This window comes from Crinia signifera, chromosome 9 (genome assembly GCF_055691185.1).
Source record: "Crinia signifera chromosome 9, ASM5569118v1, whole genome shotgun sequence".
Lineage (NCBI taxonomy): Eukaryota > Metazoa > Chordata > Amphibia > Anura > Myobatrachidae > Crinia > Crinia signifera.
Genome location: NC_139225.1, coordinates 129,737,523 through 129,806,798, shown reverse-complemented (window position 1 = coordinate 129,806,798; position 69,276 = coordinate 129,737,523). Strand labels below are relative to the sequence as shown.

At 42.6% G+C, this 69,276-nt stretch overlaps 1 protein-coding gene across 2 annotated transcripts; it reads left to right on the top strand.

Annotated features, from left to right (window-relative positions):
* Positions 1-24,557: 24,557 nt before the first annotated feature.
* Positions 24,558-41,104, top strand: LOC146036026 (cytochrome P450 2C19-like). 2 transcript variants are annotated; one of them, XM_083159790.1, is made up of 10 exons: positions 24,558-24,715; positions 29,471-29,678; positions 30,597-30,759; positions 30,882-31,031; positions 32,781-32,941; positions 34,510-34,686; positions 35,069-35,210; positions 38,790-38,977; positions 39,637-39,778; positions 40,849-41,104. In XM_083159790.1, exons 2-10 carry the CDS (start codon positions 29,499-29,501, stop codon positions 41,028-41,030), a joined length of 1,485 nt encoding a protein of 494 aa, XP_083015916.1. In that variant the 5' UTR covers positions 24,558-24,715; positions 29,471-29,498; the 3' UTR covers positions 41,031-41,104. The 2 variants fall into 2 exon arrangements, with proteins under 2 accessions (XP_083015916.1, XP_083015917.1); XM_083159791.1 differs by lacking the exon at positions 24,558-24,715 and adding an exon at positions 25,280-25,425.
* The last annotated feature ends 28,172 nt before the right edge of the window (positions 41,105-69,276 follow it).

Genomic DNA, 69,276 nt, shown 5'->3' with positions numbered 1-69,276 from the left:
TACGGGACACTGGGCAGCACAGCTGGACTGATATGGGACACTGGGCAGCACGGCTGGACTGATATGGGACACTGGGCAGCACAGCTGGACTTATAGCAGGCAGCCCTGCAGTAAAAATGCAAAATGTTTTTTTCTTTTTTCTTCCTTAGTTGTCCCCCACAGCAGTTCCATATAGCAGCCCCCCTTAGACGTGCCCACATAATAGCACCATTAGTAATGCCCCCTTAATAGTGGTACCTTCAGTAGTTCCCATCACAGTAGTTCCCCCTTAGTAAATGCCCCCGCAGGCATGCAAATGCATGTGAATGATTGCGGGACCAAAATGATTCAATCGTCGACTATCAAATGATCTCTGTAGCACTCTCTGGTGACAGGTTTGCTGCGCCCTGCTACTTGAACAGGGCAGGCAGCTGATATCCAGTGATATCCCCCCATCCCGAAGGTACCCAAACAGATGGACTGCACATGCACATAAGCAAATATGCTCAGGCCTTCACCATCGGTCCCGTTGCGAATTCGCAACGGGGTGAATCAACAAGAATGTCCTCCTAGGTTGTCAAATGTTTTATTACTTCATGTTTGACATCTTCACCAATCTATCTAAGAAAAATATTTTGCTGTGGGGCGTACAAATATCTAGGTACGCCTCTTGGCTAAAGGAGAGTATACATTCGTCCATTGGCAGATTCAGGGGGGGGAGCGGGATGTAGCATGGGTGGGGTTACCTTTCTGACTCTGAGTGCCATGATTCGTGGGAATTTAGGGGTGGGGTCTAAAGATGAGAAGTGTCTGTACCCATCAGTCCTCGGCAGCTGCAGAAGTCAGGTAGTGCACACTCCTACTCTCTCCCTGACACTATCTCTTACTTTTTCTTTGTCTCTGATGACACTGTCTCCCTCACTCTCTTCCAAGCACACTTCCTCTCTCTGTGCCATACCCAGCACACATTCACTGGGTGCAGAATCTCCAGCAACACTTGTGCAGCTGCACCACCACCACACTAGTAGTGTCTGCCTGCCATTTGCTAGCCGCAGATACTTCTCACATAGGTAGCCAGGCAGCACTGCAGCTTCACATCCCTCATCACACTCAGCCCCTCCTTGCTCTGTGTCCGCACTCTGCAGCATCTTGTGGGAGAGAAGTCATGTTGTCTCTCCCAGCCACCTGCAGTGCCCTGTGCCACGGAGAGCATCTGCATTTGGGTGGGAGGAGTCAACTGGTGGAAGCTTCTAAAAACATAATTGTAAGCGCACACTTATATATATACATACAAGAAAAAAGACTCACTCTCCAGACCAGATTCATGCAAATAAAATCAGCTGTGTATTGTATTTTTCATATGCAACAGTGAAAACTTGATACTCAACGTTAGCGTTTCAGTCCTAGCAGGACCGTCTTCAGGAGTTAGACAACCAATGCATCCATGACAGGTGAAGCACAGCGTGGACCACAGAGCAGGTTCCTACAGTAAGGAACCACTGTTGGTCATGTGATTTATATACCCCCTGAGTGTCAAAAGAGCGCCAAAAACTCAGAATAAATGAGATACTTACTTCCGCGTTCCGGGGTGAGCCACATATGACATCACTTCCGGACTAGCCAATGACTGCGAAACGGGCTGAATAATACAGTAAAAACAAAGCAAAGTAAGCGGTGCTTTAACGACTATAACTCAAGTATCAAGTTTAAACAATAGTTTGTTTATTATTATTTTTTACTTCTCATAAAAACACAATAAATTCAATATACAGTACCACCGGCCAGCAGAAGAATTATGTATCACAACATGTGTACACAAGAATTAAAACAATTCAACGCTTATTAACCCTAGATGAGGCTTTGAGTAATATACTCAATGTTCTAATCCAGTATCCTGTTTGTTATGGAAAAAGAGCTCTCAATTGCATCCAATTAAGCAGTTATTTTGGTTAGTAAGCAAGTTAGTCAGTCACACTTTTTGATTTGGTTAATCTCAAACCGGGCCAATTATAAGCAGGCTGCACATTGCTCACTCATTCAGCCAAAATTGTATGAATCAAAGATTTTTTTTGCTCAATACTTAGGCTCCTTTAGACGCAAGCAGAAATTTGTAATCCACTTTGGGCGAGATATGGCTGGCCTGGAGCGGGTCCCCGGCTGCTGGTCTTCCCGATTGTGCAGCCCTCTCAAGGACTCCCTGCTCTGGCGTTGGTCTCCCCGGCTCTAGTGGTAGGAAGTGACGGTGATGGTGATGACGCGTTTATATATAAAATAGTCCCTATATGGTTTTCTCTTCTGTTATGGAGAGATGTATATACGCACTTTGAGCTTTGCTACTACTCAGTTTTTTGGTCTTTGTGTTTTCTATATACAATATAAAATATACTAATTCATATCCCCTTGTATGTGTCCTATATAGAGATGAAAATGTTCCGATATATTCCTGCATTTTGGACATACATGTATGTGTTCTTATAAAGATGGATATGTTCCATTTTTTCCTATATTTAATTTTTAGGTATATGTTTATTTTATTATTATTTATTTTGTCTGCAATTTTAGTCATGACCTGGCGACTATATAGAATCAAGTATTTTTTATCCGTATATATGTATAGAGAATAAAAGTTTCCTGATTGGTTTTATAAAAAAAAAAAAAAAAAAACGGAAGAATAATAACATTTTTTACGATTGTAATGTGAAACCGAGGCTTGAACCACATGAAAGGAAGGAAGCTCAGACGTGAGCAATATGGATAACGGAGTCAAAACTGAGGCTTGGTTTTATTAAATATAGAATATATGCACAGCCAATGAGATAGCCGGGAGTACTGGCTACGGAGAAAATACACGCCCTGTTGGGCGGGCACTGTGCAAATAAATAGACGGAGACTGAGCACAACAAACTATCTGATGGAGCCGCTGACGTATAGAAGGCGGGGAAACGCGTCATCACCATCACCGTCACTTCCTACCACTAGAGCCGGGGAGACCAACGCCGGAGCAGGGAGTCCTTGAGAGGGCTGCACAATCGGGAAGACCAGCAGCCGGGGACCCGCTCCAGGCCAGCCGTATCTCGCCCAAAGTGGATTACAAATACGTATCCTCCTGCTTGCGTCTAAAGGAGCCTAAGTATTGAGTAAAAAAATCTTTGATTCATACAATTTTGGCTGAATAAGTGAGCAATGTGCAGCCTGCTTATAATTTGCCCGGTTTGAGATTAACCAAATCAAAAAGTGTGACTGACTAACTTGCTTACTAACCAAAATAACTGCTTAATTGGATGCAATTGAGAGCTCTTTTTCCATAACAAACAGGATACTGGATTAGAACATTGAGTATATTACTCAAAGCCTCATCTAGGGTTAATAAGCCTTTGAAAGCCCAGCTGGGTGATTACAACTAGCCAGTATATTCTAACCCTGCAGGTTGTTATATAAAGGTTTCAAATTTTTTATGAATGTGTTTTAATTCTTGTGTACACATGTTGTGATACATAATTCTTCTGCCGGCCGGTGGTACTGTATATTGAATTTATTGTGTTTTTGTGTGTTTTTATGAGAAGTAAAAAATAATAATAAACAAACTATTGTTTAAACTTGATACTTGAATTATAGTCCTTAAAGCACCGCTTACTTTGCTTTGTTCTGATTGATTGTCCATTCTAAGGGTCGAGTATCCCTTATAAGCAGCAGCTGGGACTATAATTAGTGCCCTGCGCTTGGTTATAAAATATTTAATACAGTAAAAAAGAGCAATAGTGCGGTGCAAATGAACAAAACTTGCCGGCACTGCCGGGCTGAATCTGTCAGCTCAAACCAAGCACTTTAAGTGCACTGAACCGCAAAACTCCGGACGGTGCCGGAGAAACCGGAAGCGGAAGGTGCGCTAGTCAGCGGCAGACCAGGGACCGCAATATACTGAATGTGGTCCATGCAGGAACGCACCCAATGCATTAGAGTTCCTGGATACCTGGAACTGCGTATAATAGCATGTATTGACAGCAAATAGCGTAGTATAGGCGCTAAGTTGACAACTACGCAGGGGGCCATAAATACACACAAACAAGACATAAACAATTTAACAATAAAACTACAACACTATATACAAAAATCATGCCATGAATGGCATGACAGAGCATGCATAACAATGCATGCATGAAAAGAAAAAAGAGGTATTCAGTGAAAGAATACAATCCAGAGCACCACCATAGAAAAAAAAAAATCAGAATACCAGAATGGAAAAATACACAATCGAGGACACTGATGTATGACTAGGCTTGCCGTTGGTCAGTTATATACATATTTTTTTATATACCGAATGTCCAATGGTAAAAACTGAAAAGAAAAAAGAAAAAATTCAGGTGGATCCTGAGTGTCCAGTAGATGATATCATTGCCACTGTCCTCTATATCGGTGTTTAAAAAGATGTTCAGCGGGTTGTGCTCGTTGAGGCCAAATGGAGCCACAGTATTTAGTTGGTGGATCCATTTTGCCTCACGTTTTTTGAGAATGAGGGCTCTGTCTCCACCCCTGGGTGGGGGTGGGATCCAGTCGATCATCCGGCATTTGATCAAAGCAAATTGGATGTTTGTGTAGCATACAGTGTGGTGCCACTGGTTTGTCGGAACTGCCTTTAATGAGTGCCTTGTTGATGGCACTCCTGTGGTTTACGGGTGTGTAGCCAGGTCGTGTCACCGGTGCTGGTTTGTCCCTTATGTTTAAGCAACTGGTTAAGGTTTCTGCCTCTTCGGTATGCCACAATGGGTTTATCAGGTAGTGCTTTGTGCAGGGTCGGATTGGTAGCTACAACTGGCCAGTGTTGGCGAATGGCTCTGGCAATGGTCGTTGATTTGTCGTCAAATTGAGTGACATATATATTGGTAGGACCAGCCTTGGAAGTTGGAGTGCACATTTTTGAGCAAGCTTTCGTCAAGCACTCATCCAGGAGCTTTTTCTGATACCCCCTTTCGAGGAATCTGTCCCTCATTTCGAGCAGCTGTATCTCAGTGCGTTCAGGGCAGGTGTTGTTGCGGAAGACCCGCATGAATTGTGATATAGGTAAACTGTCTTTTAGCCCAGGTGGATGGTTACTGGTTGCATATAATAATCATATCCTGAGTGTCCAGTAGATGATATCATTGCCACTGTCCTCTATATCGGTGTTTAACGTAAAAAGATGTTCAGCGGGTTGTGCTCATTGAGGCCAAATGGAGCCACAGTATTTAGCCCAGGTGGATGAGGGCTCTGTCTCCACCCCTGGGTGGGGGTGGGATCCAGTCGATGATCCGGCATTTGATCGATGCAACTTGATGTTTGTGTAGCATACAGTGTTGTGCCACTGGTTTGTCGGAACTGCCTTTAACGAGTGCCTTGTTGATGGCACTCCTGTGGTTCGCCATCCTTTCGCGAAAGGAGCAGGTAGTGAGACCCACATAGGTCAGTCCGCAGGGACAATGAAGCAGGTAGATGATGTGATCCATTAAGCAGTGCAATTTGAATTTAATTTTTATGGGAATCCCGCTGTGTGGGTGTGGGAAGCTGGCTCCTGGGATCATGGAATTGCATGTTGTGCATCCAGCACATTTGAAACACCCCAGTTTACGGGTGTGTAGCCAGGTCGTGTCACCGGTGCTGGTTTGTCCCTTATGTTTAAGCAACTGGTTAAGTTTTCTGCCTCTTCGGTATGCCACAATGGGTTTGTCAGGTAGTGCTTTGTGCAGGGTCGGATTGGTAGCTACAACTGGCCAGTGTTGGCGAATGGCTCTGGCAATGGTCGTTGATTTGTCGTCAAATTGAGTGACATATATATTGGTAGGACCAGCCTTGGAAGTTGAAATGCACATTTTTGAGCAAGCTTTCGTCAAGCACTTATCCAGGAGCTTTTTCTGATACCCCCTTTCGAGCAATCTGTCCCTCATTTCGAGCAGCTGTATCTCAGTGCGTTCAGGGCAGGTGTTGTTGCGGAAGACCCGCATGAATTGTGATATAGGTAAACTGTCTTTTAGCCCAGGTGGATGGTTACTGGTTGCATATAATAATCATATCCTGAGTGTCCAGTAGATGATATCATTGCCACTGTCCTCTATATCGGTGTTTAACGTAAAAAGATGTTCAGCGGGTTGTGCTCATTGAGGCCAAATGGAGCCACAGTATTTAGCCCAGGTGGATGAGGGCTCTGTCTCCACCCCTGGGTGGGGGTGGGATCCAGTCGATGATCCGGCATTTGATCGATGCAACTTGATGTTTGTGTAGCATACAGTGTTGTGCCACTGGTTTGTCGGAACTGCCTTTAACGAGTGCCTTGTTGATGGCACTCCTGTGGTTCGCCATCCTTTCGCGAAAGGAGCAGGTAGTGAGACCCACATAGGTCAGTCCGCAGGGACAATGAAGCAGGTAGATGATGTGATCCATTAAGCAGTGCAATTTGAATTTAATTTTTATGGGAATCCCGCTGTGTGGGTGTGGGAAGCTGGCTCCTGGGATCATGGAATTGCACGTTGTGCATCCAGCACATTTGAAACACCCCGGTTTACGGGTGTGTAGCCAGGTCGTGTCACCGGTGCTGGTTTGTCCCTTATGTTTAAGCAACTGGTTAAGGTTTCTGCCTCTTCGGTATGCCACAATGGGTTTGTCAGGTAGTGCTTTGTGCAGGGTCGGATTGGTAGCTACAACTGGCCAGTGTTGGCGAATGGCTCTGGCAATGGTCGTTGATTTGTCGTCAAATTGAGTGACATATATATTGGTAGGACCAGCCTTGGACGTTGGAGTGCACATTTTTGAGCGAGCTTTCGTCAAGCACTCATCCAGGAGCTTTTTCTGATACCCCCTTTCGAGGAATCTGTCCCTCATTTCGAGCAGCTGTATCTCAGTGCGTTCAGGGCAGGTGTTGTTGCGGAAGACCCGCATGAATTGTGATATAGGTAAACTGTCTTTTAGCCCAGGTGGATGGTTACTGGTTGCATATAATGAGTTGCGATCTATATATAAAGGTCATTTAGGAGGACTCATCTGGTGCTATCTATATTGGATAATAATACAGTATAAGTCTTCACTTATAAAAATTGGTCCTGCAATGAAATCATAGGAGAGACATATATATTTTTTTCAGAAAATTGGGCTAACACACTATAACTCTAATCCCCACTGAGGAGAGCTACTTCGGGATCTCCTTAGTGAATTAGGGCGGTTAGCAGATCCAATTCCAGGTAATTTATCTTAACCTTCTAAGGACGAGACACAACACGTCTGGTTATTCATAAAAAGAATTTGAACTATTTCCCCCGATGAAGTCTATGTTAGACGAAACACGTTGGAACATTGTTTGAACTTTATAAGAGTTGAATAAAGAACCTCTTGGAAATCCAACGATTTTGGTTTTATGAACACTGATGTGACACATGGACATTTGATCTAGGCGCTATACCACCATCTGGGAAGTATATTGTGGGTATTGTTTCCTAGCCCTCAGGAAACCTGGTGGTTAAGCAGCCGCAATTGGAATTTAAAGTCGTTTAAAGTTGTTCCAATTTGTATTGTGCATATAAGCGCGAGAGAAGTATTGGGGATTCCAAATATATATATATATATATATATAAACAGAGGATAGGAGGTGTACTATGACACTGATATTTATACATTTTCACTCAAATGAATCAATAAAAAATTTTTAAAAAACAAATTGACATTTATTGGGTTTCACAAGTCATCAGCTTTTTCACAGGTGTCAAACGAAAGATCCGCAGCCAACACGCTTCGTCCCTCAGGACTTCATCAGGGGCAATGAACAAATCTCTACAAATAGTGAGAAGTCTGCCGTTACTTAGATGTTTTATGATTTTTTATCTTTGTATATGTATATGTTATATTTTAATATATGTTAGATCCAAAAAGTGAGTAGCATAATTGTAAGCGCACACACATGTGTATATATATATATATACTGTACAGTATATATATATATATATATATATATATATATATGAACACACAATTGTGGTATGGCGCCTAAATTGTGTTAGTTTCAAGTCCATAAATGGTGTTTATCCAAATTGACAATCAATGAAACTGCTGTTTTTCTCCAGATATTGTTTTATTGTTTCTTAGAAGTTCACAGGAAACAGGTAAAAAACTCCCGACGCGTTTCGTCTAGCAAGACTTCATCAGGGGAATACAATATACATCTAAAAATACATAAGTACTGAGTTTTAATACAATGTAAAAAAACATTAAAAAACTGTTTTTTTAAAAAACTTTTTTACATATATTGTATACAGCGGTTTCACTTATCAGGTAAAAGATTCTTACAAAAGAAAAGCTATTACCAAGAAGAAATGGAAAAAAGGAAAACGAGTGGTGGTGATGATGAAAAAGATCAGAAAAATTTATATAATAATTTATATAAGAAAATTGTGAAAAATTATATATATATATATTTCTATTGTAGTTAAGGTAAGTGTACCTTCGTGGTGTCTAAAGGGTGCTTCCATATGTTAGTGCACCGTGGGTTTTTTTTTTTTTTTTTTTTTTTTTACTATTATTATTATACAATCCATCGTGTGTCCAAACACAATAATAATAATACATACCGTTCTGAGTGTGTGTTTATTAATTAACACGTAGAAAAAAGATTTTTTTAAGGTGCTTTGGTCACCTAAGTGCATGAGACCTACAAATATATACATATACAAATTAGAACTAGAGAAGATGTACATAAAATTAAAACGATAGAAATTGATAAATATCCTACCATTAAAAATAATTGAAGACTAATTGTCTTCCCCAGTGGTATAATATCCAACAGAATCCTATAATGAGGTATTCACATGTAAATATAATTGTACTTTTTTACACGGTTGTAATTATACATAACTGTAATGACACATACCCAAGAGAAGGTGTGGTGAATTCTCCTTTGCACTTGGGCTGGGATTATCGTCTACAATTATAATATCATCATATTAAAAATTATTGTTTTAAATTAAATACAAATATAATTAACTCATGCATATATGAACAAAGAAGAAGGGGAGAACGAAATATTTGGGTCTTTTTCCATAAGAACAAGTATACAGCTTTTAGTCCTACAGGTATAGAAATCCTGGAGTAGCATTATCCCTTACCTCTCTCTGGTGTGTCCTACTTCAACTGGGGAAGGCAGCTGAATGAGTGAGAGATCTGGAGGGGTATATATAGTGATTAGATGGTGACCTCACTTCCTCTACAAATTGATTGGTTGGCAGTGTTATAGGTTAATTAGTAGCCATTTAGAGTGGTATTTATTCATTACTTTATATGCATCCTTCCTATTGTTAAAAGTATCGTATCTAAATGGTCCCCCACTATATTATATTCTCTGCATATCCCTATTAAGTGCTAAATCTACCATTACCCATAATCCATCAGGTTTACCCATAATTCCCTACGTGGGACGGGTGTAAATAAATAATATCCAAAATCCTTGGAGGAAACTGTATTAGTATAAAAAGAAGAGCTCCATATGTAAAGGGGATGGCGGGGAACCTACTCCCCTGGGTTGAATTGTGTACCTCACTCTCTGATCTTAGATCCGAGAGGAGCACAGTGTAGCGTTAAACCGCTATACTAGCGGCCGCTTACTTCCGGCTTGCGTTTCACCTAGCCGGATATGCGGTCCAAACGGTGGCCATTTTAGGTCGCTACGTGACCGTCTTTTAGAAGCCGGCTGGAAGTTATCTTCAGACTTGCGTTCCACCTCAATAGATATGCGGTTCAAGCCGAATCCCTATTAGACAGCGGAAAAATTAGTGTTTCATAGGTACTGTGGTGCGTTCTACCCATTCTTAAAAAGCTGTAAATGGCTGTATCAATGATGTATAGCTGGAAAAAGGCTTCAACATGTTAAATTTAGGATGATAGGAAATATTAAGAGATAATAATTACTCTCATTCATACCTGTAGTACTTTACAAATTAATCATGTTATATCACTTTGCACATAATATACATATATATATATGGAGTACAGCATCAAGTAATAAAATAGTAGTGATTGAGTCTAAATCAATACAGAATCCATAAAGTCCTTTGATCTTAGTTTAGCACATTATAGTATATTGGCTAATTTTTGAAAACTACACAGTGGATCTAATAAAGGTTTTTCAATAGGCTATTTATATTATAATCCGAATTTTAAAGGAAGGCCGTCATTTCTATTGTCTCATTCAGACCATTCGGAATCAAAGAGTTTAGCGAATAGATCCAAAATGATTCCCTCCTAATAAGCCTTAAATCTCTATCCCCTCCTCTGGAGTCTTGTTTTACATGTTCTAAGGCGATAAACGTAAGGTCTTTAACATCGGAGTTATGTACTTTTTGAAAATGGCGGGGAACACTATGGTTATGTACTTTATTTTTAATGTTCCGCATATGCTCCTGAATTCTCAATTTGAGGTTCCTCTTGGTTTTTCCCACATACACTAGGTTACAGCTGCATCTCAGTAAATACACTATATGCGTGGATTCGCAGGTTACTATATCGGTACAGCTTGGAAGGTTCTTGAAGTTGGATTTGACCCAATTGTACAGTCCTCTGTCGATGTGCTTGCAGCATATGCACCTATTACAAGGGTAGATTCCAGTACGTTTACACAGGAACTGCTGTTTAGGTGGTATCGTGGGTCCTGGTTGGGGTTTAAGTTTGCTAGGTGCCAACATATTTTTCAAATTGTTGGCCCTTTTAAAGATCACTGGTGGTTTCCCTGGTAGATGCGGCCCCAAAATAGGGTCCTTAAGTAGGAGATGCCAATGTGCATCTAAGCATTTTCTTATTTTCACATGTTCCTGATTGTATGTTGTTATGAATGGTTTATGCTCTGAGAAGACAGTTGATGAAGTTTTCACTTTATCAGCCAGTAAAAATTCTCTTTCCTGGGTTGATGCCCTAAGTCTGTCCTTTTCTATTAGTGTCTTGTCATATCCTTTTTCTAAAAATTTGGTTAGTAATGAATAGGATTGTTCCCAATAAGAGTCTATAGTGCTACAATTCTTTCTTAAACGTAGAAATTGAGAATAAGGTACTGACTTCTTCCATTGGTTAAGGTGGCAGCTATCCACTGGGATGTAGCTGTTGGCATCTGTCGGTTTAAAAAATGTTCTCGTGATGATATTGTCCTCATTATTTGCTGTTAATACCAGATCCAAGTAATCAATTTCGATCTCATTCTGTTTATAGGTGAATTTGAGATTAAACTCATTGTTCTGGATCCCTTCCACGAATCGATCTGCGCTGATCTTATCCCCATTCCAGATTAGAATGAGGTCGTCAATATATCGTTTGTAATAGACGATTTCAGGATATTTGAATCCGCTATCTAAATAGAGGGACTCTTCCTCCCAACTGTTCATATATATATTAGCGTAGGAGGGGGCTACTTTAGTCCCCATAGCGGTTCCACAGCGCTGCAGGTAATAGTGACCTTCAAATTCAAAATAATTATGGTCAAGTATAAATTCTATTCCCTCCAAAATGAATCTACTTTCCACCTCTGTTATTTGGTCATCTTTCTTTAGAACATCATTGATTGCTCTTAGGCCATTTTTATGTGGGATGCAGGTATATAGGGCTTGTACGTCAATCGTCAACCATCTGAAAGTGTCCCGCCACTGTAATTCTTTCATCTCCCTTAGGAGTTGGGTGGAATCCTTCAAGTGGGAGCGTTGATTCTTGACATATTTCTGTAGTTTCAGATCAAGGTAATGGGACAAATTGGAAGAAAGAGAATTGACTCCCGCCACAATGGGTCGTCCCGGTGGTTCTTCCCTATTTTTGTGGACTTTAGGGAGATGGTAAAACACTGGGATTTTCGGATTCGCTATGTAGATGTATAAAAATTCTTCTTTAAGGATTGCTTTATTCAAGTTGGCATTTTTCAATAAATTCAGTAACTGGTTATTATAGTTGGACGTGGGGTCTCCCTCTAATTTAACATATGTTGTCTCATCTCCAATTAGTTTTTGGGCTTCGTTGATGTATTTGGTTTTGTCCTGTATGACCACTGCTCCTCCCTTGTCGGCCATCTTTATAATGATGTCATCATTGTTTTTCAATTGTTTGAGTGCTTGCTTCTCTTGTGGATCCAGGTTACTGACATTTTGTTTACTAGGTTTGATTTTTCTGAAGTCGTCCTTCACCGACTCAAAGAAAATGTCTATGTGGCTACCTCTCGATTCTATTGGATAATACTTGGAGGGGGGAGCCACTAGAGGTTTTTTTCTTGTGGGATCTTGTTCAAAATTTTTTGGGGGGTTCTTCAAAAAATGTCTTTTTAATGTTAAACTTCTAATATATCTGTTTAAATCAACGAATAAGTTGAATTTGTCCAGGTGCTGATCGGGGGCAAACTTTAAACCCCTGTTCAGTAGGTTTGCTTCTGATTTAGAAAGGTCCTTCTTGGATAGGTTAATGTAGTTAGTTCTGTTGGATCCATAGGGGCATGATTTGTTCTTTTCTTTTTTGGTGAGTTTACGATATTTTCCTCCTCTACATCCTCTGTTCTTATATATCGTTTCATTCCTTGAGGAGAATCTAGTCTTGTATGAAGGTGGTCCCTCCTTTCTATATTCCTGAAGCTTACTTTTTTTGACTCCCCTAAAAAAGATGTGGAGGGGCGATTTCTATCTGGAGTCGGTGACCTGTAAAATCTTTGACGTCTGGGTTGATAATCCCTATTGGGAGAGGAGTAATATCCATTAGATGATTTTCTTCTTCTTCTCATTTGTGGAGACTGTCTGCGATTTCTGGATCTTGAATGATAGTAATCATCCTGGTTATTTCTGTAGACCGGTAGTTGAGATCTTACAAACACGTCATTGTCCATCCTTCTAGGTGGTCTCTCTCTTCTTTGTTCATATCTTTGCTCCCTTTTATCAAATCTCTGTGGTATATTTGATGTCCAGTCATGTATCTTTCCACTTACGTAATCGTTCTTATCTCTCAAGAATTTTTTTTGTTTACGTACGATGATCTCATCCTCCAATGTGTCCAATTTACTTTGTAGGTCTTTGACATCTCTATGGAATTCTTCGCTTTTATCGAATTTAGTTAGGGACTTCTCCAATGTCGTAATTTGACCTTCCAATATTGTCAGTTCTTTCTTTCTTTCCTTGACTATTAAGTTGACCAAATTGTTACCGCAGTCCTCAAGGGCTTTATTCCAATTGGAGATGAACTCTTCATTTTGGGAGATAAAAGTCGGTGTTTTATTAAGGCGAAGGCCCCTAGGGACTCTTCCTACCTCCAAATACTTTTCCAAGGTCACCATGTCGTACCAACATTTTAACTCTTTCGTCATGGATTTTTCCATGGAATTCAGGAGATTGTAGTAATCCAAATCATCATCACCATCCCGTTCAGTTAGTTCCATTTCTTCATCAAATATAATTTTATATTTTTGGGAACGATTAGTTCTATCCTTAAATAAGGGCATAGTAAAGCAGCGTGTAGGATTAACCCTCCTAGTTACAATACACACAGACCAATAATCCAATCGCGCTAGATACAGAAAGAATTAGACTATTGGCAGCCTTACCACAGTGTCCCTAGAGGGTTAGGGGACAAATACAACAATCTGAACACACAATTGTGGTATGGCGCCTAAATTGTGTTAGTTTCAAGTCCATAAATGGTGTTTATCCAAATTGACAATCAATGAAACTGCTGTTTTTCTCCAGATATTGTTTTATTGTTTCTTAGAAGTTCACAGGAAACAGGTAAAAAACTCCCGACGCGTTTCGTCTAGCAAGACTTCATCAGGGGAATACAATATGCAGAGAATATAATATAGTGGGGGACCATTTAGATACGATACTTTTAACAATAGGAAGGATGCATATAAAGTAATGAATAAATACCACTCTAAATGGCTACTAATTAACCTATAACACTGCCAACCAATCAATTTGTAGAGGAAGTGAGGTCACCATCTAATCACTATATATACCCCTCCAGATCTCTCACTCATTCAGCTGCCTTCCCCAGTTGAAGTAGGACACACCAGAGAGAGGTAAGGGATAATGCTACTCCAGGATTTCTATACCTGTAGGACTAAAAGCTGTATACTTGTTCTTATGGAAAAAGACCCAAATATTTCGTTCTCCCCTTCTTCTTTGTTCATATATGCATGAGTTAATTATATTTGTATTTAATTTAAAACAATAATTTTTAATATGATGATATTATAATTGTAGACGATAATCCCAGCCCAAGTGCAAAGGAGAATTCACCACACCTTCTCTTGGGTATGTGTCATTACAGTTATGTATAATTACAACCGTGTAAAAAAGTACAATTATATTTACATGTGAATACCTTTATTATAGGATTCTGTTGGATATTATACCACTGGGGAAGACAATTAGTCTTCAATTATTTTTAATGGTAGGATATTTATCAATTTCTATCGTTTTAATTTTATGTATTTTTAAATTATGAGTACATCTTCTCTAGTTCTAATTTGTATATGTATATATTTGTAGGTCTCATGCACTTAGGTGACCAAAGCACCTTAAAAAAATCTTTTTTCTACGTGTTAATTAATAAACACACACTCAGAACGGTATGTATTATTATTATTGTGTTTGGACACACGATGGATTGTATAATAATAATAGTTAAAAAAAAAAACCACGGTGCACTAACATATGGAAGCACCCTTTAGACACCACGAAGGTACACTTACCTTAACTACAATAGAAATATATATATATATAGATATAATTTTTCACAATTTTATTATATAAATTATTATATAAATTTTTCTGATCTTTTTCATCATCACCACCACTCGTTTTCCTTTTTTCCATTTCTTCTTGGTAATAGCTTTTCTTTTGTAAGAATCTTTTACCTGATAAGTGAAACCGCTGTATACAATATATGTAAAAAAGTTTTTTAAAAAAAACAGTTTTTTAATGTTTTTTTACATTGTATTAAAACTCAGTACTTATGTTTTTTTAGATGTATATTGTATTCCCCTGATGAAGTCTTGCTAGACGAAACGCGTCAGGAGTTTTTTACCTGTTTCCTGTGAACTTCTAAGAAACAATAAAACAATATCTGGAGAAAAACAGCAGTTTCATTGATTGTCAATTTGGATAAACACCATTTATGGACTTGAAACTAACACAATTTAGGCGCCATACCACAATTGTGTGTTCAGATTGTTGTATTTGTCCCCTAACCCTCTAGGGACACTGTGGTAAGGCTGCCAATAGTCTAATTCTTTCTGTATCTAGCGCGATTGGATTATTGGTCTGTGTGTAATGTAACTAGGAGGGTTAATCCTACACGCTGCTTTACTATGCCCTTATTTAAGGATAGAACTAATCGTTCCCAAAAATATAAAATTATATTTGATGAAGAAATGGAACTAACTGAACGGGATGGTGATGATGATTTGGATTACTACAATCTCCTGAATTCCATGGAAAAATCCATGACGAAAGAGTTAAAATGTTGGTACGACATGGTGACCTTGGAAAAGTATTTGGAGGTAGGAAGAGTCCCTAGGGGCCTTCGCCTTAATAAAACACCGACTTTTATCTCCCAAAATGAAGAGTTCATCTCCAATTGGAATAAAGCCCTTGAGGACTGCGGTAACAATTTGGTCAACTTAATAGTCAAGGAAAGAAAGAAAGAACTGACAATATTGGAAGGTCAAATTACGACATTGGAGAAGTCCCTAACTAAATTCGATAAAAGCGAGGAATTCCATAGAGATGTCAAAGACCTACAAAGTAAATTGGACACATTGGAGAATGAGATCATCGTACGTAAACAAAAAAAATTCTTGAGAGATAAGAACGATTACGTAAGTGGAAAGATACATGACTGGACATCAAATATACCACAGAGATTTGATAAAAGGGAGCAAAGATATGAACAAAGAAGAGAGAGACCACCTAGAAGGATGGACAATGACGTGTTTGTAAGATCTCAACTACCGGTCTACAGAAATAACCAGGATGATTACTATCATTCAAGATCCAGAAATCGCAGACAGTCTCCACAAATGAGAAGAAGAAGAAAATCATCTAATGGATATTACTCCTCTCCCAATAGGGATTATCAACCCAGACGTCAAAGATTTTACAGGTCACCGACTCCAGATAGAAATCGCCCCTCCACATCTTTTTTAGGGGAGTCAAAAAAAGTAAGCTTCAGGAATATAGAAAGGAGGGACCACCTTCATACAAGACTAGATTCTCCTCAAGGAATGAAACGATATATAAGAACAGAGGATGTAGAGGAGGAAAATATCGTAAACTCACCAAAAAAGAAAAGAACAAATCATGCCCCTATGGATCCAACAGAACTAACTACATTAACCTATCCAAGAAGGACCTTTCTAAATCAGAAGCAAACCTACTGAACAGGGGTTTAAAGTTTGCCCCCGATCAGCACCTGGACAAATTCAACTTATTCGTTGATTTAAACAGATATATTAGAAGTTTAACATTAAAAAGACATTTTTTGAAGAACCCCCCAAAAAATTTTGAACAAGATCCCACAAGAAAAAAACCTCTAGTGGCTCCCCCCTCCAAGTATTATCCAATAGAATCGAGAGGTAGCCACATAGACATTTTCTTTGAGTCGGTGAAGGACGACTTCAGAAAAATCAAACCTAGTAAACAAAATGTCAGTAACCTGGATCCACAAGAGAAGCAAGCACTCAAACAATTGAAAAACAATGATGACATCATTATAAAGATGGCCGACAAGGGAGGAGCAGTGGTCATACAGGACAAAACCAAATACATCAACGAAGCCCAAAAACTAATTGGAGATGAGACAACATATGTTAAATTAGAGGGAGACCCCACGTCCAACTATAATAACCAGTTACTGAATTTATTGAAAAATGCCAACTTGAATAAAGCAATCCTTAAAGAAGAATTTTTATACATCTACATAGCGAATCCGAAAATCCCAGTGCTTTACGATCTCCCTAAAGTCCACAAAAATAGGGAAGAACCACCGGGACGACCCATTGTGGCGGGAGTCAATTCTCTTTCTTCCAATTTGTCCCATTACCTTGATCTGAAACTACAGAAATATGTCAAGAATCAACGCTCCCACTTGAAGGATTCCACCCAACTCCTAAGGGAGATGAAAGAATTACAGTGGCGGGACACTTTCAGATGGTTGACGATTGACGTACAAGCCCTATATACCTGCATCCCACATAAAAATGGCCTAAGAGCAATCAATGATGTTCTAAAGAAAGATGACCAAATAACAGAGGTGGAAAGTGGATTCATTTTGGAGGGAATAGAATTTATAATTGACCATAATTATTTTGAATTTGAAGGTCACTATTACCTGCAGCGCTGTGGAACCGCTATGGGGACTAAAGTAGCCCCCTCCTACGCTAATATATATATGAACAGTTGGGAGGAAGAGTCCCTCTATTTAGATAGCGGATTCAAATATCCTGAAATCGTCTATTACAAACGATATATTGACGACCTCATTCTAATCTGGAATGGGGATAAGATCAGCGCAGATCGATTCGTGGAAGGGATCCAGAACAATGAGTTTAATCTCAAATTCACCTATAAACAGAATGAGATCGAAATTGATTACTTGGATCTGGTATTAACAGCAAATAATGAGGACAATATCATCACGAGAACATTTTTTAAACCGACAGATGCCAACAGCTACATCCCAGTGGATAGCTGCCACCTTAACCAATGGAAGAAGTCAGTACCTTATTCTCAATTTCTACGTTTAAGAAAGAATTGTAGCACTATAGACTCTTATTGGGAACAATCCTATTCATTACTAACCAAATTTTTAGAAAAAGGATATGACAAGACACTAATAGAAAAGGACAGACTTAGGGCATCAACCCAGGAAAGAGAATTTTTACTGGCTGATAAAGTGAAAACTTCATCAACTGTCTTCTCAGAGCATAAACCATTCATAACAACATACAATCAGGAACATGTGAAAATAAGAAAATGCTTAGATGCACATTGGCATCTCCTACTTAAGGACCCTATTTTGGGGCCGCATCTACCAGGGAAACCACCAGTGATCTTTAAAAGGGCCAACAATTTGAAAAATATGTTGGCACCTAGCAAACTTAAACCCCAACCAGGACCCACGATACCACCTAAACAGCAGTTCCTGGGTAAACGTACTGGAATCTACCCTTGTAATAGGTGCATATGCTGCAAGCACATCGACAGAGGACTGTACAATTGGGTCAAATCCAACTTCAAGAACCTTCCAAGCTGTACCGATATAGTAACCTGCGAATCCACGCATATAGTGTATTTACTGAGATGCAGCTGTAACCTAGTGTATGTGGGAAAAACCAAGAGGAACCTCAAATTGAGAATTCAGGAGCATATGCGGAACATTAAAAATAAAGTACATAACCATAGTGTTCCCCGCCATTTTCAAAAAGTACATAACTCCGATGTTAAAGACCTTACGTTTATCGCCTTAGAACATGTAAAACAAGACTCCAGAGGAGGGGATAGAGATTTAAGGCTTATTAGGAGGGAATCATTTTGGATCTATTCGCTAAACTCTTTGATTCCGAATGGTCTGAATGAGACAATAGAAATGACGGCCTTCCTTTAAAATTCGGATTATAATATAAATAGCCTATTGAAAAACCTTTATTAGATCCACTGTGTAGTTTTCAAAAATTAGCCAATATACTATAATGTGCTAAACTAAGATCAAAGGACTTTATGGATTCTGTATTGATTTAGACTCAATCACTACTATTTTATTACTTGATGCTGTACTCCATATATATATATGTATATTATGTGCAAAGTGATATAACATGATTAATTTGTAAAGTACTACAGGTATGAATGAGAGTAATTATTATCTCTTAATATTTCCTATCATCCTAAATTTAACATGTTGAAGCCTTTTTCCAGCTATACATCATTGATACAGCCATTTACAGCTTTTTAAGAATGGGTAGAACGCACCACAGTACCTATGAAACACTAATTTTTCCGCTGTCTAATAGGGATTCGGCTTGAACCGCATATCTATTGAGGTGGAACGCAAGTCTGAAGATAACTTCCAGCCGGCTTCTAAAAGACGGTCACGTAGCGACCTAAAATGGCCACCGTTTGGACCGCATATCCGGCTAGGTGAAACGCAAGCCGGAAGTAAGCGGCCGCTAGTATAGCGGTTTAACGCTACACTGTGCTCCTCTCGGATCTAAGATCAGAGAGTGAGGTACACAATTCAACCCAGGGGAGTAGGTTCCCCGCCATCCCCTTTACATATGGAGCTCTTCTTTTTATACTAATACAGTTTCCTCCAAGGATTTTGGATATTATTTATTTACACCCGTCCCACGTAGGGAATTATGGGTAAACCTGATGGATTATGGGTAATGGTAGATTTAGCACTTAATAGGGATATGCAGAGAATATAATATAGTGGGGGACCATTTAGATACGATACTTTTAACAATAGGAAGGATGCATATAAAGTAATGAATAAATACCACTCTAAATGGCTACTAATTAACCTATAACACTGCCAACCAATCAATTTGTAGAGGAAGTGAGGTCACCATCTAATCACTATATATACCCATCCAGATCTCTCACTCATTCAGCTGCCTTCCCCAGTTGAAGTAGGACACACCAGAGAGAGGTAAGGGATAATGCTACTCCAGGATTTCTATACCTGTAGGACTAAAAGCTGTATACTTGTTCTTATGGAAAAAGACCCAAATATTTCGTTCTCCCCTTCTTCTTTGTTCAAATATGCATGAGTTAATTATATTTGTATTTAATTTAAAACAATAAATTTTAATATGATGATATTATAATTGTAAACGATAATCCCAGCCCAAGTGCAAAGGAGAATTCACCACACCTTCTCTTGGGTATGTGTCATTACAGTTATGTATAATTACAACCGTGTAAAAAAGTACAATTATATTTACATGTGAATACCTCATTATAGGATTCTGTTGGATATTATACCACTGGGGAAGACAATTAGTCTTCAATTATTTTTAATGGTAGGATATTTATCAATTTCTATCGTTTTAATTTTATGTATTTTTAAATTATGAGTACATCTTCTCTAGTTCTAATTTGTATATGTATATATTTGTAGGTCTCATGCACTTAGGTGACCAAAGCACCTTAAAAAAATCTTTTTTCTACGTGTTAATTAATAAACACACACTCAGAACGGTATGTATTATTATTATTGTGTTTGGACACACGATGGATTGTATAATAATAATAGTAAAAAAAAAAAAAAAAAAAAACCCACGGTGCACTAACATATGGAAGCACCCTTTAGACACCACGAAGGTACACTTACCTTAACTACAATAGAAATATATATATATAATTTTTCACAATTTTATTATATAAATTATTATATAATTTTTTCTGATCTTTTTCATCATCACCACCACTCGTTTTCCTTTTTTCCATTTCTTCTTGGTAAAAGCTTTTCTTTTGTAAGAATCTTTTACCTGATAAGTGAAACCGCTGTATACAATATATGTAAAAAAGTTTTTAAAAAAAACAGTTTTTTAATGTTTTTTTACATTGTATTAAAACTCAGTACTTATGTATTTTTAGATGTATATTGTATTCCCCTGATGAAGTCTTGCTAGACGAAACGCGTCGGGAGTTTTTTACCTGTTTCCTGTGAACTTCTAAGAAACAATAAAACAATATCTGGAGAAAAACAGCAGTTTCATTGATTGTCAATTTGGATAAACACCATTTATGGACTTGAAACTAACACAATTTAGGCGCCATACCACAATTGTGTGTTCAGATTGTTGTATTTGTCCCCTAACCCTCTAGGGACACTGTGGTAAGGCTGCACATAGTCTAATTCTTTCTGTATCTAGCGCGATTGGATTATTGGTCTGTGTATATATATATATATATATATATATACACACATACATTTACAGTCACACTTGTAACAGCGGTTCTACCTGGCTAATGTGTACTGGGGGCTCTACTTGGTATATTGTATATGGCTTTACCTGGCATAATGTGAAATGGAGGCTCTATCTGGTGAAAGGCCTAATTCAGCATGAATTGCAAATCAAAGAATTTGCAGTGGCCTGCGAGCAGAAAGCCAGTGCAAAGTCTGAAATAAAAAGTGCCCTTTGCAAATGAATTGTGAATGCATCAATAAGCACCATGCATTCACAAATCCATTCCCCATTCACAACAAAGTTGAAGAGTTTTTGCCATCTGTGCAAATCTGAGTACGCCTGAGGCTTCCACTAATCTGCGACTGAGACGGGCTGAAAGTGGTCAGTGCTGGAGTCACAGACCCGCCCTAAAAACTCCTGGATATACCTACATTTTTCCAAACACGCCCACAAAACAACACATTTCTGCCCCCAAATTCTGGCTTCCTGTCAGTCAAACTGCAACAACTAGGGTTACCACCTCATGTATCATCGATTCCTGGAGACACCCCCCCCCCCCAACAAGCAAGTGGGCGGAACCTAATTCAGTAAGAGGGCGGAGCTACGATTGGAGTGGGCCCTGCGATCAGACCAAAAAATGCCCATTACACATAATGCCACACATCATACTGCACATTACACATAATTCCCATTAAACATAATGCCACCCATTGGGACCTTGCTGGTATTAGCTATACAGTGGAGGGGTTAAGGTTGATGCCACCATGTGAGAGCCCTGCGGGAGGGGACAGACAGGGGCCACATGGTGGGAATGGGACGGAGCAATGCTGCTGGGTGTGAAAGGGTGGTTCAGTGTGTGTGTGTTGAAGAAGATGCGGATAGGTGGGGGTTTAGGGGTGGGCTATGGACAATGCTACCCAGTGTGAGTGCAGTGGGATAGAACAATGTTGCAGCCAACTAGGAGGGGGGGGGGGGGCTACACTGAAGATGGGTCGGATGTGGGGGGTTATGGTGATAGCACACACCTGGTATTATACTGCAGCCTCTGTGAGTAGGCTGCAGTAGAACAGCAGCTCCCCTGTAAGTGCACTTATGGCTCACACCCAGCAATCACTACTATTCTGTTACTACATAATACCTGGGGTTACAGGGTGCCAGTTGCAGCGCTCTATCTCCCGCCTGCCATGCATACAAGGAAGGAACATTTCCCTGGTAACACAGCTCCTCCCACTCTGCTCTGCCCCAGACAGGAAATACACTTTGGTTACAGCCGCGGGGGAGTCTGAGAGCGGAGTACAAACCACAAGAAAATGGCCGCCGCTGTATGAGAAAACAGGGACATCACAGCCTGATTGCTAGCGGTAACTGCCTGCGGGCGGCTCGTTCTCGGTTGAGAGATGCAAGCAGGGCAGCCGCACCACCGCAGGGGGAGGCTGTTTAGGCTTTTCCAGTCACCCGGATTCTGGGAGAATCCCGGAATCCGGGTGACTGAAAAAGCCTCCTGGAGGGTCACCACCAAATCCAGGAGAGGTGGCAACCCTAGCAACAACACTGCAATCCATTCACATTTTTAGCCCTCTCTTGTGCAGTCATTCCATAATCACTCGATTTGCATGTTCTCTAGTTAGCAATCCATGCTGAATTAGGCACAAAATGTGTAATGGCGGCTTTACCTGGTGTAATGTGTAAAAGGAAGCTTTATGCAGAAAAATGTGTACAGTATATAAGGTGGTTACCTACCTGACCCTCTCCATGAGGGAGAAAATGCTCTGTTCCTGGGCTTCCTGGGAAATGTATGATTGCCATCACCTGTGGGGAGTAGTAGTAGTAGTAGTAGTAGTAGTAGTACGTTTATTTATAAGGCGCCACAAAGTGTCCGCAGCGCCGTACATAGCAAACAGAAAAAAAAAAATTACAAGGTAACGTACAGGGTGTGTAGAAAGATACAGTATAAATAGGGGTATAGCTGGTAGAACTAAAATCAGCATCAGTTCAGAAGTAGGTGTCAAAATAGTCAAGGAGACCGAAGATGAAGTAGAGGAAGGGAAGAACAGGACAGGAGCACAGGTGAGGTAATGAGGTAGGGTGAGTACGTGAGGAAGGAGGGCCCTGCTCATAAGAGTTAACATACTAAAAATAGGTGGGTGGACGAACGAAATACAATAGGATAAGTAGGAACGGAGGGGAACGGAGGCAGGATAGGAGGATCAAAAGAGGTTAGGAGGAGGGATAGGCTAGTCGAAAAAAGTGGGTTTTGAGGGAGCGCTTGAAGGAGGTAAGGGAATCAGATAGCCTGATGGGTGGCGGGAGGTTGTTCCAGTGCAGGGGGGCAGCGCGAGAGAAATCTTGGACACGGGAGTGGGAGGAGGTGATTAGGTGAGAGGTCAGTCGGCGGTCAGCGATGGAGCGAAGAGGACGGGAGGGAGTGTGGATAGAGATCAGTGAAGAGAGGTAGGGAGCTGTGGAGGAGGAGAGAGCCTTGTAGGTGGTGGTGAGGAGTTTAAAGAGAACTCGGAAAGGAATGGGGAGCCAGTGAAGAGATAAACAGAGGGGGGAGGCGGAGGTAGAGCGGCGGGAGAGGAAGATGAGCCTAGCAGCAGCGTTAAGAATGGATTGGAGAGGTGCGAGGCGGGTGAGAGGTAGCCCAGAGAGAAGGATGTTGCAGTAGTCAAGGCGGGAGATGACAAGAGAGTGAATGAGAATTTTGGTCGCGTCAGTGGAGAGGAATGGTCTGATGCGTGAGATGTTGCGTAGGTGAAAGCGGCAAGACTGTGAGAGAGCACGAATGTGGGGGGTGAAAGAGAGGGAGGAGTCAATGATGACACCGAGGCAGCGCGTTTGGTCGGTGGACGTGATCTCGGTTTCACCAATGCTGATGGAGATAGTGGGAGAAGAGGGGATGTTCGGGGGATGGAAGATTAGAAGGGGATGGAAGATTAGAAGGGGAGCTAGGTAATTGCATGGTTGCCGACTTTTTCGCTGCCCTCTCTGGGAGAGAGCAGCCAGCTCAGTATGGCAGGGGGCGGGACCAAAGCTGGGAGAAAAAGGGGCGGAGCCACAGTCGTGATGAACAGTTTAGGGGCGTGGTTAGATCGATTGCGTCATTTTAGCTAAGCCCCCGCCATGCAATGCCGGTATTTTATGCATTGCACTGCGGGGAGCAGGGTTTAAGTGACGCGATCGCGTCATTTTACCCACGGAACCCTCCTCCGCTGGAGATGAAGGACAATGTGGGAGGGTTGCCGTCCTTTCCGGGGGGGCCGGGCGGGGGACCTGATTTCCGGGACTCTCCTGGCCATTCCGGGAGGGTAGCAAACCCTGGGTAATTGATAAGAAAGGTGTTTCACCACAGGTGATGGCAATCATACATTACCATGGAAGGCCAGGAACAGAGCATTTTCTCCCTGAAGGAGAGCGTCAGGTAGGCAACCATGCTTAAAGGCATACCAAGCATACTAAACCAACAGCTTCCACTCAGGTGTAAAGATGTATTCATCCCATTTAGTTTGGTGTTGGTTTTGCCTACATTACATAAGCTACTGCCAATGTGAGGCAACTTCTAAAAAAGAATTAACAGGGCCAAATCTGCCCCTGTTGTTGCCAGACTTTGGAACTGGACTCTGACCTGTTGCTGCCATGCCCTTTAGTATTAATGCACAGATTAGGCAGGAGTACACCAAGCTGTGTGTGTCTGCTGCTTAGAACTACTGTACCTTGTCATTATCCTGCAGCTCTGGGCTGTGGACTTCCATCTGCTGCTGTGAACTAGGCATTGCAGAGACCACCAACCACCCACAGGTGAGAGAGTTCTATTCTTTTTCTTAAATACAGGTACTATTTGAATTTACATTATATCAAATTGACATATATGCTGTATCTGTTACTTTAATACTAACCCTACAATTTCAGGGTTGCCTTCCTGACCCTCTCCTTTAGGGAGAAAATGCTCTGTTCCCGGACATCCACGGTAATGTATGATTGCTCTCACCTGTGGTGAAACGCCTTTCTTATCAATTACCTAGCTCACCACAGGTGATGGCAATCCTACATTACCAGGGAAGGAACAGAGCATTTTCTCCCTGAAGGAGAGGGTCAGGTAGGCAACCCTGAATTTAATTATCTATATAGGGCCTGCTAAAACTGTTGTAAGGCATGCTGGGATCTGTAGCCCCACATCTACATGGTAACAATAATGGAGACCTGTTGCTCACACTTGTGTTTGCACACCTAGGGCACAGAAAGCCGAAGTTGTCTGCAATTATACAGATCTGTCTGACAGCAGTTTTACAACAGATTGACCTCTACTCTTTCAGGCGTATTACTATGAACTGACTGAGTGTAATGTGGAGGGAGGGATTCATTGCTACACTGCTGGGCGCTGGTTTATGGCTAATACTGTGCACAGGGGAGGTCTTAACATAGAGTACAACATATAGAGGGATTGTGCAGATAGACAGGCTACACTGGACAAGTCAGCAGCTGAGCAGAACTGTCGGCCATACAAGGAGGTAAACAAGATACAACTGCTGTGGTGAAGTGTGAGTGATTCGTATGTGTGAAAAGTAAGATCATGTTCGTGCAACTTTTATATTCACTGTCCAATATAAAATCCAATTTTAAGTTCATTATGTTTCCAAATCGGAAATATTCTGAAAAAAGGCAGTAATATTTGGCAGCGGTTTTATATAATTTGCAGGAATGCCATCAGAAATTTTGGGGTTCGGGACTCATTTCCAGTCCGGGCCCTGGGCCCTCCCTCCTCACTTTACCTCCTGCTCCCCTTCTTCTCTTCCACTGAGCTGCAGCCCGGAGGTCCCGGTGCACTTCAACTTAGGATGCTGGTGGCCAATTAAAATGCAGCACCGGCTGGTGAGCCAGTCAGACCTTCCCCACCTTCCGACCTTGTCAACCCATTTAATGTGTCGACCTTCACAGTGTCAACCCTATGACTCATACCCCCTTTTAAACACAGTCACTCAGGAATTCCAAAGGTTCTGCAGCTCAGGGGCGCCAATTTCCATTTTTTTCTGGTGGGTGCTCCCACAGACCAGCCACCCCCCCACGCTCGCCGTCGGGGTCCGGGATCCTAGCAACAGCAGCGCTGCAACGGGGTCCCAGCAGCACATATGCCATCAGCAGCAGGGTCCCTGCGGAAGATGGGAACTAGCAGCTACCGCTACTAATTCCCATCCGCCGCAGGGACCCCCGCTGCTGTGGCCCGTGCCGTGGGTGCTCGGGCCCCGGATCACCCGCGGTTTCGGCGCCTATGCTGCAGCTTCTCATTCCAAGCCTGAATTGCACCTGATTTTAGTCAGCCACAGAACCTGTGAATTCACGTGTGTCCCAGTAAGAAAGGAAAGTAGGTTCATGTAATTACACATTATTTACGGCTAAAAGAGGGTTGCCTACCTGACCCTCCTTATGAGGGAGAAAATGCTCTGTTCCTGGACTTCCCTGGTAATGTATGATTGCCATCACCTGTGGTGAAACACCTTTCTTATCAATTACCTAGCTCCCCACAGGTGATGGCAATCATACATTACCAGGGAAGACCAGGAACAGAGCATTTTCTCCCTCATGGGGAGGGTTATGTAGGCAATCCTGCCATAGCAACCAAATGGATTCTGTCTTTCATTTCACTATTTCTGCTCAAAACTGGCAGCAGATAAAATTACAAAAAACAACAAGAAACTCACCTAAACAATGCACCTGGCATTACCATGGTTTTGGGGTCTATTTTAAAACTGTGGATGCCATACTTGTCTATGTGAAATAAATGATGGTGGTTCTAAAGTTTTCCTTTTGGTTGGTTTTCTTTTAGTTTTTCCTTTATTTAATGGGCAGCTTGCAAAACAGAAAGAAAAATGTCCAAAAAGCAATCTTCAATAAATAATCCCGCTAGAAGTAGAAAATATGTTTTCCAAATAGTCGTATCAGCGCTCATCGGTGGAGCATACACACTGGGCGATTTGAAGCTGAAAGCAGCTAGCTTTAGGTGTATTGAGCTGCTTCCAGCTTAAACCACCCAGTGTGTATGTCCCGGCAATGAGCGCTGATACGCCCTTCCGCATTATCAGCCGCCGTCGCTGTTTATCTGCTGGTGTTCCCAGCTGAATGGATAGTTTTTCATAGTGACGTGCTATCCAAAGCCACTCACCCCCATCGAAATCACTTGTATGGATGAAAATTGCTCAGTGTATATATACTGAGGAATTTTCAGCCCATAGATTTGCTCCATTATCGCTGTGCGTACAACGCTTTAAGCCACACCCTATTCACAGCAAAATGCTATGACACATTTGTCCGAAGCGAAGAGGCAGGGCTAAATGACACAAATGACATTACTCTGACCCATGATTCCAGCAATTGTCTCCCAATTTTGCCCATTTTACCAGTATGCAGACAGGAGGAGTACCCACAACTCCAAGGGTCTGGGGGGCTACCTGAAGAATCAGGAGTCTTCCACACCTTCTTAAGAGAGTAGGTAAGTATGGTATGCATTATCATTATCATCCACTAAAGCTGGCCATACACTACTTGCAGCAGTGTATGGCCATCCAACCCCCCTTGAGCTGGACTTTCCTTCACATGTGGTCCTTTCACATGCAATGTATCGCATGTGACCCCCTTCCCCACCGCCGGGAGGGGGCTCTGAGTGGTCCGACCTTCTGATCCCATCCAAGCAACTTAATTAGGACTTATATAAGTGTTCATTCTAGCACCCGCTATCTTTGAAAACCCATGAAGTTCCTGCTCCCTGCCTGGGGTGTCGCTGTCTGCTGGGGTGTTTCTAGCACAGGTCCGGTTTGCATATCAGTGCTGATATACAGGCCACACTATGCTAAAAGCACTACAGCAGACAGCGACACCCCAGGCAGGGAAGAGGAACTGCATGGGTTTTCAAAGATAGCGGATGCTAGAATGAACACTACGTCTGGAAGTTCAAGGGAAATCATCAGTGACTATCGCTCATGGTGCCCTTCGTCTAGTGTGTACCCAGCTTAATTCTATATATGCCTCCTAATTTACCTCTCTGCAAGGTACGTGTAAATGTAGGTAGTGTACATACAGTATTGTGTGTAGCATAAGGGTTAGCGTTGCTGCCTTACAATCATAAGTTAAATTCCTGACCATAACCTTATCAGTGTGGCGCTGTGTTCTCCCATGTGTGCACAGGTAATACTGTTTCCTCCCGCACTCCATCAAACATGGTGATATGTTAATTACTTTGTGACTAATTTAACACTACCCTACTGTTTATACTTTGTGTGTGTACACGTCTATGTTAGGGAATATACAGTAATCTGAAAATTTTAATGGGGCACTGTGTCCCTTCCGGCCCCTGAAAAAGACAGGCAAGTCTCTGGATTTTAAGCCACCCACTTACCAAGTAAAGTGGGTGTCAGATTATGTGATTCTGACTGAATTGCATCATTGCAGCCATGCCCCATCCAATACAATACCATAATCTTAGCATTGTAAGGCAGAGGCCTTGCTACAGTGATGTGATCCTGATCTCCACACCCCATCCTACAGTATCTCCTCATAAACAACCGCCTCCAGCCCATCCCCCTTCGCTGCATCCTTATCCCTGCTCCACTCACAGCTGAACAGAACTGGATGCTCTCCTGGACAGAGCACATCAGAAGTAGGTAAATAAGACAGATATTCATTGAGGCCAAAGTGGTGAAAGGTGTTATGGGTAAAAATGACTTTGGATTCCAGTTGGAAAATGGCCTTATCCTTGTAACCCCTACAAGCTATAACAGAGGCGGTGGTCTGATACAGTATAGTGAGCATGTCACAGAAGTGACTTTATATTCAGGCACTTTATTGCGTACTTTGGAGGCCATAATCTGATGGGGATTCTGCAAGTCCCAATCATGCTTCTGATGATTTGGACTCAGTTGCTCAGACTGGGAATTCTAGTCCCTCTGTATTTGGTTGCATGGCTTTAATACAGTGTAAGGGCTGATAATAACATTAGCACTGAACGGTGCTGCTTGTGCGGGTTAGGGTTAGGATGCGGGGAGGGAGGGCAAGGTTAGGCTGCGGGGAGGGGGGGTGACATACAAACTAGGGTTTCTTTATTTGTCAGCAGTCCATTAACCAGTATGTTTTTGGAGTGTGGGATGAAGTTGGAGAATCCATAGAAAGACTATGCAACACAGGCAACATACAAACACCCCACACATATCAGCTGTCATTGGGAATTAAACTAGAGCTGTACGGGTACAGATTTACTCTTTTCAACACAATCGCGAAAGCTGCGATCTATCCGTATTTATCTTTTTGGCTATCCAAAGCACGTGAGAGCCGAAAGACAATAAGATGATGTTTTTGAGATCAAATTAAATCCAGACCCTCTCATTTCTAAACTGAACACATGACTTCAGCCAATCATGCTTTTTGGACACATACATGACAGATGTGAGGTTGCAGAAATCATTTTAGGGCAGATTGATATTGCCAATGTTGAATCTTGAAATGTTTCTGTTGGCCAATCATTGATCTACAGCAGATTACTTTCCCTGCTCTATGTCTACCTTGCAGTCTTATTCCCACCCACCCAGCTGTGACAATGGACCTCATTGGAACTGGGACCCTTATTCTGGTTCTCTGTGTCACCTGCCTCATATTCCTCTTTATGTATGGTGAGAACAATAAGTGGAAGGACATGCCACCTGGACCTACTCCAATTCCTCTCCTGGGGAACATCCTACAGCTGAACATGAAAGAGCTGCCGAAGTCCTTAGTAAAGGTGAGAATTGGATATTCTAAAAACTGAAATGTATGTTTTTAGAATTTTTGTATCAAACTAAGGACATAATGTTTTTCTTCTGCATTTTTATGCAAACCCTGCTACAAGGCCTTTCCTTGTGAGCATCCATGCATCTGAATGTGCCAGGACTGAAACGTCAACTTGGATCATCTTTAGATTCTTAAATACTCCTTGGTGTATCTGTAGATGGAAGCTTAAGTTGCATCATTGAAACTTGTAACAGCCCTATGCTGGGTGTAAGCATCCTAAATCCCCCTCCCACAACCCTAATTCTCTCTATTTGCAGCATAACCCTAACCAACCCTTAGTGCCTAACAATAACCATACCCTGGTAGTGCCTAACCCTTGTTTCTTGTGTCTGACCCAAACCCTCACCCCAACATTCTAACACAAATCCCCCCCCCCTTGCAGCCTAACCCTAACCTTTCCAGTACTGCATAAATCTAACTCACCACCCCAGCAGCCTTACCCTAACCATACTTATACAATATTTGGAAAGCAGACAGTCAGTATTCCAGCGCCAACATTGTAAATGGTGTCAGAATTCCGGTCTTCTTATCGGTGTCAGTATTCCAGCATCCGGATTCGGGCTACTGACATCTCAAATGCCGGTATGCCTATAGATCACATTTCTACAGCTAAAGATGATAATAAAAGCGATATATTTATAAGGTTAATGATTTCTATGTCACCTAGCGGCAGTGACCTATTTAATGTTTTTTTAGCATCGGGAAATGGGGAAGGATACCTGTGCGTCAGCGCCACTCAACTTATATACTTAACTATTTAATGGGTCAGTCCCTCTAGGACCAGATTATACCAATGACCATTACAAATTTACCAAATTTTTTATAATTCTCTAAAGACTATGATATTTGTATGTTGGTCTTATCATAGCTCGCCAAGATCTATGGAGATGTATTCACTGTTCATCTTGGACCAAGGACCGTGGTCGTCTTACATGGACATGATGTAGTAAAGGAGGCTTTGGTGGACAATGCCAATGTCTTTAGCCAAAGGGCAAAGATTCCTGCAGCAGAACTTATTTTCAAAGACTATGGTAGGTAGTACATCCCCACACTTCTTTTGGATTGATGTAATCCAACAGTATAGGAGTTTTGATCAAACTTGTAGATAAAAGAGTTTTGTTGTTGCAATTAAATGATGACTTTATTTCTAAAGGAGTTATTCTTAGTAATGGGGAGCGCTGGAAACAGCTGCGTCGCTTCTCTCTGATGACATTGAGGAATTTTGGAATGGGGAAGAAGAGCATCGAGGAACGAATCCAGGAGGAGTGCCGGTATCTTAGTGATGAGTTTAATAAAACATCAGGTTGGTTGGAAAATAAATATGGTTTACTCTGGAAAGGTGCAAATGGCTCAAAGGAGAGTAATACACAGCCATACAGTATATTATAGCTGTATAAATATCAAATATAGATCTGTTAAAAATGTATAAAACTATTTTTTTTTACATTTTAGTTTTAATTACATTTAGATTTATAATGTATAGTAACTTTGATAATTTACGAAGTTGTAGTGATTTAAATGATCCTTTTAAAATTGTTTTTAAAGAGAGAATGTTTTTTATAAAGTGGTTTATAATTTATTATCTAACCTTTAGTTGTACAGTAGCTTATTTCCATAATAATAAATAATATTGCTTTAAGGTTATGGTATAAATTTAGCATATTTATATAGGTGCCTATGCCAAACTTGATGTTCATTACCAATGTCAAATGCATCTTGAAAACAGAAAAGCATTTGCTACCTACAGTATGTATAGCTAACGTTTAAAGGCAGATACAACCAAGTCTAAATAGGTAGAAAAAAGCATTTTTATTTCATGCTTGCGAATATTCATAAATCATACTGAACTCTTAGATCTGTGGTTCCCAAACGACGTTCTTAGGCAGCCTTGTTGGGATGCCGTGGCTTGATTGTCCAGGACCAAATCAAATTATGATAAGAAATAGGCAAAACCAGCGCGAATGGCTGCAAACATAAGTTTATAACACATGTGGAAACACAACTCTATACGGGTATGGGTCATTGGGTGGACCAATATTGGGACAACCACTGAAGGTAGACAGGTCTGAAATACAGTAGGTCAACATCACTAAGGTGGCCAACCTAATGCTTGTGTCGACTTCCCAACTCTGATGACCTTAGCCATGTTGACCTAATTTAGGTGTCAATCTAAGTCCTGTTGACCTTTAGTGGTCGGCCCAACGCATGTCGACCTAAATAGAGTCAAACTAATTACCCTATCCCCTATACACTACCACATTATTGAATCTAAGGATGAGAGGTAGGCACAATTTACTTTAATTTAATATTTTTCTCCCAAATACTCTAGGGTTTGAACAAAATACTGATACTCTAGGTAAGTGACCTAGCAACAGACTCTGCAGTGGCTTGGAAGGCACTGGGTGGTTTGTGGGTGCTGGGGGTATTTTGGGGACAACTGTCCGACCTCGAGATACCACGGTCAGTGCAGCAGAGAGGCTCTGACTGCCTGAAAGGTTGTCATTGCAAACAGCGGCCTCTGCCAGGAATACTGAACCACAGAGGCCGGGGTGGGGGATCCCCTGACAATGAGCAGAACCCCTGACAATGAACAGGTACTATGTAGAAGGGGGGGAGGGGTTCAGAAAGTTTTTTTCTTTTGTGGAAAGAGGACACAAAATGTATAGTTGCGCCACTGCTCTAGGGTGCTGTATTTCAAGAAAGTTTGAGCCAATGTCCCTAACTAGATGTCTAATGTCTAACTAGACGCCTTCGACCACTAGTGGTTGATCATGGTATTGTCGACCTAAACATGGTCGACCCTGTATCTCAGAACTGATGGACCACCTACATTTTAAATATATGAATATTGGAAGATATTTCAAATTTGTTCTCTTCACATGTTCATTTTTTTCATATCTCTTAATCCCACTACATCTGCTACTTGTATCTTTAGTTTGTACTTGTATTCCCGTAAAAAAAAAATCACCAGAAAGCTGGTACAGTATTTTAACTATGTAAACATGTGATTTAGTTTTCTTAACTCCTGAATACCTTTGCAACCACTTCCTAGGTGCACCTGTTGACCCCACTTACCTCTTGACCATTGCGGTTTCGAACATGATCTGTTCTATTGTATTTGGAGAACGTTTTGAATATGAAGACAAGGAGTTCCTGGGCCTGCATGCCATGCTGAAAGAAGTATTCAAGATAATAACTTCTTCCATTGGACAGGTAAAGGCTTCTTGGGGGAGTATTTAAATGCATTGAAGCTGCGAAATGCAGGTAAAAGGCTCTGTCACTACTGTATACTCTTTAAATGTGGGAAAATGCTGTAGAAATCTCTAACCTTACCCATGTTACATGCTTGCCGATGTCTTCGAGGACTTAATGGGTTGGCAATTTTTAGCAATTAATTAAGCATCTAATACATACTAATTGATGTAATGATTTTTTTAAATGAGTTGTTCGTTCACCAATTATACATTTATATATCTAAGGAAATACCTGGATGTTTTAAGATATTTTTCAGGTCAGCGTTTTCATGGACTAGTACAGTAACATGAGGACAAGTGTTTGCTTTCTGCCAATATTAACAATGCCTGAAGTGTTCAAAGTAGCATAGTTGACAATGGTTAGCATTGCTATTTTACTTTTTACATGACGTTTGTATATTTCTTTCTTTTGTTGACTTTTCATATTTCCATAGAAATATGCAAATTTAACTATAGATCATTGTACATATCTGATCTTCATATCCACTTGTGACATCTCCACTTGTGGCTGAATAGGTGTAATTGGGTATCAGCTGGGCATTTGTGCATAGAATTAGGTCAGTGTCTGTCCTAATTTGAATTTGGGTCATTCAGAGTTGAGGGTACACAGAGATTAGGGTGGCCAATCTCGGGTTTTCAGGATTAGATTGTGCATGTGCAGGCTAATGCCGGGCAGCATCTGAGCACCCGCTCAGATGCTGCCCTGCTTCTCCCATCCCTAGCTGTGCTGCTCTGCGCAGTGTGACGTGGTCAGAATTCATGCTGCGCATGATGCACAGCCTTTCCGCCTGCCTCTGGCCGCCTCTCTCCTGCTGAACTGCTTGCCCGCCTTGTTCTCGGCCGCATTGCATGGCTCCCAGCCTCACCGCTCACCCGCCCGGCTCTCGGCCACACCACCTGCCCGTCTGGCATCCGACCGCACCCGCACAGTAAATATATGGGGCAGCCAAGGCATTTTTAGTTAAGGAATCCAATCCTGGGATTCTGCATTTTTCGATTCTGAATCCCGGGATTGGCTTCCTTAATAGATCTTTTTGACTTTAGATGGATTTCTTGCATCAAGGATATTGCACATTAGTTTTCTGTTTAGGTAAAGGGGCTGGACTCTCTAATTTTAAAAGTGCAGAAAAACTCAGAAAATGACGTTTTTTGGAGGGGTGGCTGAGTACAGCATATGTACCAAGACATGGAATATAATAAATCCCAGGGCTTGGATGAGATGGTTTATATCACACTTTCCAGCTGAGAGGATTCCAATCCAATCCCTCTAAGGAGCCTGCCTCCTGGTGTGTGCTCAGTAGATGCATGCCCAGGGTGGACTTTAGGTCTAAACGCAGTAGTCCAAACTTTGCAGAAGACAGCTCTTACACCGATATGCATGCAGAATGTGGCGGGATGCATTGCACGCAGAAAACAATGATTGATGCTTCGCACTCAAATTGTTGTCTACAGTTATACCTGGCTTTACTTTTTAGTCCTCCTTGTGAAATTGTCTATTTTATTTTCTCAATTGTATTTACATTACAGCTTCTCAACTCTTTTCCAAAACTTATCAGTAATATTCCTGGACCGCACCAGAAAGTATTTAGCAATATTGCCAAGTTGAAAGCATTTGTGAAGGAAAAAGTGAAGGAACATCAGAAGACGTTGGACAAGGACTTTCCCCGGGATTTAATTGATTGCTTCCTTATGCAGATGGAGGAGGCACGTAAGACTTACTTGTGCCTACAGACAGTGGAGGCAGTAGAGAATGTTTGTATACTGTAATAGCACTTTCACATCGCAAACGAGGGTCCAACCCGGCTTAGACCTTTTCACACTAAACTCGGGTCACCCATGGGTATGGGCCATGGGGTCAACAATGTACCTGTGGAGACAGCAAGGCAAGAACATCACAGGATTGGTTACTTTTAATTTAATTTGCATAAAAAGCAACACATTCATGCATTAATATATAAAAATGGAAGAAAATATTCACAAATTGGCCGCCTCCACCATCTGTAATTAACAGATTCAAAATCTTTGAATCAATCCAAAATGTATCTAGGTCAGATACATTTTTATTTTTTTTAATTACATTTTTCAGGAGAAGGAAAATCCTAACACAGAGTACCACTTTGAAAACTTATTTGTCACCGTGATGAACCTTTTCTTTGCCGGGACAGAAACTACAACCACAACTTTGAGACGTAGTTTGAGGATTTTGCTCAAGTACCCGGACATTCAAGGTGTTGTACCTATAATCAGAAATGTTATAAAAACAATTTGCCCTTTTTGGGGCATATTTCAGTGCTGTGGCCGCAGTGATTAAATGCACTAAGGTGATGATTTGAGATTTATCTAATTTTAAAAAAAAGCTGTATTTATTTTTGCAACTTTTTCTTAAATACTTCTTCACCCCTCACTTCCTCATCGCTTAAGACATTTTCTTGAATTAACGAGCACTTCTATGGTCATATATGTAAACAATTGAAAACTTAAAAGGTATAACCACTTCACCCCAGCCAGTGAAAGCTTTGCAATCCCACTTTCACATTGCAAATGCGGGGTCACAATCAGGATTTGGACACAGGTCCGTCCCAGGAGCAACCTGCATTTGCAAGGTAAAGCAACCCGGCAAAATTGGGGAAAAAAAGGTGGAGCGCTAAGTGGATCAATTGGATATCACAATTTTAATTTGTATAAAAATATTAAAAAACAAGCAATTTATGACAAGACAATAATAATATGTCAATAACAAAACACGATAATAATAAGACATTTTACATATATAATAGATAGGACAAGGAAGACAATACTTATGTCTCTGCGTAGCTGCCTTTGTGTCCCTTGGGATGAGGGGGGAAGCTCTCCGGATAGTGCACTACCGAATTGGTGGTTAATAATTTGCCGTCCTGGATGGTAATAGGAGACGCTGGAGGATGGTCTGGTTCCCAAAAATTTGGGGTCCTCACTAGGTTTGCGCTGATCCCAGTAGTGGATGAAAGCTGTGGTTATTTTTTCGCTGGAGGAAGATCTGTATACCTTCAGAATGAAGGGTCCTCACGATGGTGCGATGTTGGATGTCCACAGGATACAAGTAGATGACTCCCAATTTGGAGATAACAATAAGACTGGGGTCCGGAGGGTGGCAATGAAAGGGAAGCTTCCAGGAGAGTAGGTGGCAAGGGGTAGGGGGCAGTAGGCAGAGTAAAGGTTCTTCCCAGTCCTTTTTCAATAAAAGCAAGTGCTGCCTAACATGTTTCACCGTGACCTCACGGCTTTATCAAAGGTATGGCACTTGGTCAGTGGGCTGACTTTAAATATCCTTAGACAGGAAGTATACAATCAATGAAGATAATTACCAAATTGATCCCTAGAACGTATATACTTAGAAAATAAAGTGCAAGTGCTAATTGGTATAGGAGGCAGACCTATATACAGTTAATAGAAATCAATGATATGGTTATTTGCCTTGTGGAAAATGGAGTTTAGACGAAAACATTTCTTTAAGTGCTTTGTGGCCGGCTGGAACGCACGCTGCGTTCCAGCTTCCGGCTTGTGGAACGCATGCTGTGCGCGTCCACTAGCACTGACGCGTGCACAGGTGGACCGTCACGTCCATTGGCTATGTGGACGGATCCCCATGACGCGTCCTGTGACACGCATATGCGTGTCACGGCGCTCAGGACCCGGAAGTCCGGAGTCCTCTTATGCTGAGAGCTGGCTGTATAATCATGGTGAGACGCATATGCGTGTCATACATATTGATGTATGACATGCTGTGAGTAGGTGGTACTGTAGCATCTGTAATGCATATGGGGACAATACAGTATATACATACATAAGAGATGGATTATAACATGCTGTGAGTAAGTAGTACTGTAGCGTCTATAATGCATATGGGGACAATATAATATATACATACATAAGAGATGGATTATGCAGGAGTTTATGATAAAAGAATTTTTTCAGGAAAAACAAGATAGAGAAATATTTACGTTTAGTTTGATGCAGTGAATATAGTACAAGAGATTAATTCATCAATAAATTATAATATAATAAAGGATATAGATATCCAGTAGATAATAGTCACAATAAAAATAATGAATATAAATAAATAATATAGATGGTAAATAATAACAAAAATAAATAAATATATATATATATATATATATATATATATATATATAAATATATATATATATATATATATATATATATACATACATACATACATATAATCACTTAGTATCAGTAATACGTTTATTGTTATCCCAGAGTTTAAAGAGGATATACGGTAATAGTGTTTATATGGACATGGAGTTGTATACATGCGTATGTACACAAAAGGTGCATATGGAGAACTGTATATATAATATGGAAGATATATAGAGAACATATCCTACATATATCTTGTACAAAGAGAGTGACAAGTTAGGATCGCACATGGAAAGGAAAAAAGTATACATACACATATATGTCTCACATATAGAGAGAAAACATACACATATATATGATTTGAGATTTATCTAATTTTAAAAAAAAAAGCTGTATTTATTTTTGCAACTTTTTCTTAAATACTTCTTCACCCCTCACTTCCTCATCGCTTAAGACATTTTCTTGAATTACCGAGCACTTGTTCTATGGTCATATATGTAAACAATTGAAAACTTAAAAGGTATAACCGCTTCACCCCAGCCAGTGAAAGCTTTGCAATCCCACTTTCACATTGCAAATGCGGGGTCACAATCAGGATTTGGACACAGGTCCGTCCCAGGAGCAACCTGCATTTGCAAGGTAAAGCAACCCGGCAATAAGCCATGTCACTGATGTCATCAGGGTGCGGGGTGGAGCGGCGGCACATTATCAGGGGGCGGGGCATGAGGCAGTGCTTGGAGTTGATGCTGCCTCCTCCCCATAGTGTGACCTACTCATCTTCCATTCGGTTCTTCAATAGTAAATGAAAATTAACATTTAACAAAATTCACCTCTCTGACATGGCCCAGCGTTCTGCTCCTTCTTTATGGCATTTTCCACTTTGTTTCTGCTAATTGATGTGCAGGTGCATTGGGTTTTTCCACCCAGGGACATTCATCATAGCCTGGAAGGCTTTGCTGAAACCAGAAGGTTCACCTTAGTCTCCGCTTTCAGCAATGGGGACCATACTGCTAACCACTGGCATATCTATAATGTGTGCAAGTTACTGTATGTGGTGCACACAAGCACACCATGTACCCACTTCATTGTTCTTACCAATCTATCTGCCCAGCAGTGGCTGCAGAGCTGCAAATAAACCTGAGAGAATGGTCACTGTGACTATTTTCCAGTGATTTGCCCAATGTCAGAGTATACTGCCAGAGCTCTGGTTAAATGAAGGGGTGTGGCTACTAGGAGGAGGTGTGACCATGCCCCTGTGAGAGAAAAAATCTACACCACTGGGAGAGAGAGAAAACAGGCTGCCGTTGCAGTTGTCTCTCTCCCAAGCTCAGCACACGGCCCTGAACAGAGTGTGCTGGGCTGCGGATAGAGGCTGTGCTGTTGCTGTCATCTCTCTTGCCACTGCCTGACCCCCTGCAATAAAGAAATGGGACCCGGTGCCCCTCCATCAGGCCTAAAAGTACACACTCCCCCCTCTCTATGCCACAATCTACAGCACCACAGGAGAGGAGGGGTTCAATTAGAACCTCCACACTGGCTCCCTCTTAAAGTGCCTCTGCTGCTAATGTGGTGCATTCACAGTGAGTGAAAGCTAAGCTTACTTCTCTTTGTTAAATATGGAATGGAACCCAAACTAAATTTAATTTTAGATATTCATCTTTCCTCAGCCAAAGTACAGAAAGAAATTGACCAGGTGATTGGCCAGAACTGTCCTCCCTCTATAGAGGATCGGGACAAAATGCCATATACAGATGCTGTCATCCACGAGATGCAGAGATATACAGACATTGTGCCTACGGGTGTACCCCATGCAGTATCTGAAACCACCATCTTCAGAGGCTACACAATCCCCAAGGTCAGAGGAATTGTTTACTACTACACTAATAAATTATGCAGAAACTTCTTATGATTGTTTCAGAATCTACTAATGTGTAATATTGTATTGATTAGAATGCATGCATCCCCACTGCCAGTCATCCCTATGTATCCCTTGTCACCATCCTCCCTGCTTCTACGCATTATATTGAAAGATGTGACTGTGTTCATCAAGCACAGAAGGGTAGATGAATGAATCAGTGATAAGGGAGGAGAAGTGAGCCAGGGGAGAATTGGCCCATGGCCCCCAATCAGCTGCTCTGCATAATTTAATATTATGCAAATGATCAGTGTTACTTCTGTGCTGATTGGTTGCCATAGGCCATTTCTCCTCTGACTCACTTCTCCTCCCTTAACACTGCTTCATACATCTACCCCTCTGTATGCTATGGAAGCAGATGACCCATAGTTAGATGTGGGCTCTGCTTTAGAACTGTTCTATTTATGTTGGTACCAATCTATGATGTCATATTGTTGTGGTAGATGGACAATTCCTTCCACCTATATTTCCAAACTATAGTATACAATTCATTATTAAAATCCATTCCACAGTGTTTGCAAGCTAAATCATGGGAAATGATTTTATTGTATTGTCCACTTTCACTATTTTTTATTGTCTTTCTGATCATCTACTTGAAGGGCACCACCGTGTTTCCTCTTCTGACCTCTGTCTTGAAGGATGCAAAACACTTTCAAAACCCAGAGATATTCGATCCAGGTCACTTTCTGGATGAGAACGGCAGGTTCAAGAAAAATGAAGCTTTCATGCCATTTTCCACAGGTACAAATAATAAAAAAGTTGGGTTCAGATAAAAAAAAAATTCAAAACCACTAAAAAATAATAAAGCTGTATGAAGCAATATATTACTCCCAATTATTTTTTTCTTAAAAAATATATATATATATCATTAAGTAGGTCTGGAAACCTGTATATACGGCAATTGAAGGCGCAGAAGTCTTGAGCAAAGCTGCTAGTTTTTAAAAGATCTATAAATTGTTTATTAATTTTACATTATACCAAAAATATAAAAATAAATATTTTGAAACACTGTATAATACATCATATAGGTCACACAGGACCGACATTCAAATCTGATATAATGCACCTAAGTCAACACCCTGTGGCCACAGTTATATAAAAAGTCCAAATACTAAATAGTACAGTACTGTTCATGTTCAATTGAACTTGTGTAAAAAAAATTCTTCAAAATGAGACCCTGTACCAATGTGAGGCACAAACCACCTTCCAGCAAGGTATATGTGCAGTTCACTTTGGGCTGTACCATGACATTAACTCATTGCTGAACTGCGGGTCCTAAAGACCTGGCTCCTTGGGCTAGAACAGCCATACAGTGGGGCAAAGCAGAGTCTCCTGCTGTTGACCACTCCCAGGACCATGTCGGATAATCTGCAAATCTGTTCTGCTCCGGTCACTACTTTCCTATCTGTGTTCCAAATACCTGGTGGATTTCAAGTCACCTGACGCATTTCTCCAACCTAGGATGCAGCAATGTTCTCAGAGTATTGACAGTCCCGCTACCAGAAGGCTTCTTATTGCAACATGAACCAATAGTAACGATTTTGGTTGATTTATGCCGTAATTATATTTTATTAAAATCTAAAATTACATTTATAAAATGTACATAATTTTATTTTATTAAAAATAGTAATCAATATTTTATTGTAATAAGTTTATTCAATATTCTGTAAAATCATAAGTATTTATATAATTTATTTTCAAAATAGCAGCTGTGCATAAGTGCCTTAAATTTTTTATATGGTACAACTGTAACTTCACTTTAAAACTCAAATAACCAAACCCGCAATGTTCTTGTCTTGCCGTCTCTACAGGGAGGAGGATCTGCCTAGGAGAAGGGTTGGCAAAGATGGAGATCTTTATTTTCCTCACCTTCATCCTGCAGAACTTCAACCTGAAATCTGATGAGGAACCTTCAGATATTGACATTTCCCCTCTGCCCAACACCAATGGCGCTATCCCTCGCCCTTATGAAATCCGTTTTGTCCCACGCTAACAGCTCCAGCAAGCTTTTCAGCATGTTAATAAAAAATGTGACGTATAATAAAATAACATTTGCTACAATATTAATATTCTGCAATAGAAAATGTCCATTTGATTCACAATGCAATGCTATGGACCTGCCTTACATGATTCACTTTCCATAATTTCATCATACAAAACAACTGTAGTTCAGAGGATCAAACCGTTTTAAATTTCATGAGTACTGCAGGTTTGCACAGTTGGTTTCCAGTCAGATGGTTGAATATGGGTGCTGAGTCATATAAGTAGAAAGCATTTGTTGCACTCTTAACTTTTTTATTAGTTTTTTTACTTTATACTTAGAAAACTTGTCTTTGCTTTGGGATAAATATGGATTTTGTTATGGTAATATGTTAAAATGAAGTTATGTTTGCTCTTCTGATTTATCAATAAAGGAGTACAATGAGCAAATAAAACGTGTGAATGATACATACTGTAATGTTTCTAAAGCAAAGTTGAATATAAGGGTTTTTTAAAGCGTATCTTGCATGTTTTTGCACTAGAATCTGGCATAGGAAACTTTGGGCACGCCATAATCTTTCACATTTCCAAGCACATCTCCATTTGAGACTAGAGATGGGTCGCTCATGAGCGAGGCGGTTCTTTTGAATAGCTCACTTAAAAGAGACAGTGAGTCATTGCTCCCTAAAAGGTGAGTAGATAAGGCACACTATTTCTTCAAACTAATTGGTTTTGACAGGTCCACGCCCACATTTATACAGGTTGATATCAAACTCGATACGCATTTGATATCAGAGTAGTATAAAATAAATATTAAACAGTAATAAAATATAATTGATTTGATGCTGTAACTTCACACACAGATATTCACTATATCAAATAACACCACAGCTGTATAAATTAATTTATAAAGATAGCTTAAAGATATCTTATTCCAGCAGGAAGAATTTCTAAAAAAATGCTAAAAAAAGATGTTAGAAAAATATGGTATACAACAGATATATAATTCGTAGAATTGTATATCTTGTTTAATATCAAATTTGATTTGTGTAGGATGTCTCGCAACGCTGATCATCAAAACAGCCAGCTGAAAGCCTGGTATTATAACGTATCAAAGCCGGGTAGTTTTTGCGGCATTAATAAATATTATAAAGCTTTGAAAAATAAATTTAAAAGAGCCGATGTGAGAAAATGGTTACAAGAGCAAGACGCGTACACATTGCACAAACCGGCTAGAAAAAAACTATAAAAGGAATATGATATGCGTATCGGATATAAATCAACAGTGGCAATGTGATTTGGTATCGCTCATAGATCTTTCACGGCGAATAATACAGGCAGATCATTACCAACTATAATAACACTTACCTTAGAACGATCCAAAAGCGCTACAACGAAGTGTCTGACCAACCGTGTATCAAAAAATAAATAAAATAAAAATAAGGGTATACTCCACACAAATGCTTAAAGTTTAACAAAAGACTTGTAGACCATGTAAGTATAGTTGATAAGGCTGGTTTGAATGGTGATGCAGGCTGTGGGGGCATATGTTATACATTTAAAGACACAGGAGCCTGAGAAATGGAGTATTGTTTTACACACACGTCAACCCATTTTGACGGATGATTGTAATTTTCAAAAGTAATTTTAAACACCGGATTCCATAGTCTTTGAAGATGTTGATATTTACGTATGACGTAATTAGCGTAGACAGCACGGCAGTGCTGGTAACAATTATATTCATTAGAAATCTCATACCTCTGAAAAAAACATTTTCACATGGCTATCTGTTTAAGGTTAGACAGATCAAAGAAAGGTCATGAAATCTTTGCAAATGAGCATGAGTGACATCTAGTGGCCATGTATTGCAGTTGCAATCAATTTACAGACGGGGCTAGAGACTACAGAATTAACATATATATATATATATATATCAAAGAAATTTTCCCAGTGCGCCCTACGTAAGAGTGTCCTCCACCAGACCAAATAATAGAATACAGTAATGATTCTGTAGCAAGAATATTTAATACAAATGATTTAAAAATTATAATAAAACATCATTTTCATCTGTATATTCATTTCAGTCAGTAAAAGAGAAACCAACGCGTTTCGTCGCCCCAGCGACTTCCTCAGGGGTTATTTAATCCAAAAAATGGCTCAGGATTGTATAAAGAGCTTTCAGGATTCTGACTTCATATATAACGGATGAGTCCTTATAATGACTTAAATCCTATATGGTGTAGTGTGGTTTTTCAATTTCCAGATGGTGCCTTTTTTATGTAAAAAGGATAGGGGAAAGGATTCAAGATGAATCAAATGAATCCACTGGTTCCTTACAAGAGTTTTCACACCACCAAGCACTGGACCAAACTGCAGGTCCAGTGCTTGGTGGTGTGAAAACTCTTGTAAGGAACCAGTGGATTCATTTGATTCATCTTGAATCCTTTCCCCTATCCTTTTTACATAAAAAAGGCACCATCTGGAAATTGAAAAACCACACTACACCATATAGGATTTAAGTCCTTATAAGGACTCATCCGTTATATATGAAGTCAGAATCCTGAAAGCTCTTTATACAATCCTGAGCCATTTTTTGGATTAAATAACCCCTGAGGAAGTCGCTGGGGCGACGAAACGCGTTAGGTTTCTCTTTTACTGACTGAAATGAATATACAGATGAAAATGATGTTTTATTATAATTTTTAAATCATTTGTATTAAATATTCTTGCTACAGAATCATTACTGTATTCTATTATTTGGTCTGGTGGAGGACACTCTTACGTAGGGCGCACTGGGAAAATTTCTTTGTTCTATCTGTCCTTATCCCCTACTAACAGAGGGGACTTCCCTAGTTGCTGCCCATTCCAATCTTTAAATCTATAGCGCATTGAAGGGGTACTTTTCTTTATATATATATATATATATATATATATATATTTAACTGAACATTATCAATCAATGCTGATAAATAAAATAGCTATATACAGTATATATATATATATATATATATATATATATATATATATATATATATATATATAAAAGAACAAAAAAGGAGCGCACAGATGAGCAGGTAATATATCAAGACTTTTACTAAAGGAAATAAGGCTCACATACAATTAGATTAGCACTTATCAGCATGGGACACTTCACACAGCAACTGCAGCATGACCAGTGATTTGGTATCGCTCATAGATCTTTCACGGCGAATAATCATCTAGTCATAGTCATCTAGGACTTCGTCAGACTAAACGCGTTGTGTGTTCTTTCTGACGTGCTGTGTCCGAATCCCATCGCTTCTATCGTGGAGACGCTGCCGCTGCCTTGATTCCATCTGGCTGACGTATGATGACCGGTCATGCTGCAGTTGCTGTGTGAAGTGTCCCATGCTGATAAGTGCTAATCTAATTGTATGTGAGCCTTATTTCCGTTAGTAAAAGTTTTGATATATTACCTGCTCATCGGTGCGCTCCTTTTTTGTTCTTTCATATATATATATATATATATATATATATATATATATATATATATATATATATATATATATATATATATATATATATACTGTATATAGCTATTTTATTTATCAGCATTGATAATGTTCAGTTAAATATTATATATATATATATATATATATATAATGTTAATTCTGTAGTCTCTAGCCCCGTCTAGAGACTACAGAAACAATACTCCATTTCTCAGGCTCCTGTGTCTTTAAATGTATAACATATGCCCCCACAGCCTGCATCACCATTCAAACCAGCCTTATCAACTATACTTACATGCAGTGTTGCAAGTAAGGTGGTACGGGGTGGTACGGAGTACCTGTAAGAAATATGTTGCAGGTACGCAGTACCACTTACCCCTGATCCACTGTCATTTCTATTTTTATTTTAAATATAATGCATCCGCAGCCCGCCCACCAAGCGTTATGAGTGGTGCTGTATGCAGCTATCGGCTACTGTTGATTTAGCCTGTCACACCAACAGGCATCAGCAGCTACGACAGCATGAAGAGCAGGCTCCACAATTGTAAGCACAAGCTGCCCGTCACTCCCCCAAGCAAGAGCCAACCCACCCCCTGACATTCCCTGTTTCTCATTCCTTGTCTCCTGATGCTAAGCCACTATTGTCATTTAGGGCCTTATTCTGATCGGTGCGGATATTCCCGCATGCGGACGGATCGCCGATGTTGATCGTCTGCGCATGTGCAGAGGTCACTCTGCGCATGTGCAGGCGATTTCGCCGCACGGATTCTTTATACGCCGCACAGGGGGCGTAGAGGGGCGTGAGGGGCTACTTAGCCTCATTACCCTATGCATACGCCCCGCGTTTCATGGGCGTTCCCATGCAAACGCGGGGCGTATGCATGGTAATGAGGCCGTGACGCGTGGGTACGGGGCGGGCATCTGACATCGCCGGATGTCAGCTGCCCGCCCCCATACATGATTTCACACGGACAAGTGTCCGTGTGGTCTTGTGTTGCGGGACCTGGTGGAGCGTGCGGCCCTGCATTCGATGTTCGGCGACCATCGAATGCAGGGGCTGCTCCCAAGACGGAGGAGGCATATCCCCGTCCAATTTCATGCGGATCGCCACATATCCGCGTACGGACGGGAGGTGGCGATCCGTATGGAAGGCGGGGATTCGCCTGCACGGTTGCGGCCGCATATTCTGATCGGGCCGCACCGATCAGAATAAGGCCCTTAGTCACTCCTCTAGCTTTGTGTGACCACGCCCCCTCATGACACATGGCCACGCCCATTTTTGGTGGAGGCTATTAGTACCACCAAGAAAAAAATTCTACTTGCACCACTGCTTACATGGTCTACAAGTCTTTTGTTAAACTTTAAGCATTTGTGTGGAGTATACCCTTATTTTTATTTTATTTATTTTTTGATACACAGTTGGTCAGACACTTCATTGTAGCGCTTTTGGATCGTTCTAAGGTAAGTGTTATTATAGTTGGTAATGATCTGCCTGTATTATTCGCCGTGAAAGATCTATGAGCGATACCAAATCACATTGCCACTGTTGATTTATATCCGATACGCATATCATATTCCTTTTATAGTTTTTTCTAGCCGGTTTGTGCAATGTGTACGTGTCTTGCTCTTGTAACCATTTTCTCACATCGGCTCTTTTAAATTTATTTTTCAAAGCTTTATAATATTTATCAATGCCGCAAAAACTACCCGGCTTTAATACGTTATAATACCAGGCTTTCAGCTGGCTGTTTTGATGATCAGCGTTGCGAGACATCCTACACAAATCAAATTTGATATTAAACAAGATATACAATTCTACGAATTATATATCTGTTGTATACCATATTTTTCTAACATCTTTTTTTAGCATTTTGTTTAGAAATTCTTTCTGCTGGAATAAGATATCTTTAAGCTATCGGTACTTGTTTCCTATCTGGGCGCCCAGGTTTTCTATGTACGGCACCGTAATGAAATCGGATTGCATCGCATCGGATTCGGTAGTCGATGATGTACGATGGTATACGATGCGATGCGATCCGATTCGATTTCCCATAGGAAACAATGTGAAATGGCTCAATTTAGCCAAATTATCATAGGAACAATAGTAAATGGGCCAAAAACACCCCTGAACATTGAAATGTCCCCCAAAAAGTAGTTGACGCCACCCCGCCATCAACGTGAACCCGAAGCGTGGCGAGCGCAGCGAGCCCGCGAGGGGCGGCGGTACGCGTCCTCCGACCTTTTCATGCCCTACTATCCACTAGGGCGTGGAGTGAGAATAGAATAGTGTGGCGAGCGCAGCGAGCCACCGAGCCCGAAGCGTGGCGAGCGGACGCGGATACCTTCACAGTTATACGCGTCCCCTCGCGGGCTTCCCAGGTGTCCATGGCGACGCGGACACCTGGGAAGCCCGCGAAGGGACGCGTTTACCTGTGAAGGTATCCGCGTCCCCTCGCGGGGCTCGCTGCGCTCGCCACGCTTAGGGCTTGGTGGCTCGCTGCGCTCGCCACACTATTCTATTCTCACTCCACGCCCTAGTGGATAGTAGGGCATGAAAAGGTCAGAGGACGCGTACCGCCGCCCCTCGCGGGCTCGCTGCGCTCGCCACGCTTCGGGTTCACGTTGATGGCGGGGTGGCGTCAACTACTTTTGGGGGGACATTCCACTGCTCTGTGGGTTTTTTGGGGGTTTCTGGCCCATTTACCATTCTTCCCTATGCTGATTTGGGTAAATTGATCCATTTAACATTGTTTCCTATGGGAAATCGAATCGCATCGTTCAATATCGTCTATGTGTATTTGTGGTATCCGATGCAATGCGATCCGATTTTTATACGGAGAATAGCATGGTGCGCAATAAACTTAGCGGGCGCCCAGATAGGAAACAAGTACCAAGCTATCTTTATAAATTAATTTATACAGCTGTGGTGTTATTTGATATAGTGAATATCTGTGTGTGAAGTTACAGCATCAAATCAATTATATTTTAATACTGTTTAATATTTATTTTATACTACTCTGATATCAAACGCGTATCGAGTTTGATATCAACCTGTATAAATGTGGGCGTGGACCTGTCAAAACCAATTAGTTTGAAGAAAAAGTGTGCCTTATCTACTAAGGTGAATGGTCATTCTTTTTGTTTCATGCTTTTGCCTGAGCACAGCAATGCCACACGGGGAGCGGTCATCTATTAGAATGAACTTAGGTCTACAGTCATTAGGTCGACCCCACTAGGTTGACTGGCAGGAAGGTCGACCTGACTTAAGGCATGTCGGCCAAGGTCGACATGACTTAAGGTCGAATTTGCATAAAGGTCGACATGAGGAAGGTCGACTGGTCATAAGGTCGACATGGGGTTTTTCACTGTTTTTTGAGCCGACATGTGCCGGCAGGCGGCATTTCATGCCCTACCATCCACTAGGGTGTGGAGGAGGTTACTAAAGCTGTGGCGAGCGAAGCGAGCCACCGTGCCCGAAGCATCGCGAGCGAAGCGAGCGATGCGAGGGTCCGATTCTCATTGCCAACTGTGTCCATGTCAACTGTGTCGACATTCGGATCAAAAAACAGTGAAAAACCCATGTCAACCATATGACCAGTCGACCTTCCTCATGTCAACCTTTATGCAAAGTCAACCTTTATGCAAATTCGACCTTAAGTCATGTCGACCTTGGCCCATGTCGACCTTAAATCAGGTCGACCTTCCTGCCACTCGACCTAGTGGGGTCGACCTAATGCCTGTAGATCTAAGTTCATTCTGATAGATGTACCGATTCCTGCCACACATGGTAGCTTAGAGTAACTGTACTCAGGACTGTAGTTCATCCAGCTCCGGAGAGTGCAATCCACACCATGTCTGAGCTCAGCACTGCCACCTGTGGCAGGTGAGATGTACTAACTCTGGAGAGTATTGCATTGGATGCGGAGCTGCTGAGTGCTGCTGCTGAAACAGGGCTGCTGCAGAACAATCTGGAATCACCCCAGGATTTGATGCTGCTCACAGGAGTGTACCCAGTATCAGAAGCAGCATAATGTCACAGAAAGGCATGTAGCATGACCACACATTCTCACTCAGACACACAGACTTTGGCTAGGCAGTGCACATTTTTATTTATTTATTAGATCTGTGTTTGCTGGGCTGTGTAGTACTTTTAACTTTCATTTTACAGCACCAGATTCATGAAGTAAAGATCATGGGCCAGATGCCCTAAGCTTCAAAAGTGAGAAAATGGAGACTGATAAACCGGCAGCCAATAAGCTCCTGTCTGACATTTTTTAAACACAGTCTGTGACATGTCAGGTAGGAGCTGATTAGCTGGTGGTTTACCACTCTCCATTTTATCACTTTTAAAACTTAGTGCATCTGGACCCCAGTGAGCTGGGCTCCATCTGTCTGTCTCCCACTTGCTTTATTTCCTGTGTATGACACCTCTATTACACCAGTTACCACTAACAGCCGTGTTCATACCTCCCAACTGTCACGATTTTAGAGGGACAGTCCAGATTTTCGGGTCCTGTCCCGCTGTCCCACCCGCGGCAGGCATTGTCCCGCTGCGGGGGGTGGCAGTTGGGAGACCCCCCAATCTAGTAGAATAGACGCTGTGCGCATGCGCACAGCGTCTATTCTCGTATGAAAATGAGGTTGCGGCTAATTAGCATAAGCCGTGCCCTCATTTGCATACGCGCCGCCCCCTTTTCGGCCGCTCGCGCAGCTTCGCCGCGCGAGTGTCCCTATTTCCTCCGGACAGAAGTTGGGAGGTATGCGTGTTCTACATCATTGTCTGGTATCAAACGGACCCTCCTTTCTGGCTTCATTTACACACTTGTGTCTGGTGTTGAACACATTGAGGCCTGATGCTGTGGAGATGATCATTTTAGCGGCTTTATCAGACAAGTAGGTCTGGCTGCATATGGGATGTTATCGGTGTTCAGCAGGATAAATAGAAAAATAAGTGAAAATAACCACCTGTGAGATTAATGTATGAAATATGCTTTACATTACTAGAATCAATTGAAATGTAAATAAAATGAACAGATACTACACTTACAGTAGTACCCTCAAACCGTAAATAAGCTATTTTTTTTTTCCAGTGAGACACCCAAAAGAACTGGATCTTTTCACTGAGTGATCATCTTTATCTTTAGTGAGTCACTTTGCCCATCTCTATTTGGGACTGAGGGGTAGATGTATGAAGCATTAATAAGGGAGGAGAAGTGAGCCAGATGAGAAGTGGCCCATGACAACCAATCAGCAGTGAAGTAACATCTATAATTTGCATAATATAAAATGATACAGTGCAGCTGACTGGTTGCCAGGGGCCACTTCTCCCTTATCACTGCTTCATACATCTACCCCTGAGTAGGCAGTACAGGGCTCTCTTATGCTGGCCATACATCAGAAAGATCGATCTTAAGATTGATTGCGCTCATGATTGTGTCCAATTTCCCTTCAATTCCCCGGCAGTCCTTGGTGGTTTTTGGACACACAATGTGCACACAATCTGCATACAATTCATCTTACAATCATTTGAGATTGTATGATTGGGTACAATATCTTTCTGATGTATGGCCACCATTACACTAAACAGCCTCCAGTTAGTACCAAGCCCTCACCTCTGTTCTTGTCTGCTACTAGTTGTCAGTAATAGACTATGATGGAATCTACTCTGGCCCACTTTCTACAAAAGTGATTTAGCTCGGCCTAGTGCCTCTGTAGGACATTGCTCTCTCTTGCGGACGTCATTTAGATGGTTCTCCCCTTTTATACTGTACCTCCGCTGTTCCACTTGCTAAGCAGTCCTACTGTAAGTCTTTTATATCATTTCTTCACTACTTTTCCCTTTCAACTCACAACTATCTGCACTTGATTTTATTATCTACTTTATCTGCAAAATACAACCAATATGCCATAATATTACTTCCATCTTCTTATACCCCATCCCTGGACTCCTGGATGGACTATCTTATACTGTACTGTACTCCATCTCTTCTCATCTCTTCTAGTCACTGCTTTCAGCAGGTCATCACTAGTAAGGTGACAGTCAATGGATTCAGTATTGAATCCCGGCGGTCGGGATCCCGGCGTTCAGAATCCCGACGCCGGAATCCCGACAGCCGAAATGCCGACAAGGGGGGGACGTGGATCGCCCCCCCCCCTTGCGGGCTCGCTGCGCTCGCCATGCAGCGGGCCCTGTGCCTCGCTACGCTCGGCACACTAATTTATTCTCCCTCCAGGGGTGTCGTGGACACCCCAGGAGGGAGAAAGTGTCGGCATTTCGGCGGTCGGGATTCTGAACGCCGGGATCCCGACCGCCGGGATCGTAACTGCATCCCCAGTCAATAGCTCGACCACTATTGATTGGAATATGAAAAAGCTCGACTTACATTAAGCTCACATGGAAATGGCTGTCTGGTAGTCTTTACTTGGCTTAGTAGTGGCATGGGTAAATAAGGATGAATACAGCCTCCCATTGCTATGAGTACCTACCATGATCTTGAGCATACACAACCCGTTTTGACAAAATATTAGGACTTACAGTACAGCCTAAATTCAAACCAAACACCCATTTTTGTGTATCACTATGGTACTTGTGTATTATCACGGCGCCAGATTTCATCTAAATCGCATACGATATTGCATGCGATTTAGCGGCCGATTTGCCGTGATTTCCTGCCGATTTGCATGCTATTCCATCCTTGCACACCCCCACTATCAAAGTGAGCCCGAAACGTGGCGAGCGCACGCTGTACGTGTCCTCCCGACCTGTTCATACCCCCACTATCCACGTCGGCGTGGAATTGATTTTATAAACCGTGGCGAGCCCGAAGCGTGGCGGGACGCGGAAAACATTCCCGAAGCATGGCGAGCAGACGTGGAATACACGCCAAGTAATCCATGTCCCCTTGCCACACTTCGGGATCGTTTTCCGCGTCCCCTCGCGAGGCTCGCCTTGCTTCGGGATCGTTTTCCGCATCCCATCGTGGGCCTCGCTGCGCTAGCCACGCTTCGGGCTGACTTGGATAGTGGGGGTGTGCAAGGATGGAATAGCATGCAAATCGGCCGCTAAATCGCATCCGATTTTTGCATGCGATTTGCGGCCGATTTAGCGGGCGCCGTGATAATACACAAGTACCCACTATGCAGTAATGAGATTAGTGCACGCTTGCTGTGCCTGAAGAAACTGAGGCACTATAGCAGGGCTGGGCAATACCGACCCTCCAGATGTTAGTGAACTAGACATCCCAGCATGCCTTGCATCAGTTTCAGCATGGCCACATAGCAAAACTAATGCAAAGCATCCTGGGATGTGTAGTTCACTAACATCTGGAGGGCCGGTGTTGCCCAGCCCTGCACTATAGTGTTGTAGTGCCTACCATGATCTTGAGCTTGCAGAACCAACTTGCTGAAGGCTTTGCCTAGATCACCCTTCTTTCCTGTGAACTACATTATTGTTTTAATTTTTTTTTTTTCAATATATAAAATAAAACCTTTCACCTGGTTAATTGTAGTACAATAATTATAGACGAAGCAATATATCCTAAAATAATTTAAAAATATGGATTAAGGTTTTAAACTGAGTTGTGATTATACAATTAAATATCTGATCCTAACATACAGGTATGGTACTAATTACAGGTTGAGGATCCCTTATCCGAAATGCTCGGGACCACGAGCATGTCGGATAAGGGATTTTTACAGTTTTTGGGATATTTTTTTTTTAACATCCTTACGTGGTCCCCCAGCTTCCACGGGCGCACTGGTGGCGTCATTGGCGCGCTGTGCACTCAAACAATGCACCCCTGGGAACAGAGATGCCGCAGAAGAGGATCCTGAAACCCGCTGTGTATGCGGGGGATGTGGTAAGTATCAAAAAAGGGGCAGGGGGAGGGGAAACAAAAAAAACTATGAAAAACCGAAATATTCTGAAAAACCATGGTGTTTGGAATATTTTGATTTTGAAAATTCGGCTACAGGATACTCAACCTGTATATGTTGTGTTATCAATGTGTATTCTCTAACAGAAAACTGTAGGCCACAGTGCCAGATTAAGGTCTAAATGGGCCTGGAGCTGAAAATTATCAAGGGCCTATTATGCGCAATAATAGGGGTTGTGGCCAGCACCAGTGTTTAGGTGGTCTGCTCATGGGTGTGTCTCTATTTGTGTAAATACTTTCAACTAATTATATATGCCTGGAAAAAGCAGGAGGCCGGCATAGGAAAAATGCAGGGAGATATATTGGCGGGTGCCCTCCAAAGGTGCACCCACAGGATGCCGATGTCCTAACATACTTGCGGGGTGAGGCGGCACTCCAGTCATAAAAAAAAAACTGAAAGCCAAAACTTAGTAGACAACACTTCAGCACCTTTTATGTGGTCACCTATGTTTAACACACCATACACCCCTTATACAAATCATGCAATACAATAGTAACCCCCTTATACTATACTTGCCTCTTACACATTATGCCACATGGAATGAGCCAAGATTTACACTATAGCACACTGGTTGAGTCAAAATTCCTGTTATGCCACACAGACTAAATCAAAATTCACATTTTGCCACATGGATTGAGCCAAAATACACACTATAACAAACAGATTGAGCAATAATGCACAATATGCTTCATAAACAGGGGTATTGCGTGCCAATGGCGCGCATTAAAAATGTACACCATAATGCCCATTACATGTTAAGCCACACACCATAATGTCCATTACGTATTATGCCAAACACCATAATGCCTATTAAAAATTATGCTACATAAGTGCTGCTTACCTATATGCTCTTTGCCAGGGGTTCCATGCTCAGTGTCATGTGGGATTGCATGCTCATTGCCAAAGGGGAATACATGCTTGCGGTAACTGGGGGACAGCCACCACAGGGCAGAAATGACAGCCATTGAAAGCCGGGCAGAGAGCAGGGGGCTGCCCAGCTGTATTCAGAGCAATGCAGGTCCCGGCTATTTGAAAGAACCAGAAAATGCAGGGATTTACCCGCCTGGGCCCTTTTACACCAGCCTAGTCCCTGCATTTTCTGGTGGGAGGAGGAGAGAAAACTACCCCCCCCCCCCTTTAAACAACCAGCCATATCTTCGTAACCAACTGATCCATTTACATGTCGGCTTCAAATGAATTTCAAATTATTTTGGTCCTGTGAAACTGGGCCGTTTGGTTTCAGTGAAATCTGTCCTCAAAAAACATGAACAGCCATGAAATTACAATTAAGAAATGAAAAAGATCGGTTTACCCGCAATATCTCTAAAACCAATGAACCCATATGGACCAGCCTGGTATCAGATTGAAGGCTCAGCGATTTCGGTTAGACTGAGATCAACCTCGAGCTTCTGTGATGACGTTTGAACCGGGTGGGGGTCGGAATTAGCGGGTCCCATGTGGAAAACGTTGGGGAAAACGTTCCAGGTTTGCCTGACTGTATCTCCGGTTCCCGGGTGGCTAGCGATGCGGGGCCAAGCACGTTGGAAAGCCCTGGCCCTCAGCTATAAAATGGGCCTATTTGGAGAGTGGGCCTCAAGCTGTAGCTCCATCAGGCCCATTGTTAATCCGGCCCTCGTAGGCCACAAGGGAACACCCCTGTGGGGCAGTGGAACACCCAGTGTTTTAGGTCATCCCTATAAAAACACTGGCTGTTTGCTGACGCAGGCCGGTCGATGTTTGCTCGGGGCGGGCGGCTGAGGTCACATGACATCAGTGCCTGCTCCACTTGTAAAGTGCAACAGAATTTTCCGGCGTTATTAAAAAAAAAAATTATTTTTTTTAAAGAGACGGTGCTAAATGATTCTTCAGGTTGTCCGCTTTTTAAAAAACTATGCATGGAGCTGTTCAAATATTATTACTCATATCAGTATCCATTAACAGGTTTGGAAACTTAAAGGGCCTACACACAAGCTTTCTAAGGTATAAGAAGATTCTCACCCGCCAGTGACCTACTGTAGATCTATCCAGAGTTCAGGTAACAGAGAATCAGGATATAGTCTATATTTAAATGTCCCAATGTGCTTGTGATTCAAAGATTTGGGGTTAGATGTAATAGCCTCCGTTTTTTTTAAGGGGCAATCATTTGCAAGGCATGGTAAATTTGCCTTGTACTGTAAATCAGAGGTTCCCAAACTTGATCTTCAAATACCCCTAACAGTGCATGTTTTCCAGGTCTCCACACAGAATCACAAATGAAATAATTAGCTCCACCTGGGAATCTTTAAAAATGTGTCTGAATAACGAGTGCACCTGGGGCACCTGTCAGTGGATCAGGAAACGTGCACTTTGGGGGTACTTGAGGACCAGGGTTGGGAACCACTGCTGTAAATGATCTCCCCTTTAAAAAAATGTCCAAGTTCATCCAGTATCCCGGACAGCCACCGAACACCGAGGATGCTATGGTTTTTAAACACCTGCAATGGCACCCCATCTCAATCCCTTCCCCCGGCTGTCTGAATGTCCAATTTACATAAAAGTGCTCAATACTCAGTGAGGTAACAAACACTTTTATGCAAGATCCCACTGCTGTAGTGCGTTATTTGGGCTTTGACCTCCCTTGGCCTTTGTCCACATTTTGGATACCTTGTTGCCAGACCCTTGAATCAGACCTTGAGCTGTCTCTGCTGCTACCTTTGCCAGCATATTGGTAATATTATGGCCATACTTTAGAAATGGACTCTAACCTCTATGTCTTTTCCTTGTATATTGAATATCTGTCTGCCAAACCTGGAGGTTGACTCTGACCTGCTGTTGCCATGCCCTTTTTTATTGTTGCCAGTATAAAGCAGAAGTTGTAACCTAGCACACTAAGCTATGTGCATCTGCTGCCCTCTGCCTTTCTCCAGCTCTGGGCTGTTGGTCTCCAGCTGCTGCTGACGGGATTTGTAGAGAACACCAAGCGCAGCTGAGGGACTTTCATTCTTTTTCCTAAATACAGGGTATTTAGAGCTCGTGCAGATAGGAACCCATAATTTGTATTTAAACTATATCAATGTAACATGTATATGCTGTAAACCAGGGGTGGTCAAACTTGCCTTCAAGATCTACCAACAGTTCATGTGTTTGAGGCAACTGGTAGATCTATAGCAGTAATGAATGCAGCATGTTTGACAATGTGACAGTTAGTAATGAGTACAGCTGTGCACCAGCTAGGGAGTCTGAGAAATGTGACAGTTAAGCCCCCCACACACGGTCCGTTCATCGGATCCGTTCTGTGCTTAAACAGCACACATCATATCGGATTGCATCCCTTGTGCATGCATTGTGCATGCACTGCGATCCGATACAATGATTACCTAGTACAAAAAGTATGTGCAGCACATACTTTTTGTACCATACTATGGGATGCGCGGGAGCGCGCATCGCATAGTACAGAACGGAGCCGGTCCACAATGGACCGTGTATGGGCTCCTTTAGTAATGACTTCAGATGTGCAGCAGCTAGGTGATCTGGGGAATGTGACAGTTAGTAATGACTACAGATGTGCAGCAGCTAGGTGATCTGGGGAATGTAACAGTTAGTAATGACTACAGATGTGCAGCAGCTAGGTGATCTAGGGAATGTGACAGTTAGTAATGACTACAGATGTGCAGCAGCTAGGTGATCTGGGGAATGTGACAGTTAGTAATGACTACAGATGTGCACCAGCTGGGGGATTTGGAAAATGTGGACCGTTGCTAGATCTTGAGGACCGGTTTGGCCACCCTTGCTGTAAACTGTACCAGTATCATTACCTACAGTTTATGGCAGGGGTTCCCAATCTTTTTCTAATCACGGCACCCTAGAGTATCAAAATTTTTCCAAGGCACCCCTAGGCACCAAAAAATAAATATCAAATTAAGTAGGTTGGACTTCTGGTGGGTGGCGCATCCAAGATGGCCACGTTTTAACAGAGCTCCGCTCACATAGGCAGTATCCCACCTAATCCACCCGCAATCAACCCAGATATTAACTGGTGACCAGGCTAGGTCGCCCCCTGACTACCTGGGGAATTGACTGATATCTATATTGTGGACCGGGACCCTGGGAGAGCCTACCTCCGCCGAAGTCTGACCCGTGATCGGGTCCTCACGTGGGACGCCGCTGAACTGGGGACCAGGAGAGACCTGGCTTTCCTCCCCTACAGACACTCGCCCTTCCGAGGCCCACTCCTCGCCCATCACACCTCGCCCCCTCCCTGCTGCTGAGCCCCGGCGGACGAGTGAGGCAGCTTGGATCCTGCGGCGACGGACAAAGCCGCGAAGACGCAGCAAGCCCCTGTCCGGCGACGTGCTGGGAGCCAGGACAGACAACACGCAGGGAGCGGCTAACTACCTGAAGACCGCCGAACTCCCCCACAGACCCGACAACGCTTCCGTTGAGCGGTGACCAGCTCCGGAGGCAGCGGCGGAGACACACGCAGCTTTGCGCCTCACGCTGGAGACCGTTGAAGTGCCCCAAAGCAGCCATCACCGCGGAGTCACGGCACGGTGAGCCTATTCCCCCCACGCACCTCATACTCTTTGCCCCTAAGCCCACAGACCACCGCACTTGTACCGGTATTTTTCTTAAGACACAGGAGCGGGGTCAGGAGGCCGGGAGCTCCTGGGGTTCACACAGCGGGCAGCGCAAGTGGTCACCAGACGATGCCCCACAGAGTAAACAGCCCAGCCCTTGTGACTGTGTGAGAACCGGGGATTTGATTTGGCTGGATAGACTACACATGCTCTAAAACCCAGGCATTGTGCCCCTTTCTGCCAGCCCCACAACCAACGGACAGCACCCTTGCCCCTGCTCCATAGAGACTTCCCTCTGGAACATCCCCCTGACAGGCACACGCCAAGCCTGCACTAAATAACCCTCCAGCCCCTCACAAAGTTTGGAAACATTGGCTGTGATACACCTTGCAACTTGGTAAAAGAATCCTGAACCATTACCCAGCATTCACCTTGAAATACCAAGACCCTCTACAGGCTTTATTACACTGGTGCCTCGGCTCCCTCCCCACCTGCTCTCCCAATACCACCTCCCCATCCCTTCTCTTCCCAGGAACTTTCTCAACCTGAACTCCTCTGAAAGGCTGCAGCTACTGAAGTAAATTAACCTTTACCTTCCCGAAACTCTGAAGATAACTGGTAACAGTTGAGACTTTATGCCTTATTCCTCTGTCCGCCTAACCATATAACACACTTGTTGTTTTACTATTCAAATGGCTTAACATAATATCATATTGTACTATTGGAGAAAAAGCCTGGGCAGACACAGCGGACATATTTATGGCCGTGTGCCTCCTTGGTTAGATAATCTATTTCCCTATCTCCATACATCTAAGTACTGTGTTCACAGGATAATTGCTTAGTATATACTGCCACCTAGAGGAAAATATTGAAATTATCTTAAAATCTTCCTGATTTTATAGCATACATCCTGCATTCTGAGAAAGGCCTGGGGAAGCTATACATATCTTGTGATTATAGAAGACTGTCTTGGTTGCCAATGTTATGTAACGCCGGACAAACATACTAGTTGTTTGACCATCCTTTTGTCCCCCCAGTTGCTAACAACTTTTATTTTATAGTAATAATGTAGACCCTGCTATTCAATAAGGAGAAACACCTACTTGTCATAATATAATGTGTTAATGTGATACAGAACATTTTTATCCTATTTTGACTTTACTGGTAGGCCTAACCTGGTCCCAATACACTGTGGTCTGACCCGAGCTGCCCCGGTGACAGGAGGTGAAGTAGGGAAGGGAACTACACGACACCTAAGACGTTTAGACTGCTAACAGAATAATTTATTACGCATTATCCGTGTCCATTGCAGCTTAAACACTATACACCAGGTGATGCCCCCTTCTTTGCACTTACCCTCCCCCCCCCCCCTTTAAACTAACACTGGTTAATGGAAAGGTTCTTGTCCCCAACGCGCTCGCATCCTACCTTACCACTTGAAGAGAACAAAATGAGACGCAATAAACCTGTTAAACAAAACCCCCCAACCCCTCACACCTCACAGTCTACTACAGATGTGAGCCCCGCACCTGACGATGACCGCCCCTCAGACAGCCAGACAGGCTCATCTATGGCACAGGAAATATTGTCAGTCCTAATGCCACATATTGACAAAAAATTAGAAGAGTTTAAAGCATCTTTCCAAACTACAGTGAGGGAAGTCGCAGCTAACACCTCCCGCATAGCTGATCTTGAACAAAGAATGAGCGATGCAGAAGACACTATCAATAACATGCAATCCTCCTCTGACTCCTCCACAATGATGATACAGGAACTTCAAGATAAGATTGAGGATTTAGAAAATAGAAACAGGAGGAATAACCTTCGATTCATAGGAATACCTAAAGCATCAAACCAAATATGCTATCAGACTACCTTACCTCTAAACTATTACTAGCCTTAGAAGTGTTGGACACGGTCGACCTCCCCCAGATAGAACGAGTCCACAGAATTGGACAAGAAAAATCAGACCCAAACTCGCGTCCTCGACCTGTGATAGCACGATACCTTGATTTTAGAACCAAAGAACAGGTACTACGTGCATACAAAAAAATGGACCAACTCCTAATTGATGGCACTCGTGTACTCATATTCCAAGATTTCTCTGTGGCGGTGGCCCAGAAACGCAAAGCATTCTCCCCAATCTGCAAATTTTTGGTGGACTCCCATAGGAGTTTTGCCTTATTGTACCCAGCCAAACTCCAGGTAACGGACAATGGCCGTACTTTGTTATTTGATGACCCCGAAGATGCAAGAGCACACTTTCTGCCATCAATTAGCTCCCCTGGCTCGCCAGTGACCACTTGAGTTTTCTCACAATACCGCACAAACTATGGTTTCTCCTTATTCTAGATTTAAAGTAATGTTAATCTTACCACTGTTAGGTATAATGTTGTTAATGTATAGTTCATATCCGGTCGGTTCTGATACCCCAATCAGAACCCACTGCGATAGTTTGGTTTGGAAAAAATGGAAAATGTTGTCAAAGCTTCACAAGTCATCAACAATATATGATCTGTTTGTTACTACTGTTCAATCCACATTGTTATTTCAGGCATGTCTATACCACCAGAAATGGGGTCTATCACATGTCAAGACACGGCCCTTTACTCGCTGGGATGGAGGGCCTTCTTGTACGCTTAATCCTTGCTTTGTTGCCATTGCCAGGGCCGGAGTAGGATGACACCACACATCCCAACAACCCTGCCATATTCGCCCCCCACACATTCAATCAACATCCTGTCTTGGAATGTGTGTGGCCTAAATTCCCCTATTAAGAGGAGGAGAATAATCACTCACATAAAACATCATAACCCAGATATCATCCTATTACAGGAGACCCACTGGAAGGCGGATGAGAACTCAACACTTAGAGCGCCATGGATAGCAGAGTGCATATCAGCCTCTTATACCACTAAAACCCGAGGGGTGGCCATACTCTTTGCTAAAAAACTTATCTATTCTGTAGTGGATTCAGTTTCGGATCCCGAGGGCAGATTCCTACTATTAGATATTAAGATAGGAGATGCTGCATATACTATCCTAAATATATATGCCCCCAACACCCAGACCCCAAATTTTCTCTGCCAGATTTCTCAATTATTAGCACAACGACCTCACTCATCCCTAATCATAGGAGGAGATTTTAATATAGTTAAAGATCCCACATTGGACAGACTCCCCCCCCCCAACGTCTACACACTCCAACATATGGACAGCATTCAACACATTTACGGCACAGACTCACATGACTGATGCATGGAGATTATTTCACCCCACTGATAAAACATACACATTCCACTCGGGAGTCCACCACTCATTCTCGCGGATAGACTATATCCTAGTAGCAGACCATCTAATCTCCTCCGTCACTTCAGCCAATATAGGGGACATATTGATCTCAGACCACGCCCCCGTAACTCTATCCCTTAATCTAGCATATACAAACCCCCTCCATAAATCCTGGAGATTCCCCTCATACCTTTTCCACTCAGAAAACTTCCGCCAATATCTAAAGCATCACTGGATGGATTATATAGACACCAACATTGAACACTGGGACACGCCAGTACTATTCTGGGAGACTGCAAAGACTGTAATGAGAGGACACATTATAGCATACGTGGCCAAACGTAATAAAGCCTCTAGAACACAATACAACTCCCTCCACGCCAATATGACCTCATGCTTAAACTCCTATATCGCAAACCCCATTACTGATAACCATACAGCCTACCAACAGGCAAAACATTTTCTTGAGGACTTTCTAACCTCACAAGCCCAAAGACACCTCGACTTCACAAAAAACAGATATTATAGATGGGGTAACCGCACCGGACGCTTACTGGCAAACCTAACAAAAACCAACCATCGTAGAAGCCATATTACATCTATAAAACAAAATAATGACTCCCTACCCCTTACTAAAACCCATGATATAGCCAGTGCTTTTCAAGCCTTCTACACCACACTATACTCGGCCGACCCCCCAGATTACACACAAATAGACCAACTACTTAAAAACTCCAGACTACCCTCCCTCTCCCAAGCCCAAATGGAAAAATTAGACGCAGATATAACAGCTGAAGAGATAACTCAAGCGATATCTTTACTTCAAACAAACAAATCCCCGGGGCCAGACGGATTTTCTGGGGAATATTATAAAATACTACAGCCAGATATCGTCCCGACACTATTAGAACTATACCGAACCATCCACAAAACCCAACTCTTGTACCTCTCCTTCAATGAGGCGTATACGACCTTAATCCCCAAGCCTGGACGTGAACCCACAAAACTGGACTCATACCGCCCCATTACTCTTTTAAACGTAGACTTTAAACTACTATCTAAAATTATGGCCACAAGAATCCAATCCTTCTTTTCGGAGATTATCTCACCCAACCAAATGGGTTTTGTCGCAGGCCGACAATCCATTAAGGGAATATGCACCGCAATATCCTCGGTAATTGCTTCTAATCTCCACCCTAACGCCCCACATATGCTATTGAGCCTAGACGCCCACAAAGCGTTTGACACTGTTTCTTGGCCTTTCCTATTCCAGACGCTATCAGCATACCCCTTCGGACCCCTTTTTATAAACCTGATAAAGTTCTTTTATGAAACACCACGCACCTCCCTACTTATCAATGGAACTAGGAGCACACCCATACAGATGTATAGAGGGACTAGACAGGGATGCCCCCTCTCACCGATCCTATTTAATCTCTCTTTAGACCCCATACTCAGGCTAATCGAATCCTGGCCTGCCCTTCAAGGAATACATGTAGGCAATATGGAAATCAAATTAACTGCATTTGCCGATGACGTCCTCATTTATATAGCAAACCCAAAAACCTCCCTACGCCCCCTACTAGATCTCCTACACAACTCAGGTAGACTATCAGGTTTCCAGATTAACTTGGAAAAATCTGAAATCCTATACTTAAAACAGGGGTATACACGCCCCAAGTGGGCCGCACAACTACCAATGAAATGGGCAAAGGGCCGCCTGACCTATTTGGGCATAACCCTACCCAAAAATATGCAACATCTATACGCCTATAATATCAGCAAAACTATTAAAAACCTCACTAGGGACCTAAATAGAATGGGTCATCTCCAGTTGTCATACCTGGGCAGGGCAAATCTCCTACGAATGGTATACTTTCCCAAACTTCTATATCAAATTCAGGTCCTACCACTATTACTCACTAAATCCGATATCCTTGCTATAACTAAACTGTTCCGAACCTTTATCTGGAACAAAGGTAGAGCAAGAATCGGAATGATTAAATTGACACAGCCCAAATGGAATGGTGGGATTAACTTCCCGGACATATCAATATATAACCAAGCGGCAGTATTCAGATACCTCAAAGACTGGCTACTTACTAACCACACATATGCTAACACAGCCTTGGAACAACATTTTTTTACCTCACATCTCACTAACTGCTTTCCTACACCTAGAAGACAGAGACATCCCCCCAGAAATACATCTTAATCCTCTCCTAATGTCCGTCCGTAAGTTATGGCTTACCTTACGCCACGCTTCCCACCTGAACCCACACCATACGATACACCTATACGATACACCTACCTTTCGTACAAAATCCTCAATTCCATGATGGTAATGCCCCACCTACTTTCACAAGTTGGAGAAACGCAGGACTACAAAGAGTTGGACAGTTAATTGACTCTCACACCCATAAACCACATAACTTTTTAGAAGCCTCTAAGAACTATCCAATAATTACCACACTTAATTTAAACTTTATCCAAGCCCAATCCTACGCAGACAAAATCTCTAAACTCATTCCAGAAAGAGACTGGAACAACGATCTCGACAACGTACTCCTAGCTCCTCCATTACCTAAAAAAGCGATCTCTACCTACTATAAATTCCTCCGAAAGACCATAGACTACTCGTCACAAAAACAGGCCTCAACCAATGGCTAGAGCATTTCCCTTCCCTCACAACAGATATCTTGCTAAAAACCCTAGAGACATCAACCACACTATTCCCAATGGCCAAATTCACGGAAATGTATCTAAACATTTTTCATAGATCATATATATCCCCCGCGCAAGGGTTCCAAATGCAAATTCTAGAATCCCCAGAATGCCCCAAATGTCACCACCCTCAAGCAGACCTATATCATTGCTTTTGGGCTTGCCCACAGGTCACAAGATTCTGGACAGAGGTTCGTGACTTTTCCAATGAACACCTAGTAAATTTCACACCGCTCACCCCGGAGTGGGCCATATTTGGCATCCTCCCGGAGGAGACTAGAGCCCCTAAACCCATAAAAAAAATAATGCTAGCAATCTCGTCCGCTGCCCGCAAAACTATCCTGCAAGTGTGGATCCAAAATTCCCCTCCGGCCCTGGCAATGTTTAAAGATAAACTGTTTTTTATTTTCCATATGGATTGGTTGGAGGCCTCCCTCCAAAAAGAGTTGCGTACAAAACAATTCTTTGCCACCTGGAACAGCTATATGGAAACCCTACCTACATCAACTAAACAAACTCTCCACCAATGCTTCCAAAATACCCGCTGGTACGAAGAGCAGAGACTACTCAATGACCCTCCGCTAGTCCTGGATTAGTCTAACACCTCCTTTTACTATGACTAATATATTGTACTTATGTTGTGAAATTGGGGAACTCTAATGTTAACATGTAACCCCTTTCCGTATACTTAAATTTTTGGGTACTCTTTACCTAGAACGGCGCCCGTCGCGGGCATCGCGGGTACATTTATGGCTACCCGCGACGCGACCGACGCGATGCCCGCGATTTTCCCATTGAAAACCATGTTAAACCTGAAAAATCGCGTCGGTCGCGTCGCGGCCGGCCATAAATGTACCCGCGATGCCCGCGACGCGATGCCCGCGATTTCCCATAGGGAACAATGTTAAAAGGCAGATTGACCGCGATTTTACCGTTAAATGCCTCAATGACCGCGATTTTGACATAGGAAACAATGTTAAATGGGCCACAGAGCCCAAATAGTCCCCCTGAAGTCTTAAATGGCCCCCAAAATTTTTAACGCCACCCCACGATCAACGTGAACCCGAAGCGTGGCGAGCGCAGCGAGCCCCGCGAGGGGCGGCGGTACGCGTCCTACGACCTTTTCATGCCCTACTATCCACGTCGGCGTGGAGTTGAGAATAGAATAGTGTGGCGAGCGCAGCGAGCCACCGAGCCCGAAGCGTGGCGAGCGCAGCGAGCCCCGCGAGGGGACGCGGATACCTTCACAGGTAAACGCGTCCCCTCGCGGGCTTCACAGGTGTCCGTGGCGACGCGGACACCTGTGAAGCCCGCGAAGGGACGCGTTTACCTGTGAAGGTATCCGCGTCCCCTCGCGGGGCTCGCTGCGCTCGCCACGCTTCGGGCTCGGTGGCTCGCTGCGCTCGCCACACTATTCTATTCTCAACTCCACGCCGACGTGGATAGTAGGGCATGAAAAGGTCGTAGGACGCGTACCGCCGCCCCTCGCGGGCTCGCTGCGCTCGCCACGCTTCGGGTTCACGTTGATCGTGGGGTGGCGTTAAAAATTGTGGGGGCCATTTAACAATTCAGGGGGACTATTAGGGCTCTGTGGCCCATTTAACATTGTTTCCTATGTAAAAATCGCGGGCATTGAGGCATTTAACGCTAAAATCGCGGTCAATCTGCCTTTTTAACATTGTTCCCTATGGGAAAATCGCGGTAATCGCGGGTACCCGATTTTGATGTACCCGCGATTTACCCGCGATTACCGCGATTGCCGCGATTTTACCCGCGATCCCGCGATTTCAATCGTGGGCGCCGTTCTAGGTAAAGAGTACCAATTTTTGATATACGACTCTCATGCCTGAGAATGTATGAATGCTTCTTATGATGTCTTGATGCTTTGACTCAATAAAAAAGTTTTTGAAAAAAAAAAAAATTAAGTAGGTTGTGTTTATATGTGCTTCTTAGGTTCAGTTATGTGGTAAAGGGCAGGATTTGGTTCTGATTGTACACATTTTATGATTAGCAGCCACCAGCACTGGTCTTGTCCAGAAATAATTGATCATAAATAATTTGAATTGGTCCTGGACGACCAACCCGAGGCACCCCAGGGAGCCTAGGCGCACAGTTTGGGAACCACTGGTTTATGGTTTATGGTAACAAAAATCAAAATCTGTTTCTCACACCTTGTGCCCAATTCTGGATGGTTTTAAAAAGCAAACTCCTTTTTTAATGGACAAAACTATGTGCACTTCAGGTGGGGCTGATGTAACATGTGCACAGAGTTACATTTGTGTGAGTTATTTTGTTTCTGTGCAGTGTAAATACTGGCTGCTTTATTATTACACTTCAATATAGATATGCATTTGAACCCTTCCAAATCTAAATCACTCTGCACAAGTTACATCTGCCCCCTGCAGTGCACATGGGTTTGTCCATTAGAGAAGAAATTTGCCTTTGCGAGTGAACCAGAATAATGGCCATTGTACACAATCCACTACACATCCAGAACCCATGCTCTTTACCACTTACATTAACTCTTCATGGTCCCATAGTGGCAACATAAATCACTGGGAAAATATCACTGCATACATGTTCCTGGTGATCTGTACATGCACAGTAGATAAGTTGCTGGGAAAAGGATTGTTCCAACATTTTCCCAGAGACTGGCACAAGGACTATAATTTATTTTAATAAAACATTACATGTTTTCAGTACTAGTGTGTGGTGTATTTTTCCTTACCTTGCAATACTCGTGCTGCAGTACCTTCACGATTGCTTTGCAGGTCTCGGGGATGATGAGGCCCAAAGCTTGCGGGGAGATGAGGGATCCAAACTTCAGGTCAGCCAGAGACCGGCCAGTAGCCAGAAACCTCAGGGTCACCACTAGCCGCTCCTCAGCAGGGATAGCCATGCGATACTTGGTATCTTGCTTCTGGATGTGGGGGGTGACGAGACGCAGCAACTCATGGAAGGTGGCATCATCCAAACGTAAGAAATTCCGATAATCATTCGGATTATTCTCACGAATTTCCAGCAGCAGTGGCATGTGAGAACGAGCCTGACGGCTCAGCAGCCACTGCTTGGTCCAGCATGACCTAGCTCTTCGCATACCCTCCAACATGACCCATTCCATTCGGTACACAATGCTCTGTTCCTGGATGTCCCTTGTAATGTATGATTGCCATCACCTGTGTTGAAACACCCTTCTCTTCAATTACCTAGTTCCACACAGGTGCTGGCAATAATACATTACCAGGGACGTCCAGGAACAGAGCATTGTGTACCGAATGGAATGGGTCATATTGGAGGGTATGTCTTCTACGCTGGGCCCTCAGCTGCCTCACCCTGAGCACAGCATAGGAAAGCAGAAAATCTTGCTGGTAAGAATCCATCACTGCAGACTGCATAATGGACACAGGAAAAGCACACTTTGTAATGCCAGGCAAAAACAAAGCAGAGCAAACAGCTATGTACAGAGTTCAGCAGGTATACACCAAGCCTCACTAGTCACAAAGCACAAATGCACAGATCTAAAATGGCTGCTGTTATTTGTCCCCCACAACTAGTCCTGCCCATTATTTAAATTTCAAAAACGACAGTCACTGTGCACACACGATGCACCAAAACGACAGTCGGACGACCATCGCAAACGGCTCGCGATCGTTTGACTATCGTAAGTACAAAAATACAGCATCTTATGCAAATCGTGAGTCTGGGCCCGGGGGAGAGCTCCCGAGAAGTTCACAGCAAATCGTTTCACGATCGTCGCACGATCGTGATCGTTCTGGTATGTACGAGGCCTAAGATAGACTATTTTGCAGCACCAGAGTGTACTCACTTCCAAATGTCATGTTAATGTAAACAAAATAAAAAAATATACATTTTGAGAGAATTTTTTACTATTATTTCAAATTGGCATCTATGGACCAGTTAGGTGACTAAGGGTGACTCATGTGGGGCACCAGCACTGGCCCTGGCCAGGCAGCACATATTCTACCACCACCACCAGCTGTATACAGCCCTAATTACTGGAGTATGATGACACAAAAGTCAGGCTGGAGGGAGAGCTGTCCGTTTATTCTTATCTGCAGTGTGCAGCAGTCTTCTGCACTGTGCCACTGTGCACCTATCAGAGCTGTAGTTACCACAGCAGAGGACTCGTAGTGGCACTGCAAGCTAAAAGCACAGAACTGAGCAGCAACCCAGCAGACACACTGCCATACCTCCCAACTTTGCGAGGTCAGGAAGCGGGAAGCTGCTGCTGCGTGCCGCAGGCGCTCCGAAATTTCCGGGGGTGTGGCCTAATTCGGGGGCATGGCCTATACTCGCGGCTCCCCCGCGAGGCCACGCCCCCATTTTGCCGCTATGGGGGCATGACCCAGAGGCTCTGTGAGCCTCTAGCCATGCCCCCAGCCCCCTGGCTGCGGGAATAGATGCTGTGCGCATGCGCACAGCGTTTATTCCCCACTGCTTAGCAGCTGACAGGGGGGACTCCCAACAGCCCCCCCACACCGCGGGACACTGCCGCCCGCGGGTGGGACAGCAGGACAGGCCCTGACAATCGGGACTGTCCCGATAAAATCGGGACTGTTGGGAGGTATGCACTGCTATTGCAGACAATTACTACAAGGCACACAGGCATTTATAGGCCAGGCATAGTGAGAGGAGTTCTAGAAGAGCCATACAAAGAGAAGACTGTGGGGCAGATTTATTAAGCCTGGTGAAGTAATAAATGGGCTGGTAATAATTTAGCTCCTAACTATATAGTTACAGACTGGGTTTGAAAAATGACAATAAGGTCTTGACTTGCTGCTGCGTTCTCACGACCACTTATCACTACACCGAGCTCAATAAATCTGGCCCTGTGGACAGGCAGCACCAACACCAGCCCCCCCCCCCCCCCCTCCCCTTGCATGCGCATAGCATCTATTCCCGCTGCCAGAGGGGCTGGGGGCATGGCTAGAAGCTCACAAAGCCTCTTGGCCATACCCCCAACTTCTATGTAGACGGAGGAGGGACACTGAGAAGTGCGCCGGAGGCATGCTGAAAATTCCAGGGGAGCGGCCTAATGAAAGGGTGTGTGGCCTAAATGTGCTGCTCTCCCACAAGGCCACGCCCCCGTTTTGACGCAATCTAGTGAGACCGCTTAGAAAATGTCCTGAAATCCGCCCATATGTAGGCCCCATAAGTGCTGTACTGTATATAGCCATTTAGCATATTAGAGAAGATAGGAGAGGGGGTGGGGAATGGAGACTGGAAACAAAAGGGGAAGGGAATGGAGAGGGGAGGGAGGGGTGGAGTACAGTTGTTTAACAGTGCATGCAGCAGGAACTGCACAAAGGAACAAATCGTACAGGGACTATTGTTTTGTACGCCTTGACATTAATGTAAGCTGTGTTTACTTAAAAGGAATGCACAGAATTTTGTTCAGGAAAAAGAGCAGGGAAAAAAAAAGACTTTAGACTGTAAACACTGCTGGCTTATGTCAGCAATAGAGGGGAGGGGGCCCTTCCTCACTTAATACGCCCCTGGGAGGAATGATACACACATACAGTACATTGGTTCAAGGCTAATACATTGGGGAGGTCCTGACATACAGTAAAACATATAGACGTATTGTGCAGATAGTTTGGTTACAGTGGACAAGTAGGCAGCTGACTGACTCTACAAGTAGGTAAACAAGACACGTGCGCTGTGGTTCCATTATGAGTTAATGGGTGGAACTTAAGTTAATGTTAACTAATGTTTGCTGATATTCAGTATGTAACATTAACTACGGGTTTCAGCTTATTATACCTGGTTTCCAAATATGAAGTAACTTAGGAGGGGTATCAATGTTTGTCAGCGTTTGATAAAGTTTTGCAGGAGACAGTTTATCTGTACAGGTTGCACCAGATACTATGGTGGCCGATGGTTAGAGCACTACAAATCCTTCATGCAGGGGCGTAACTACCATAGGTGCAGCTGCTATGGGGCCCAGAGCTGAAGGGGGCCCATCTTTGCTGTCAAACTAATATGTTTTGCATAAATTTATCACCATCAGTTGTTAAACAGGGGGCCCTTACAAACTTTTGCTATGGGGCCTACGAATATCTAGTTACGCCTCTGCCTTCATGTCTTGTTTACTGAATGGGGTAATATTGTGTTTAGATTTAACCCTTTGAGTGCCAAGTGAAGTTATCAAAATAAATGTGAAATGACCTGTAATGGTTATCTTATATAGGAAATATCATCCTTTTTTTTTTTTTACACAATATTTTTTTATTTGAATTTATAT

Coding starts and splice junctions, on each gene's coding strand:
- LOC146036026 (XM_083159790.1), top strand. CDS start 29,499: ATGGACCTCATTGGAACTGGGACCCTTATTCTGGTTCTCTGTGTCACC. Junction 29,679..30,596: donor TGCCGAAGTCCTTAGTAAAG/GTGAGAATTGGA, acceptor GTCTTATCATAG/CTCGCCAAGATCTATGGAGA. Junction 32,942..34,509: donor TAACTTCTTCCATTGGACAG/GTAAAGGCTTCT, acceptor TTTACATTACAG/CTTCTCAACTCTTTTCCAAA.